This window comes from Myotis myotis, unplaced genomic scaffold, assembly GCF_014108235.1.
Source record: "Myotis myotis isolate mMyoMyo1 unplaced genomic scaffold, mMyoMyo1.p scaffold_m19_p_21, whole genome shotgun sequence".
Classification (NCBI taxonomy): domain Eukaryota; kingdom Metazoa; phylum Chordata; class Mammalia; order Chiroptera; family Vespertilionidae; genus Myotis; species Myotis myotis.
Genome location: NW_023416326.1, coordinates 11,348,074 through 11,410,079, shown reverse-complemented (window position 1 = coordinate 11,410,079; position 62,006 = coordinate 11,348,074). Strand labels below are relative to the sequence as shown.

At 43.8% G+C, this 62,006-nt stretch overlaps 2 protein-coding genes across 7 annotated transcripts; one reads left to right on the top strand and one right to left on the bottom strand.

Moving 5' to 3' along the window:
* Nucleotides 1-1,270: 1,270 nt before the first annotated feature.
* On the bottom strand, nt 1,271-14,981 carry RO60 (Ro60, Y RNA binding protein). 3 transcript variants are annotated; one of them, XM_036354590.1, is made up of 9 exons: nt 14,816-14,981; nt 11,186-11,785; nt 9,079-9,299; nt 8,421-8,567; nt 8,028-8,165; nt 5,493-5,609; nt 4,479-4,592; nt 3,835-3,981; nt 1,271-2,571 (listed from the first exon to the last, which is right to left on the bottom strand). In XM_036354590.1, exons 2-9 carry the CDS (start codon nt 11,763-11,765, stop codon nt 2,419-2,421), a joined length of 1,617 nt encoding a protein of 538 aa, XP_036210483.1. In that variant the 5' UTR covers nt 11,766-11,785; nt 14,816-14,981; the 3' UTR covers nt 1,271-2,418. The 3 variants fall into 3 exon arrangements, with proteins under 3 accessions (XP_036210483.1, XP_036210484.1, XP_036210485.1); XM_036354591.1 differs by lacking the exon at nt 11,186-11,785; XM_036354592.1 differs by lacking the exon at nt 11,186-11,785 and having other exon boundaries at nt 9,125-9,299; nt 14,816-14,952.
* A 155-nt stretch (nt 14,982-15,136) lies between these two features.
* Nucleotides 15,137-30,819, top strand: UCHL5 (ubiquitin C-terminal hydrolase L5). 4 transcript variants are annotated; one of them, XM_036354595.1, is made up of 12 exons: nt 15,164-15,368; nt 17,333-17,465; nt 18,281-18,344; nt 20,565-20,670; nt 21,175-21,300; nt 21,383-21,444; nt 21,522-21,652; nt 22,122-22,185; nt 24,081-24,183; nt 25,166-25,273; nt 27,184-27,282; nt 30,152-30,819. In XM_036354595.1, the coding sequence occupies exons 1-12, from the start codon at nt 15,303-15,305 to the stop codon at nt 30,194-30,196; spliced, it is 1,107 nt and encodes a 368-aa protein (XP_036210488.1). In that variant the 5' UTR covers nt 15,164-15,302; the 3' UTR covers nt 30,197-30,819. The 4 variants fall into 4 exon arrangements, with proteins under 4 accessions (XP_036210490.1, XP_036210489.1, XP_036210488.1 ...); XM_036354594.1 differs by having other exon boundaries at nt 25,163-25,273; XM_036354597.1 differs by lacking the exon at nt 17,333-17,465 and having other exon boundaries at nt 15,137-15,368.
* Nucleotides 30,820-62,006: the final 31,187 nt, after the last annotated feature.

The window sequence follows — 62,006 nt, the reverse complement described above, 5'->3', positions numbered from 1 at the left end:
AATGAAGTTTATTAACTTTATCACTTGAATACATTTTAATCACGAGGTAAAGTTTTTTTATTTTCCTATAGGAGTGTATTATATAGCAACATAGGTTATTAAAAGCATTGTGCTTGAGGATTACTATGAACAGAAGTATATGTTTATAATTTGGTTTTCTATTCTTCCGCAATTATATACATTATTTCCTAATACCTAAAAGTCTTGAATAATTCTATTTTCACCCCTATTCTTGTCAGTTTTCCTATTTTGTGGGGATGTGAATACTGAAATGAAGATTTCTAGATCTAGTGCTCCAAAGCCACCCTTTCTTGAACCCCAGTTCCCTAACCTAAATTAAAAAAAAAAAAAAAAAAAAAATCATCTTTTTACGTTTCTAAGGTTTGGTCCAGCTCTAAAAGTCCAGGATTTGAAAATAAACTTACTTTCTGTGGTGTTTTTTTCTGTTTTTGTTTCTTTTCCTTCTTTCTTAAATTGTTCCCTAATCCATTTAATTCAACTTACAAGATATTTCTAATCTTACTTCTCTGATGGATTTCACATCAGCTCATGAACAGATCTGTCTAAAAACACTATAGGAATAGTATGTAACTGAAAGGAATACACTTTTATGCTACATTTAATTTCAATTAGGAATAAAATTATTTTATGATTTTTTAAATTAGGATTGGATGTACTTAAAAAATGATGGGACACAATTCTATTAGGTTCTTTAAACGTCAAATTCAATCTGAACATAAAAGCTAATATGTTAAATCCAATGTGTGACAGAGGATTAAGACAAAATGATATCAGAAGCAATGTGGTTTTTTTTGGTGTGAGGATGCTACTAGTTTTGCTGACTAAAAAAATCTCAGGTAAATCACAACATTGCTGTAAGTTGCCTTGAAGCCTACACATCAGAGCTAGTATTATACATCAAATACATGTGAAAGAAACATTTTCTTGTCACTCCTAGAGCCCAAATCTCCCCTAAAACAGGACAATATCAACACAAGTTCTAACTCTACTAAAGTCCCCTAACTCCCGAACAAAATCTCTAAACCCCAAGCACACGAAATGCTACAATGAACATTTACTAGTCTGTCTTTCTATATGTGATGAGTTTATAAAAATCCCCCATAAGTCCTCTATTATTACTTAAGTACATAAAAATTGAAGTTTTATGGGTAAGCATAGACAACCATGTAATTATAAGGAAAGGTATTGGCATTTAAATAAGTTAAACCTCCCCACAAAGAAGAGGTATTAGCTCAAGAAAATAATGCACTTTAGTGTAATGAAAAGAAGTTTAATATACACAATAAAATAGAAAAAAGTACTTTCTTACAAACTGGTTAGTGATAATATGCTACTCAAAAATTGCCTTTCAAACCTGAAAGACCTAGCTTGCTTTATTGTTTTAATTTTACTCTACCAAGAAAGAATGTTTTGTCACAATGAATAACGAACAAAGAAATAGGCCACCGACATGCTTACAATTAGAACCCATGTACAATTGGCTAAAAAAGTTAAAAATTAGAACAGTATTGATTTTACAGTTAGGAAAAAGCGAATCCAATTATAGTTGAGATTTGTCATTTTCAGATTATGAGTGGGGGAGTTAAATGCTTGAACCATTTTATGTTGTTTGCATTTAAGAGCATGAATAAAAAAGAAAGTATGACTTAGTATAGCTATGTTGTTACAACTCGGAGGAAACTGTTAAGTCACACCTTCAACTCACAGCAATAAAACGTACCAGAACACACCTCAGACTTCCTCAGGCAACACAAGCGTTAGCGTCCCCAGCCAAGGGTGGCCTTTCTGTTGTGTTTCTGGTTAATGGTAGTAATTCTCTAAGTGTAAATAAAACATGAGACAAAATCTGTTTTTTACCGAATAAGAAAGCTATTTACGTGACCTTAGAAAACGCTTAAAGGAATCTGTAAAACTCATTACTTATCCCTTGGTCGTGGCTGCTGTTTCACAGATGAGCTTTATATGCCATCACAGTTAATGGTCCAGTGCATTTCAGAGTCGATGGACATTATCAAAGCTGTCCTTTCCCAATGAAAACATTTAAGAAAACTTTAAGCACTTTCCAAACAAGTGACATGATATGGAACTACTACTTACAAATTTGGCTCTTACTTCGTTTAAATACAAATGTGACTATTTACCAAAGCAAACCTGTGGGATTATGTTACAGTGTCTACCAGCTCTATCAGAGGGAGCTACAGTGAATTTCGAAGCTACTTCCCAGGAGCTAGGCTGATAGGGCGAACTTTGGGCTTATCTTATTTTCCCTTTTTTTGGTTAGGTAAACTTTGCATTATACACATACTATGCCATCATCTTATCTTTCACTGGATTAAGATTAGCTGGGAAGTAGCTGCGTATTTTTAGCGAGATCACTAATCGTGCTGGTGCTTATGGTTAGATCACATCCAACGTGAAATTGCGAATTACGTCCAGCGCTCCAGTGTCAAAGCCACACATATCCAACATGCCTCTGTCCTCTGGGTCTGCAATGGTGAAACCATTTGATGTCATTCCACAAACAATCAACTTAGCTGGAATGTTCATTTTCTGTAGGTAAAGATCAAAATACACATTTAAAAAAATTGTAGAAAAGCAAAAGCAAATAACCTTCAAAATTAACACTTTAAATTCTATCACAGATTTTCTTTTTTCACCCTCTCTACATAAAATCTGTCAAACTTTCAAGGCTTTACTGTGATTTTCAGGCTAGACAATAAAATTTTGTCAACAATCTGTCTGAAATTCCTGCTTTTCTGTTCTACATTACTTGTTCTGTGGGTCACAGAGCACCTTCCTGAGCAGCCTGAGGACTCTATACTTATCAAACCTGTCAGGATCTTCAGGGGCGAAGCTATTTTTACCAACATATTAAACACTAGACAGTGTGTGTGGAGGTGGAATTAATATAAGGAGATATTTCACCAGGATTATTAACTTTGCTAATTATAATATATACTTTTTACATGAAAGAATTTGTTCTCACAGCCATGGCTTGTTAAAGTAGTTGAATTTCTGAGATAAACCAACCATCACTCAGTGTCAGAAACTGTAATGGGCTCTTTAAGGAATTTACCTAGTGTATTTATTGGGACAAACCTAAAGGTAAGCATGTATCAGAGTTCAATAATATGCTCAGGTCCACAGTCAGTAAGAGAATGACCAGGACTCAGAACCCAGGCCATCCTGACTCCAAATTCTGTTCTCTCACTTGTTGGTCTCCAACCTAAGGGCTTGTAAAGCATAATCCCAACAGAGTTTCTGATTCAGCAGGTCTCCCACGGGGTCCCAGGGTTTGCATTTGTAACATGGTGTTAGGTAGTGCTGGTAGGGAAACCACGCCTTGAGACCCACTGCTCTTCATCGAGTTTTATTTCTACTGCCAGCCACACCAGCTACACTGCAAGAGCTCAACAGCCCACGTGACTAGCAGCTACCATGTGGATACAGAACATCTCACTCATTTCAGAAAGCACAATCGGAGAGCACAGATTAGAACCCAGAAATATCCGTGTAACTTAAACCATAGACTATAGCTTTGATTTAACTTTAGTCCTTTAACAAAAATCATAAATGACACCTTAATGTTTCAAGGAACACACTGAAATATTAAAAAATACCACTGATAAAGGATATTCTTAGTAATGTATAGAATTGGAACTGGTGGAAATATATAGGTGTAGCCAATACTTTTCAAGTACTGCTGAGTCCATTACTGATGTTGTATACATTCATAGCTTGTTTTTGGAAAAGCAGAGTGAATGTTTGAGAACTGAGACTTTTATGGGGTGACAGTATCAGAATTTGTGTTACCTTCCGATACTGCCTCAGAGCGACAGCAGGGTGGACACTTCCAGCAAAGGTCTCGTTATCCGTGAACACAATGAAGACATCAGCAGCTGTATTTGTCTTTTGTGCCCAGATCATTGGAAGAGAGCAATCAGTTCCACCTGCTGGGATCTAACTCAGAACAAAAAATGAGTAAGAATAAAAGACAGTTTCCATAATCTTCTATATATATAAAAGGCTAAGCTGACTCGCGCATGCATAATACATATAAAGCTCTTGCTGGCGCCAATCTCACTCACACACACACACACACACACACACACACACAGTTTTGAACTGTCATTGTTGATCCTGAATTTGGTTGACACTTCTATTACAGAGAAAGGGCAAGTAGTGATATTAAAATATTTCTTCTAATTAATTTCCCTTTAGTGTTTACAAATCCATGCACCGGGACACTAGTGAAATAATGAAATACTTAAAAGTATTATTTTTTACATTATCATTGTATTTTGAGCCAATACATAGGCCTTCCCAAAGCCTATATATTTATTTCATGCTCATGAAAAAATTGAGATGAAACAATTTGTTCTCACAAATGCATTACTATCACGCACGACAGCAATAACAATGATTATACAGTATAAACTAATAAAACAGTTTGTTACCTGACTCATAGCCATTAAAACCTGTTGTAAACTCATATCTGTAGTTACTGGACATCGAACCATCTCATCTGAAAAAGCAACTATGTGAGACTCTTTTTCTGTTCGTGAGACAACCTGAAAAATTCAATGGTAGTAATTTTTAGGAGATTTGGGAGAAATAAACACATACTTGAAGTTCATAAAACGTCACATTTAAAGGAAACACACTATGATGCCTATTTTAAACTCCTTTTCACAACAACCCTCTGAAGCAGATAGAATATATTCTTTTCATTTTATTAAATAGGAATACAGCCACAGAGGAGGAATTAAGAAGCTCATCCATGATTCATTTAACAGCTATCTAGTGATAAGGCAGGTGGAAACCGAAGTCTCCTGACTACTGTTAACCAGTTTCTGATCTTTGCACTTCTATATGTATTAACAGTTTCCTAAACATTGTCTACTTGCTCAAACATATTATATCTGGGGGACCTGAGGCCGTGCCCCCCACCCCAGAGGACCTGAGGGTGTGCTGGGGGACTTGAGACAGACGGTGCCCCCCACCCAGCGGGGGTTGATGGGGAACCTGAGGCTGCGCCCCACCCAGTAGGGCTTGACAGGGGTGGGACCAGCTAGGTCTGGATCTCGCCCAATGGGTCTGGGTCTCCTGTGATTTCAAGGTGCACGCAGGTGGGCGGGGACTTGACTCTGGGTCCTACGGTGTGCCCCAGACTCTGACAGGAGGAAGATTTTCATATACATTTTACTAATTTTCTTTCATCTCTGACACTTACATTACAGAGAAAGGGCAAATAGCAATATTAAAATACCTCCCCTAATTAATCCCCTTTTAATGTGCACGAATTTTGTGCACCAGGCCACTAGTATGAAATAAAACTGTCAAATATGTCAAATTGACAAAAAGAAGTGGAAACCTAATCCTTGAGCCTATTTATTTAGGTCTACAGTTCTTCCCCACAGCAAACATGTTCTGAGGGTGGCAGACACGGTGAACTGCCTCAGTGTTCTCACCATGCACATCGCAGCGGCAACGGTGCTGGCGTTGAGGACACTACCCAAAACTCTCTGGTTCATTGAAGCACTGACGTCAACAGCCAGCAAGAAACGCTTTCCGGTTGGCTCAACTGTCTATAGACAGAAAACAAATGAGATAATCATTGAAATTAATCATAGAAATTCTAAGATTAAATTTTAAATCATTAAGTACATTCACAATGTTATGTAACCACCATTTCCAAAACTTTTTCATTATTTCAAACAAAATCTGTACCTACTAAATAACTCCCCATTCCACCCTCCCTCTAGCCTGACAACTTCTATTTTACTTTCTGTCTCTATGAATTTACCTACTAAGTACTTCATTTAAGGTAAATAATATAACACTTGACCTTTTGTGTCTGGTTTATTCCACTTAGCACCATGTTTTCAAGGTTCATCCATGTAGCATGTTTCTATTTCCATTCCCTTTGTAAGGCTGAGTAGGGCCATATTTTGTTTATCCATTCACCTGTTGATGCACACTAGGGCTGTTTTTACCTAAATAATGCTCCTATGAGTACTCGTGTACAAGTATCTGAGTCCCTTTTCAGTTCTTTTGGGTAAATACGTAGAATGGCTGGATGGTATGGCAATTCAACTTTTAACTTTCGGAGGAACCACCAAGCTTTTCCACAGGGTTGTACCAGCAATAGGCTAGTTTCAATTCTTGCTTGTTATTTCTGCCTTTTGATACGAGCCACCCAACAAGTGTGAGATGGTATCTCATTGTGGTTTTGAGCTGCATTCCCCCAATAACGCATGATGCCGACCATCTTTTTATGTGCTTATTGGCCATCTGAAATCTGGAGAAATGTCTATTCGAGTACTCTATTTTTGAATTGGGTTCTTTGTATTTTTACTGTTGAGTTGTCTTTGTTTCTATATGTTCTGAACATCAAAACAATATCAGATATATGATCTGCAAATACTTTCCCCTATTCTGTAGGTTATCTTTTCACTCTCTTGCTAGTATCCTTTGATGCACAAAAGATTTATGTTTTGATGGAAGTTCAATTTATCTTTTTCTTTTGTTGCCCATGCTTTTGGTGTCATATCTAGGAAACTATTACCAAGTCCAATATTATGAAGCATTTACTGGTGTGTTTTTTTAAAGAAGTTTGTATTTTATAGTTTTAGCACTTAAATATAGGTCTGATCCACTTTAATTTGTTTCTAAAAATATATTTTATTGATTTTCCACAAAGAGGAAGGGAGAGGCATAGAGAGTTAGAAACATTGATGAGAGAGAAGCATCGATCAGCTGCCTCCCATACACTCCTTACTGGGGATGTGCCCTTGACCAGAATCGAACCTGGGACCCTTCAGTCCACAGGCCGACGCTCCATCCACTGAGCCAAACCAGTCAGGGCCACTTTAATTTCTTTATATGGTATAAAGTAACGGTTCCATTTTATTCTTTTGCATGTGGATATCAAGTTTTCCCATCACCATTTATATACTATTCCCCATTGAACTGTTTTGATACTTGTGTCAAAAATCAATGGACCGTGTAAACTACACTATAAAGAATACAGTAATAATGTCATAATTATGTATGGTGTTAGAAGGGTATTAGACTTAGGATGAGCACTTTGTAAGGTATATTACATGTCTATGTTGTACACCTCAAACTAATACAGTGTATGTAAACTGTATTAAAAAATATACTAATTTTAAAAAAGAAAAAATCGATTGGCCATAATATGAGTTTATTTCTTGGCTCTGTTTTCTATTTCACTGGTCTTTATCACTGTCTTAATGTGTATCACTGTTGTGATTACTACATCTTTGCAGTAAATTTTGAAACCTGTAGTTTCCAAGTGTAAGTCTTCAAACTGTGTTCTTCTTTTAGAAGCCTGGTTGTGCTATTTGGAGGTTCCCTTAAAGACCACAGACATTTTAGAACAGGTTTTTCTATTTCTGTAAAACATGCCTTAAGGGTTGCATGGAATATGTACATTGCTTGGGTAGTACTGCCATCTTACTAATATGAAGTCCTTCAAACTGTAAACATAAAATGCCTTCCCATGTATGTCGTTTCATCAGCAGTGTTTTGTAGCGTTCAGTGTGCAGGTCTTACGCCTCCACAGTTAAATTTATCCCTACGTGTTTTATTCTTTCCGATGCCACTGCAAATGGACATGTTTTCTTAGCCTTTGGATACTACTGATTTCTGCCTACGGGTTTTGTATCCTGCAACTTTGCTGATTTTGTTAGCTCTAGTAGTTTCTTATGGATTATTTAAGGCTTTTTTACATTTAAGATCGTGTCACCTGAGAAGAGAGATAATTTTTATTGATTTCTAATTTGGATGTCTTGTTTTTTCTTGCCTGACTTTTAGAATTTTCAGTACTTTGTGGAACTGAAATGGAAAAGTGGACATTCTTCTCACAAGAACAAATGAATAATCAAAATATTTAAACAATTAATATCTTTAAAATGTGCTTTTACACAAGATACCAAGTCCTACCTGTGTCATTTGTTTTAAAACAAAAATCAAAATATCACCTTAAATGTTTTGTAAAAAGCAGCATCCAAAGCTTTCAAAATGTCCTCGTCGGGACGCCACTTCAGCTTTCCTCTGAGCCCATGCCCCGTTCTGTAAGTCTCCAACGCGATTAAAACATGAAATGGATGTACACGAGCCTGGAAACAAGATAAAGACAGAGAGTAAGCGGAACTTCAAATGAAGAGAGCAATTATGTGCCTTAGGTATTTGTTACTGAGCGAATGTGTTTCATAAAGAAGAGAGAAAAACAGGACATATTGATCTTAGCTTTCAGAGTCAAAATGCAACTTGGTATGATAAAGCTCAGAACACCTAAAACATATGCTGATGGCATTTCCAAAGTTTAGGAGCACCCTTTCCAATCAGAAGTAGCTAATAAAGGGAACGCTTACCTTTTTCAGTAGCTTCTCATTACAGAGTTTTTCACATACTAAAGATACTTCTGAATTTCCTGGCTCAAGCACCGAGTTAGCAGTCATCTTTCCTAGATTTCTTAGTAATGCAGTTAGAGGCATTTCTTGTAACAAGGCCTTCCATACCTATCGCAATAACAGGCAGAAACACAGAAAATGACCAATCAGTAAAACATACCTGTACCAATAACAACAACATATTCTCTAAGACTTTCTTTGGGGGTCCAGATCAATTTCAAAGTAAAAATTTGTGCAAAATGGTCAAAGTCTTAGCAAATAAACTAACTTGTTCTTGAACACTATTGAATGCAACTACCTGTGGGCACTGTTAGGTGTTTTTCTTTAATGAATATATAGGTACCCACAGTTTATCTTTTTCTTTTTTTAAAAATATATATTTTATCGATTTTTTACAGAGAGGAAGGGAGAGGGATAGAGAGTTTGAAACATCGCACACCCCCTCCTGGGGTTGTGCCCACAACCAAGGTACATGCCCTTGACTGGAATCGAACCTGGGACCCTTCAGTCCGCAGGCCGACGCTCTATCCACTGAGCCAAACCGGTTAGGGCTATCTTTTCCATACATACCATACATCACTGTTTAACCACATGATGTAACATAGTACACTTTACTTACCTCTCTAGACTTCAAGTGATTTGTCAGAAGTTGTTCCCTAACCAACCTGTGCTCTTCTATCAGATGAATGACTTCCAGCTCATCTTTTGTGCGCTTCACCTTCTCCACAGCCTCCAGATACTTTAAGAGTTTTTCAGTCTCCGCAGAAAGTGCTTTTTCTTTATACAACTCCTGGACCTCTTTCCAGCCCTTTGTAATGTATTTGGTCACAATAGTAAGTCCTTAAACAAAATAGAGAATTGAAAAGGCAGGTAGGATTAGTAGGTAAAAGAACATGTTTATGTAAAGGCATTATATGAAAGGCATAAGTAGATACCCAGGAATGAACTTTAATCTGTGATGCTGTTATGCATGATATAAAAAACATTTAATCGAACAGTTAATTTTGCTTATTTGATCACTGCTTCAGTAGGAAACTTTGGAGAAAAGAAAAACTCCTAGCCTGGCTGGTGTTGCTCAGTGGTTGACCTATGAACCAGGAGGTCAGTTTGATTCCTGGTCAGGGCACATGCCCGGGTTTCGGGCTCAATCCCCAGTGGGGGGTGTGCAGGAGGCAGTCCATCCATGATTCTCTCTCATCATTGAAGTTTCTATCTCTTGCCCCCTCTCCCTTCCTCTCTGAAATCAATTTAAAATATATATGTATATTTAAAAACTCCTATATTTCCATTTCATTAGAGCTTTACTTTGGAGACATCAGCATTAGAAACTTTGGTAGACAGGGCCAGACTTAGGTCCGTAATCTCAGAACGCCTCTGAAAAGTACTGATCTATTTCATTTAATGCCATACTCAACTGTCTCTTAGCTGATGATTATGCATGTACGAATAGTAGACAAGTGGATGTGGACAGGTAGGTGACTTATAACTTTTTAATAGCTGAGAAAGTATTATAGGCTAAATATTAAAGAGAAAGTAATGTGTTTCCTACTACAATTTCTTTTAATAGTTGAAATGAGCTTTGGATTGGGGAGGGTGAGGAAACTTGGGTTGTAACCTATGCTCTGCCAATAAATGGTGTGATTATTCCAAGCACTACATTCCAGTTCTGCAAAAAGGTGGGGAAAGGAATGGAATTATCAAATTCTAAGGTCTATGGGGGAAAGGTGGGTAAAATGAATAGGCCATGTGATGTAATAAAGTGTGGTTAGGACTGGGGTGAACTAAAGAATATGCCCTGACAAATATTTTAGCTAAGTATTTGCTTAGTACTGCCAAAAAACATATTTTTCAAAAGAAACAAGAACAAGGACTTTTGTGTGATGTCTTCGGCTTCATATGATGCTGGGACACATCAGGAGCCTCCACGATCACATTTAGTCACCAGGAGGGCCACTCCCCCTCCTCCCTTTCTCATAGACAAAGATGCAGGAACTCAGGAAGGTTACGTTACGTGGCTCCAGGACACAAAGCAATGGGCAGAACTGAAATCTGAACCTACGTGAGTGGCCATCTTTTCAACTTTCACTTCTGGTGTTAAAAAAAAAAAAGTAAAATTTTGGGCATGTTGATTTTTCTGGAAGTTCACACTTTATTCTTGACCGAAATTTTTTATTTCCTTCTAAGAAAGACTAAGTCTTTATTGTAGATCCAACTAACTTCTCAAAAACCTCTTCCGACAGACACAGAAAACTGGCCCAAGTTACCATCTTCCCTGGCTGACTGCTTGGAGACAATTAATATCCTGAATTGTTAAGTTCAGAGCACTAGTTCAGGCGGCCTTAGGTTCCATGGAACATGTGTCCTAGGAAGGCAGGGAGGGGGGCAAAATGAGAAGGGGCTACAGAGCCCGGCTATCTGCCACCTACTGGCGAGGGGCATTTTGCCAACAACTTTAACACATCCAGGCTGCTTTCATAGTCCATCATTTGGATGAGTTTTCGTTAGCATGGTGACATTTTAACATGGAGATCTGTCATTTGGTTCTTGATTACTAATGTCTGGATTGCCTGTGGTAGGTGTTTCCAGATTAGCCTTAAACATATTTGAATTAATATGTTTTGAGAATGAAAGGCTATTCCTAGAAATTACACAACTGTCTTTGTCAAATAAATTTGTTATTTATTCAATATCTGCACCCCTTCTCCCCCAAAAGATGCTATGCTTACCTTCACTGGAGGGTTTAAGATGTGATAATCTCAACAGATCTTTGTGAGACCAGCCATTTCTTTGTTTGTATTTGGTAACTGCCAGAGCGAGGGCCATACCGCCTTTCCCGTTGTACCAGTCTGCTATGGCCTTCCGGAGGGCACGGCCCCACATGCCACATTTCATGCTTTCCCTCAGATCTTTCTTAAACTGGATAAACGTGAAGAGATGTGTGGGAATGCGACAAACTTCAGCAACAGCTTTAAATGCCGCCTGCTTTGTGCTTATGTCGGAACACTGGGAACAAATGGCCAGTGCAAAAAGCATGGGCTCCTGCTTGGCGGTTCTGCCTTCTTGACTGAATGACTTGATTTCCTGGATCACTTCACATCCTCTGCCATCTTCAATCAATCGAATTAAAGCTTCGGCATTTTCAAGGCCCAACTTCTGTTCTTTGATATAATAAGTCCCACCTTCAGAACCAAAACATAAGAAGCGGTGGAGGCGGTTCAAGTCAGTGACTTGCCATACATATCCATCTTCAGAATTGGCTATCTGCTTCTCATTCAGGGGTTGCAGTTGGTTCACAGAGTCCTCCATTTTTCTGTCTTTTAGGAAACCTAACAAAAAGCAAAATGTTACTTGCTAGATTGGCACAGTAAAATTATAAGGGAAACACTTTTTAATCTATGCTTATTGAAATCTGCCATGAAGTCTTTTGATATAAAAATATTTTAAAAAATATATTTCTTACTGATTTTAGAGAGGAAGGGAGAGGGAGATAGAAACATCAATGCTGAAAGAGAATCACTGATTGGCTGCCTCCTGTACACCCCTACCAGGGATTGAGCTCCACAACCCAGGCATGTGCCTTTACTGGGAACTGAACCCTGACTGTGACTTCCTGGTTCGTAGGTTGACACTCAGCCACTGAGCCACATCAGCTGGGCATAAAAATACTTAAGCTCAGTAAGTGGTACTATGATAACCAGAAGTAACAACTAAGAAGTCACATTTCTGAGTTATAATTTGTTGCTTCAGAGACTCAGCAGGCAGCTCAGCAGGGGGTCTGGAGTCCTATATGGAGAATCAAAGGGGTAGCGAGGGCAGTTACAGTAGCTGACGGCTAAGAAAGATCTTAGAACCTTTATTCCCTGAATAACTCGGCAGACATTGTTGGTTAAATAACCCATATCTGTTCCTCACCTATCCCAACCCCTGAATACTCAAGTGTTGTAAATCCAGATTAATAATAATAAAAGAGTTAATTCTTCAGGGGGTTGGCCTGATTTATCCAGTGCTCTTAAAGCACACCACTTCAAAGGATTTATACAGCTACAGGTGTATTAAACTTCTAGAAGTTAAACTTTTTGGAAGAAATTAAGCAGATTGCAACAATATTAATAGCATGGCCACAGCTTGGAAATTGGTTGTGGGTATTTTACACATTGCCTACTTCTCTTTCTTAGTTGCTTAACTTTGAATGCAGTGAGTGGATGCTAGTAACACACAGTACGTAACAGCACTTCTTTCTGCTCGTCCTCATTAGAAGTTATAGCACCTTTTAACAGTACTAATAATATATTACTCCTACCGATTCCTACATAGTAAAGGTTCACACTTGAATTCTTTCCAACGTCTCTTAATCATGTTATTTGAAAATGCTACCTTTCACACCAGAGATCAAACTCATTCTTTTGTAAGAGCTTAACTTACACTTATGAAAGAAAGTGTGCAAGACAGCTCATAAAAACCCAATACTGCAAAAACTGGGGCCACACATTCAAAGGACTGTATCATCCAGACTGGGAATGGGCAGGAGTGGATCGAGTCAAGCATCCGCCCTGAAGGCGCGCACCTTCAGCCTGTGGTACAGGCTTAGTATTGCCAGATCCTTTAATTTTTCTCAAAGGCCTAGAAATCTGGATTTTTAAAACGAACTCTTAGGATTAAATTTTAACAACGAAAGTAAAGAAATCCTAACCCCCTTTTCAGATTATTTGCAGGTTGTATCAAGAGCTAAATTTTCGGTCTGGTCTTTCTTCAAGAGACACCATGTGAATGAGGTTAGGTTTCAAATACCTGTAAGTTTTGATTTCATTTATTTAGCACAGAAAACACTCTCAAGTTCACTGTAATATACAGATGAAAAAAGACGACAGATGATCACCAACACCTTTGGGTCCTGGTGACACTCTGCGTAGGTGTGGCCGCTAAGGCTGTAAGGCTACCCCTGAGCCTTACACATCCTCCCATTTGAGTACAATGAACTGGGCAAAGGGAACTGAGGCCCCAGCTGGAGGGAGGCTCCCAGGGACAAACCTCAAGGAAGTTCCAGTTAAAAAAAAAAAATCAAACAACACTTGATACAAAGTTTCGCTTCTATTCCACATTATACCCCTCTTATCTTAATATAAAAGCTACTCTGTTGTTCTGGTAAAATTTACCGTTTTACTTTGTGGCTTCACATAGGGCAACTCTCACTAACTCCAGGGCGCAGGTCACCTGTTTGATTAGCAAAGAACCAGAGTTTTATGCACTAAAACATTTTTCCCTCCTTGGAAACTAAAGGCCTTCTTGGAACTCAAGAGGTTTAAGGAATGATGCACAAATATACTTAAAAAATACATTTAGAAAAATATTTCAATTTCAGCTGGCATTCAATATTGTGCACAGCACGGTGGTTAGACAACCGTATACTTTACAAAGCGTCCCCCGATATTTCTACCGCCGCCTAAAACCATACGTAGCTATTGCAGTATCACTGACTATAGTCCCTGCATAAATAAAATAGACTCCTCAAGACTTTCATCTGAACACGAGCATTCTGCAAGAGCCTGTCGAATGAAGGCCATGCGGGCTTAACTCATCACGGACTCTTCGAGATGAACACCGCACGTCTCTGCAACCCCACTTCCTCCGAGGCGTCCCCCTTGTCTAGTCCAGCGGTTCTCAACCTGGGGATCGCCTAAGACCATCGGAAAACACATATGGAATAATTACATATTGCTTTTGTGATTAGTCACTATGTTGTAATTATGTCCAATTTGTAACAATGAAAATACATCCTGCATATCAGATATTTACATTCCGATTCATAACAGTAGCAACATTACAGTTATGAAGCAGCAACGGAAATAATTTTATGGTTGGGGTCACCACAACATGAGGAACTGTACTAAAGGGTCTCGGCATCAGGAAGGTTGAGAACCACTAATCCATCATCCCCGCGCTCCCACCCGCGACTGCAGGGCACAGTTTCCTCCCCACGAAGATCTTTCTTCCCGAACCCAGATCCCGGCAACGCCTCTGGGCAGAGACCGGGAGGAGCGGGAGGAGCGGGAGGAGGGGGTGGTGGGGGGGTAGGAGGCGGAGGAGGAAGGCGGGCCCTGCGGACGCCGGCCTGCGCGAGCACCCGAAGGGGCCGCCCGGGGGCGCAAGGCCCGCCCTAGCCACAACGTTCCCGCCGCGGTGCCGGGTCCGCTCGGCGGCCTGGGCGGGGCGCGGGGACGGGGACGGCGACGCGTCGGCTCGGACTCGGCCGCGGAGATGCGGGGTGAGGCACCGGGAGGTCCAGCCGGAGCCCGCGCGCCCTCGGGGCCGCCCGGATCGCACAAAGGGCCCCCGCCAGCCTCCCGCCGTTTCCTCACCTGTGCTCGGCGGCCGGCCCTCCGTCCGCAGCGCCACTGGGCGAGCCTTGCGCCGCACGGGGAAACGAAAAGACGCGGCGGCCTGACGGTCGACGCCTGTTCGGACCGCACGCCGCCGCCGGGCCTCCAAGTCCGGCTCCCGGGAGTGGCCCCGCCCTCTCGTCTGCCCGCCCTCGCTCCGGATTGGCGAGAATCCCGGATGTGACCTCCTCCGGCGCGCTGAGGCCCCGCCTCTTCCGGTTCCGTTCCGGGTCCTGCGCGGCCCCGGGGAGAGAGTCGCTGGCTCCCGGGTGGCTAGAGCGTCCTCGCGCGCTCTAACGCGCTGCTGGGACGGCCCCGGAGGCTGTCGGGAAGTAGGCGGGGTGACGTGGGGCGGACGAGCTCTGCGGCGGGTTCGCAGGGATCAGTGGCCGGCGGCAGCGGGTGCCGGTGGCGGCCAGCGTCCGAGGTGGAGCGGGGCGGCGTGTGGCCGGGGCCATGACGAGCAATGCCGGGGAGTGGTGCCTCATGGAGAGCGACCCCGGCGTCTTCACCGAGCTCATTAAAGGATTCGGTGAGAGCCAGGGGCACCGTCCTGGGCCGGGGGGTCACGGGGGAGGCCGAGCCGGGCGCGGCGGGGTTTCCTGCGAGGAGCAGCCGGCGACTCCCGGGCACCTGGAGGGACTCGGGGAGGGGACACTCAGGGCTCCGCCCCCTGCCCAGCCCCGGGCGGTCGCGTTTCCGCAGAGATCCTGAGAGTCACACCACGCGGGCAGGGACCCCGCGTGCCCGCCCCGCCGCAGGATCCGGCGCCCGGTTACTTGTTTCATTGCACTGAGTCCCCGCAGCTCCCCTGCCCCCCTGAGCACCAGCCTTGCCCTTGCCCCCGCCGCGCGCCCCCGGTCCCGTCCCGGCAGGTGCGCCCAGGTGCGCGTCGCAGGCCGCCCGTCCCGCAGGGGCAGCCGGGGTGTGCCTGCTGGAGGGCGGGGTGCCCGAGGCCCCAGCCGCCCCGGAACCCGAGGTTTTGGTGATTCCGAGCAGGACACCGGAGTGTGCGCCCGCGTGGGACCGGCGGGCCGCGCCGCCCCGTCTGCTCCCCGCCGGCCTCTGGCTTCCGGCGAGGCGTGTGCCCCGAGCTCACGCCCCGGACCGGAGGCCACATGCTCGCCTGGCAGTCTCTTCCTGGCCCGGTGCCCCGTCCTCCACCCGGAACAGCCAGCGCGCTGCACTGCTCATCCCTGTTCCTAGCCTCTTTTTTTTTTGGTGGGGCAGTGCGTTTCGTTTTATCTGTAACATTTCCTGGAATGCTATTAATTCTAGCTGTTAGGTGAGAACTTGTACTCGGGGTAAAAATGAAACGTCGGCACAGACACTGTCCATTGTGCATAGCTGGATATTTGGACTATCTCTTACCAAGCGCAGATTGTGGACCTAGCATGTGTCAGGTACCCTGGTAGGCTCTGGGGGATTTTCTTTTTTTTTCCTCTTTAAATATGTTTTTGTTAACTTCAGAGAGGGAAGGGGAGAGAGGCTGAAACATCAGTGATGAGAGAAGCACAGATCGGCCGCCTCTTACATGCCTCCTACTGGGGATCGGGCCCCAACCCGGGCATGTGCCCCAACCAGGAATCCAACCAGGACCCCCTGGTTCACAGGCGAACCCCTGAGCCACGCGGGGCGCGGGTGAGGGTTTTTAATGTGGATAAACCATGGTGCAGTGTGCTGAGTGCTGTCTTGAAGTGTGAACCAATGTTACAGGAACACAGGCAGAAGGAAAAAGGTAAACACTGATGTTCAAGCCACACGTGTGGCTTAGGGAACAGCTAGCAAAGTGACTAACACGTAACCTAACAGACTTGGAGGAGTATTTATTTGCGTCGGAAGCTGAAAAGGTCAGCCGAGGCCAGATTGTATGCTCTGTTGTATGGCTTGCGTTGCCCTGCAGTCGCCGGGGACTTCACCGTCAAAGGTATTTGAATGCTGAAATGACGTGTGTTAGGCCTGAGAAAGGTGTACCTGTGTAGTGTGCAGAGTAGATTGGAGTGAAGCGAGAGAAACCAGAGGTCTCTTATGGTCAGAGCCTGAGATGATTGGCGTGATGTGAAGTATGGGTTAGAGAGGAGGAGGTACAACCATTAATTTTGGCTTTGGGTGGTGGGCGCACCATGCAATATACGGACCTTGTAACATAGAAACCCACACCTGAGCCCTAGCTGGTTTGGCTCAGTGGATAGAGCGTTAGCCTGTGGACTGAAGGGTCCCCGGTTCGATTCCAGTCAAGGGCACATGCATGGGTTGTGGGCTTGATCCCCCATTGTGGGGTGCACAGGAGGCAGCCAATCAATGATTCTCTCTCATCATTGATGTTTCCCTCTCCCTCTCTCTCTCTCTCTCTCTCTCTCTCTCTCTCCCCCCCTTCCTCTCTGAAATCAATAAAAAGAAACCCATGCCTGAAATCTCCTATATGATCATATTAACCAATGTCATCCCAATAAATTAAAAAATAAAACAAAAATCAATGAAACCCATTTCTTAAAGATCAATAAAATGGATACACTTCTAGCCAGACTGATCAGAAGAGGAAAGGACACACAAATGACCAATACCAGGAAGAAGAGAGAGGATGTTACTACAGAATCTACAGACATTAAAAGGATAATAAGGGGATATTGTAAGCATCTGTATACCAGTAAATTTGACAACTTAAATGAAATATACACATTCCCTTAAAGACACATTACCAAAGCTCAATCAAGAAAAATAGGTAACCCTTAACCTTTTATTTATTAAAGAAATTGAAATTATAATTTAAAATCTTTTCACAGAGATAACGCCAGCCAAAACGGTTTCACTGGTAAATTCTATCAAATACTCTGAGGTAGTTGAAAAGAGAATAGAATAAAAATTTAGGAGAAGTCGCTGTTAGTGGCAGTTATTTCTTAGCACTTAAAAAATGTACAGTAAGAAAAAAAGAGGGCCAAGGGCAGAGCTGGGAGAGCTTAGCGACAGGGGAAAAAGTGGATGCAGAAGGCGTGGAGAAGGCACAGACATGGATAGCGTGTCAGTGGAGGCGCGATCCGGAAACTTAGTCATAAAGGCAAACACTCCCACTGCAGATGATTAGAAAATCGTACAGGATGGACCAGTGGTTCTCAACCTTCCTGATGCCGCGACCCTGTAATACAGTTCCTCATGTTGTGGTGACCCCCAACCGTAACATTATTTTCATTGCTACGTCATAACGTAATTTTGCTACTGTTATGAATTGTAATGTAAATATCTGATAGGCTATATGTGTTTTCCGATGGTCGCGACCCACAGGTTGAGAACCGCTAGACTAGGGTTTGGCTGTGAACTTGGTCAGTTTTACCATTTTAATTTCTCATGTCTTATCATCCCAAATGTGCACACCTTTTAGTTAATATTTAATGCTGGAGAAAAGTGAGTCCATACTTTGTTTTCTAAAGAAATAATTTCTTATTTCAGGTTGCCGAGGAGCCCAGGTAGAAGAGATATGGAGTTTAGAACCTGAGAATTTTGAAAAATTAAAGTGAGTATAATATTAACTGTGTTAAAAATTGTCTCCATGTAAGCAAACAGCTGTCTATTTTTCTTGGACTACACTAGGCTGAATACGCGATCTCTTTAAAGTTTTTTCAGTCCTATGAGATAGGAGTTACTACTCTCCTTTTATAACCATGAACCTGAGGCTTCTAGATAAGTAGCTTGCAAGGGATTAAAAACTAAGTCCCGCCGAAACCGGTTTGGCTCAGTGGATAGAGCGTCGGCCTGCGGACTGAAGGGTCCCGGGTTCGATTCCGGTCAAGGGCATGTACCTGGGTTGCGGGCACATCCCCAGTAGGAGATGTGCAGGAAGCGGCTGATCGATGTTTCTCTCTCATCGATGTTTCTAACTCTCTATCCCTCTCCCTTCCTCTCTGTAAAAAATCAATAAAATATATTTAAAAAAAAAACAAACAAAAAAACTAAGTCCCTGTAATTCCATGTCAACAAAGTAATTTGTTGATTTCTACAGCATTCACAGCTAGATCATGGATTAGAACATGGAACACATTTTTAGCATGAGAGACATGAGTAAGAGGTCAGTCTACAAAAGCATATTTCATAATGCATATTAATAGTAATGCAAACTTGTCTACACATTATCACAGTGCTTCTGGGAGGTTGCAGTCTAGATTCCAAATGCGGGTGCCAGGAATTACCTTCCTCTTCCCCCACCCTGTGTAGAACCACCCCTCTGAGCCTCTCCTCGCTGCCCACCTTGTTACCCCCAAGCGCTGACCCTGAATTGCGAGGGAGGCCAGGGGAGTTCTCATGGTGGGCAAGTTCTTGGCTGGAGGCAAGTTGGCTTCTAACAGGGACAGCGGGGACCATTGGGATATGGCCTCTGTTTTCATAGTAAGAAGGGGATGGCTTGCTTCCCCACCTCCCCCTTCCCCACAAAAAGCGCAGTCACTGTAGATGGAATAAGAGATCAGTTTCAACTGAGTGGTCAGGGAAGGTTAATTAAAGATGGGCCTTGGAACTGGCTTCAAAGGAGAGGAGAGATTTTTATTGCATGGCAGGCAGTTGTGAGAGAGACTGGAGAGAATCCTAGAGGGTTGACTGGATGTTTCCTGGGCCACAACAGTGCCTTCAGGACTGTACCAGATGACAGCTTCCATTCGCACTAACAATTCCGTGAGGATTGTTCATGAGTCTGAGAATGACATGAAGTGACTCTGCATTTCATATTGCGTGTGCTATCAGCCATTTATCTGCAGACATCCTCTCTGAACTTTATTCATATGCGTTGGAATTCAGTCTAGGTTGGCAGCTTCTTCTAGTTTTGCTTTGTTCTTATTTCCTTTGTTTAAGTTAAGTGATACAAGGTAGAAATGAATAATCCGCAGATTTGAGAACAAGCCTTTCACTATAGTTCTTTTTTAACTGATATAATTTTAAGTTTTATTAGCCTGTGCCAGGCAACATTCTAGTGACTGAGGAGCAATAGAAACCTTAAAAAAATTTGAATTTACTTCATTTGCATTGTATATGTTAAGTAGTCAAGTAAAATGTAATATACTGTCAATGTGTTAAAAGCAGCAGCAGACCCAGTAATACCACTTCTAGGAATATATCCCAAGAAAACAGAAACACCAATCAGAAAGGATATATGCACCCCTATGTTCATAGCAGCACAATTCACCATAGCTAAGATCTGGAAACAGCCTAAATGCCCATCAGCAGATGAGTGGATTAGAAAACTAGTACATCTACACAATGGAATACTACGCTGCTATAAAAAAGAAGGAATTTTTACCATTTGCAGCAGCATGGATGGAACTGGAGAGCATTATGCTAAGAGATGTAAGCCAGGCAGTGAAAGAAATACCACGTGATCTCACTCATTTATGGATAATAAAGACCATTATAACCTGATGAACAAAAAGATAGATACAGAGGCAGAGAAGCATTGAACAGACTGTCAAAGTACAGCGGGAAGGCTGGGGAGTGTTGGGTAGGGGTGGGTAAGAGATTAACCGAAGGACTTGTATGCATGCATATAAGCATAACCAATGGACACAAGACTGGGAGGGTGGGGTGAGGGCATGTGCTGGGGGGTAGAGGAGGCCGAGGGAAGGTCAATGGGGAAAAAAAGGAGACATATGTACTACTATTTGTAATACTTTAAACAATAAAATTAAATTAAAAAAAATAAAAAGCAGCAGCAGGTTGTGGTGTCACTAATTTGTGTTTTATTTTGTAGGCCAGTTCACGGGCTAATTTTTCTTTTCAAGTGGCAGCCAGGAGAGGAACCAGCAGGCTCTGTTGTTCAGGACTCCAGACTCGACACAATCTTTTTTGCCAAGCAGGTATGGTCCTTGGGTACGCCGAAGTCTTGTGAACAATCTTTCCCATGTGTTTGTTATGTAGCAGTGCTCAACTTTTTGTCTTAGGACCCCTTTACATTCTTCAAAATTATTGAGCTCCCCAAAGATCTGCATCCGTTTAGAGAGGCAGTAACACTGGCTGACTGAGGCTAATCATATGCTCTAGTTGGAGGTGTGTGTGTCTGATCATTGATGAATAAAATGTTGAGGGAAGAAATGACCTAGTAATCACTGTGTGTGTGTGAAGACCCAGGAAGGACAGTTTGGTAGTGCTTCTCTGTAAAACATCGTTGCCTAGCTACCATTTCACTGATGAGGGAGGTGAGGTCTCCCCCCCCCAACTGGGATTCGAACCCACAACCCGGGCGTGTGCCCTGACCAGGAATCAAACAGTGACCTCCTGGTTCATAGGTGGACGCTCAACTGCTGAGCTGGTCAGGCTGTTTTCTAACAAATTGATGGTATCTCCGCTTTTCTGTTTGATAGGTCATTAATAATGCTTGTGCTACGCAAGCCATAGTGAGTGTGTTGCTGAACTGTACTCATCAAGACGTCCATTTAGGAGAGACGTTGTCAGAGTTTAAAGAATTTTCACAAAGCTTTGATGCAGCCGTGAGTACCACCTTCTTATTCCGCAAGTGCCCTCTTTGTGACAGTTCTTGTTTTAATGGGCGACTTTTCCAAATTATTTTAGATGAAAGGCTTGGCACTGAGCAACTCCGATGTGATCCGACAAGTCCACAACAGCTTCGCCAGGTGAGAGATGGGGTGCTGAGTGGACCCTGCGTCCTTCCCGCCTTGCTTGCCTCTCACTGCTTCCTTCTTCACTGCAGACAGCAGATGTTCGAATTCGACGCGAAGACACCAACCAAAGAAGAAGATGCGTTTCACTTTGTCAGTTACGTTCCTGTGAACGGAAGACTCTATGAACTGGATGGACTGCGGGAGGGACCAATTGACTTAGGTAACCGGTTCCTGTTCCTGCTGTTTCCCTCTTGGCCAGGAGCAAACGGAATTCACTCTGTGTTAGCCTCCATGCTACAGAGATTGGAGGGGACGGCGACGGCGATGATGACGACGTAGGGCGCTCTCAGGACACCCCTCGCTCTTCAGTCCTTCGTGAAGTTAACAGATAGGAAGGGTGACCACTGCAATTCAGTTGGAACCTTTAATTTTTTTCTAAGAGAAAAACATTTGAACTCTTAGATGACATAATTTATTATTTATTTTTTTAGTTAACTTTCAGAAAAGTGTATGTATTTTTATTGATTTTAATAAATAAGAATGGAAGCTGAACACAGTTATGCTAAAAGGATTTTGACCATCCTGAATTTCCTAAATTATTTATAAAAGGAGAGAGATGCTTTGGACCAAAGATATGAAGTGGTGCTGATACTGACTTTCGTTGACGGAAATCTTCCCCCTTTCTCCAGGGGTCTGCAGTCAGGACGACTGGATCAGCGCCGTGAGGCCCGTCATAGAGAAGAGGATACAGAAGTAAATGCTCCGCTAACCCCCTTCGCATAACATTCTGGTTTGGTTTTTAAACATTTAAAAAAACTTTTATTTCATTTTTATGCCTATCTGCCTATCTGCCTTTGATTACTGGGTTCAGGGAATCTGTTGGAAAACCTCTAGATCCTGCCCTGTCGTTAGCGGAATTAAACGCAGATCTCCATTAAATTAGATGTTTCATGCAGTTACTTTGCAGTTTTGTTTTGAGCATATATTCCTTCATTAAACTTTTCGAGATAGTTATAAAAAGAATGCAGAGTGATCCTGTGTGCTCTTCATCCTGCAATTGGTGACACCTTGCAAAACTATTGCCGTGCCATAGCCAGGATGCCGACACTGGCACTGTCAAGGCACCGAGGAATTCCCAGGAGTCCTCAGGTGCCCATTTGCCTATTTTGTATGTAATTAGATTGTTTCTTTTTTGATGGTTGAGCCTTGAAGTTCTTTTCTTACTCTAGATACTCCCCGCCCATCCCAACCACCTCCCTCCCTGCCACCCCCCACATCACGTTTGTCATTTAAAGAATGTTATATAAATGGAATCGTACTGCGTGTCACCTTTTTGGACTGGCTCCTTTCAGCACAGTTCTCTAGAAATTCCTGTAGGTTAAGCGTATCAATAGTTGAATCTGTTCGAACAATAGTCCGTGGCATGGATATACCATTGTTTTGCCCACTCACCCACTGGAGGACATCTGGATCGTTTCCAGTTTTGGCTGTTACGAATAAAGCTATCACCGACATGTAGACAGATCTGTGTGTGAAGCTAAGCTTTCGTTTCCCTGGGTAAATGCCCAAGAGCACACTGCTGAGTTGTATGGTAAGGCATGTTCCATGTTTTAAGAAACCACCGAACTCCTTTCTAGCGTGGCTGTACATTCTGCATTCCCACTCGTAATGTACGAGGGAGCGTTTCTCCACGGCCTCGCTAGCATTTGGTTTTGTCAGTTTTTTATTTCCATTCTGATTGGTGGGTAGTGATATTTCATCATGATTTGAATCTGCATTTCCCTAGTGACTAAGGATGTGTGCCTTTTGCCTATTTTGTATGTAATTAGATTGTTTCTTTTTTTTGACGGTTGAGCCTTGAAGTTCTTTCCCTACTCTAGATACTGCCCGTCCTTAGACACATTGTCTGCACATACTCTGTCCCAGCCCGTAGCCCATGCTTCTCTTCCCAGCCTGGTCTTTCAGAGCAAAAGTTCTCAATCCCCTTGAATTGTCTGTTTATTGTCAAGTCTAAGAATTCTTTCCCTGGCCCTAGATTCCAAAGATTTTGCTATTGTCTTTTATAGGTTTATTGTGGTTGAACAGTTTTCATTTAAGTCTGTGATTTATTTGGAGTTAACTTTTATACATGTCTTGGGTGGGTTTTTTTGGCCTATGGCTGCTTACCTGCTCTAGCACCCCTGGGTGAGCAGGCCGTCCTTCCTCCACGGAACTGGTCCCACACTGGGACAGAACCATGGGCGTATGTGTGGGGTGTTGCTGGGTTCACCGCCCTGTTCCACTGATCTGTGTCTGTCAGCACCACCATCTTGGTTACTGTAGCTTAGGTCTTGTCATCAGGGACAGTGCCACCTCCTGCTTTATTCCTTTGCTTCCGAATTGTTCTAGCCATTCTAGACCCTCCGCCTTCCATGCAAATTTCAGTATAAACTTGTATCTGCTAACATTCTTGCTGGGACTTGCACAGAAATTGTGTGAAACATTTGTATCAATTTGAGGAGAATGGGCATCTTCACTGTGTGGAATCTTCCAATACATGAACCACTGACTTTGATCTCCCAGAGAATCATGGGGCAATCCCAGCAGATTCTCTTAATTGTAATAGTGTTACTATTCTTTATTACATTATAAGCTTGACCTTTTTTTAGGTACAGTGAAGGTGAAATTCGATTTAACTTAATGGCCATCGTGTCTGACAGAAAAATGATATATGAACAGAAGATAGCCGAGCTGCAGAGACAACTTGCTGAGGTTCGTGGCCATGTTTTCCGGCTTAGTCATTTTCTCAGGGGAAGGATTTACCCTTCCTTCTTCCCTCTTTGTTTTTCAAACGTAGACTGAACCAAGTGTCCTGAGTGGTGGTTCAGAGAACACCCTCAGGAGTCAGGCTGCCCAGACTCAGTTCTTGTGGTGGATGCATTACTGTGAGTGTATTTCTTTTGTCTCAGTTTCTTATGTAAAATGAGGATAATAGTATTTACCTTAGAAGGTTGTTGTGAGGACTAACTGAGATAATATATGAAAACCACTTTAAACAGTGACTGAGGAGTAGTGTGTGCTAAATAAGTGTTAGCAATTATTTACTGTCACTTAAGCAAGTTAGACTGCATTTTTCACAGAATCAATTGGGTACATTTATTATTTAAAAAAATATTTTTATTGTTTTCAGAGAGGGAGAGGGAGATTGAAACATCAATGATGAGAATCATTGATCAGCTGCCTCATGCCTCCCTCCTACTGAGGATCAAGTCCACTACCCAGGCATGTGCCCTTGGCTGGAATCGAACCCGGGACCCTGCCAAGCCAAACAGCTAGGGCTCAATTGCGTACATTTAGGCCCACATATAATCTTTACTAGTCTTTATGATTATCTTTCTGTAGTAAATAGGATTGGAGAGAATTAGTAACAGATAAAAAGATCTTTTTACATTCTTTGACCACATTTTCTTAAGAGTATATTTAAGCAAATTTATAGCTGAATGGAAGGGTATAGATTTAAATATATTACAGTATAGATTACTTTTAGGCAAACAGTATGTATTGCAGAATATAGAAACATGGAAGGTATTACTTAGGGTTTTTATCCTTGAATATTGCATTTATTCAGCTGGAATTCTGTTACTGTATTAAGGGTAAAATTTTAAAGGAATTGTACTGTGCGTATCATTTGAAAATATTCTGCACTTAAGCCTCAGTTATTAGGGTGTGTTTTTCTTTCCTTTCCCCTAAGGAGGAACCCATGGATACAGATCAGGGTAGTATGCTAAGTGCTATTCAGTCAGAACTCGCCAAAAATCAGATGCTCATCGAAGAAGAAGTACAGAAATTAAAAAGATACAAGGTATTTAAAAAAATGTGTTCCTTTAATGTTTTAAAATGGAACGGTATATTTTGACACGAAGGTTTTTCTAATAGTGACCACTTTTCTCCCATTACTTACTAGTTCTCAGAATGAGTTGATTCCCTGGCATTCTACAAAAGTAACTAGTGAGCTGTCTTTCTTTTTAATTTTTTTTTTTAATATATTTTATTGATTTTTCACAGAGAGGAAGGGAGAGAGACAGAGAGCCAGAAACATCGATGAGAGAGAAACATCAATCAGCTGCCTCCTGCACATCTCCCACTGGGGATGTGCCCGCAACCCAGGCACATGCCCTTGACTGGAATCGAACCTGGGACCCTTCAGTCCTCAGGCCGACACTCTATCCACTGAGCCAAACCGGTTCCGGCTCTTTTTAATTTTTTAAAAAGTATTACGAACAGATTTTTAACCTATTTGATGCTTCAGTTCACTGCAGATATCGCTGATGCTCAAATTATCCCCCCTTTGGCCAGTAGAGGTCATTGCAAGCTGTCTCCTGAGTCCTTTGACATGACTGTTCGTCCTTTCTAGCTTCTGTCCTAGTGACTGATGTTTCAGGCCCATCTTGTACATTTCCCACCTCAGACTTGGAATCAGCCATTTCTTCAAGAAGCCCTGGGTCCTTTGGTGGGAAGTGGTATTAGAAACCATCTCTCTGGGTACTCAGTGATACTGATTGGCCTTTATTTCTAGACCTTTTCAGAGCTAAGAAATGTATTTTTTGTTTTGTTTCATTTTTGGAGAGAAAAATAGAATGAGAGTTCCTATTAATGCTCGTATTTAGAATTAAAGGGCTTTATACTTGAAGTTAAGCATTTGCATCTTTTCTCTTAATCTGAAAATCTTGGTTCCTAACAACAGTAACATAATTACTTATTTGCTTTATGCTACATATATATAGCATTTGTATATAGAGATTTTTATATGCTTAATGCTACACAGACACACACACACACATTCTCTGGAGGCACCGTGCATGAATTTGTGCACCAGTGGGGTCCCTTGGCCTGGCCTGCGGGATCAGGCTGGAACCAGTTCTCTGACATCCCCCGAGGGGTCCAGGATTGCAAGAGGGTGCAGGCCAGGCCGAGGGACCCCACTGGTGCACGATCGGGACCGGAGAGGGGCCGCGGGAGGACTCCAGGGCATGTCTGGCCCTTGCTCAGTCCTGATCAGCTGGACCCCAGCAATAAGCTAACCTGGTTGGAGCTTCTGCTCCCAGGTGGTCAGTGCATGTCAGCGACTGGTTGACTGCCCCCTGGTAGTCAGTGCATGTCATAGCGAGCAGTTGAATAGCCTTAGCATATCATTAGCATATTACGCTTTGATTGGTTGAACGGATGACCAGACAACTGGACACTTAGCCTATTAGGCTTTTGTTATATAGGATAGGATATATATGTGTGGGTGTGTGTGTGTGCGTGCACACGCGTGCGCATATATATATCTATATATATATCTATATATAGGTATATATAGATATAGATATATTCGTTCAGAATAACAATACCAGGAATCTCAATTTTTTCCTTAGGATATATCCTATTTTAAATGTATAATCAAAATACTATGTTTTGAAATTCACTTGAAAAATTTTCTCTTGGTGTGGTTCTATTACCAATTTGAGTTTATTTTTTTTAAATTTTGCTTTCCAAATTTTTAGGTTTTATAAAAAGTTTTGATTTAATTATGCCAGTAGTAGTAAGCCATGCTCAGAAACTCTCCATGTTTATTCTCAGTGGGAACTGGATCTCATTATTTCTAATAGTTTTCTTTTGAGAATGGAGGATTTTTCCCCATTTCACTTTTGAGTTGTATGCAAAATAAAAATGTCAGAAACTTAGTAGAAATGCAAAGCTAGTATGGTTTGATAATTGTTTTATTTTCAGATTGAAAATATCAGAAGGAAACATAATTACCTGCCATTCATTATGGAATTGTTAAAGACGTTAGCAGAACACCAGCAGTTAATACCACTAGTAGAAAAGGTAAGGATTTTACTGCTGAATATATACTAGTATACACACACACCCATTTTTTTTGTCCTTATGGAATTTATTTATTTTTATATTACAGTTTGCATTCAGTACTATTTTGTATGTGTACAGCACAGCAGACATTTATATACGTTACCGCTGACAATTTAGGGACCGTCACCATAGATAGTTATTACAGTATTATTGACTATATTAAATTAGATTTAGATTCTCAAAAAGAAATGTTTGTTTTAGCTTAAGTAGAGGTAAAATGTGTTGAAGCTTTTTGACTTTTGTTTGACTTTTACTTATTTGTTTTATATTCTAGATGAGCATTAGTTCAGCCAGATATCTAAACTAGAAATAAGGGCTGCCCCACTGCTTCACCTCCTAGAATCCTCCATGTCACAACTCAGGCTGTGCTATATTAGAATGACATTTAAAACATTGCCCTTTTTTAAGCTACTAACAAATCTTACTGTTAATAATTGAAATAATAGATTTTTTTTATTTAATTGAGCAAAAATTGAATTATCACAGAATTTAGAACTAGAATGGACATTGGCGAGGGAAAGAAATGTAGCTAAGACTAAGAACTAGTTTCCCTATCCCGAAGCTGGTATTCTTTCTAAGGGTGGGAAGCTAGCATCTCCTAATGAAATATTCTAAGATTGTTTTTCTTTAAGGTACTTAAATAAAATACTTGTTGAATAAATGAAACACATTTCAATTGTTTTTATGTTTATACGTAAATCATTGTTTCTGAAAGTGACCCATTGCTGGATACTCTTTAAAATACATGTTCCTTGGCCCCTCCCCAGATATTCTGATACAGAGGAAGGATCTTTAATAAGCCCCGCACCCCCTAAGCGATGACTCTAAGGCAGCTGGTGTGTACCACATTTTCAGAAATGCTTTGAGAAGACACTGCTAGGCAAACAAAATATTGAAACTTCAACTTAAAAGACTAGCCCTAGCTGGTTTGGCTTAGTGGATTGAGTGTCGGCCTGACGACTGAAGGGTACCGGGTTCGATTCCGGTCAAGGTTATACACCTTGGTTGCAGACTTGATCCCTAGCCCCAGTCAGGGTGCATGGGGGAGGCAACCAATCGATGTGTCTCTCACATTGATATTTCTCTCTCTTTCTTCCCCTCCCTTCCACTCTCTCTAAAAATCAATGGAAAAAATATCCTTGGGTGAGGATTAACAAAAAAGAATTAAAAATGGGAAAAATAATAAAAAAAATAAAATTTAAAAAAGATAACAAAGACCAGAGTATACATGGTAGGTATATTTTCCTTATTAAATTTAAAGTTTATGAAGCACAGATACATGATCACACATTCTAAATAATATGAAGTGAGAGTTAAGGTTTTTGTGTGTACCTCATTACCCAGATCCCAAAAAATGTGTGCTTCAACTTAACCATTAAACGCAGAACTTACTGCAGAAGACTGCTAAATCTTCTCTTTGTGATACACCTTTCTCTGTTTATATATCTCAGGGTATTAAGGTTATGAAAGTCCAAGATAGGAAACTGATTTTTAAAGTTTTAGATTAAGTTAAGGTTCTGTGATTTTCCAAATTACTCTTAACAAAACACCTAGCTATTGTGTTCTTTGTAGGAAACACTATGAAATAGTTCTCGATTGAAAATAATAAGACCGACTAAATCATAGGATATGTTATATCACATTTATATAGAAATATTAAGGAGCAAACACATGTTATTTGAGAAAATTTAAATGTATGTACTTTGCTCTAAAATTGTTCTGTGGGCTGGCATGTGTGGGTCAGGGGTTGAGGTTGACCCATGAACCAGGAGGTCATGTTTTGATTCCTGGTCAGGGCATTTGTCTGGGTTATGAGCTTAATCCCCAGTAGGGGGTGTGCAGGAGGTAGCCAGTTGATGATTCTACTCATTGATGTTTCTATTTCTTCGTCTCCTAAAATCAATATCTCCCTCTCTCCAACGTCAATAAAAACAAATTTTTAAAATTTTGTTCTGTGCATAAACATTTTTGTGCAATTAGAAAAGGACAATTCTTGTTTGGGTTTAATGACAGTATAATTCCAGATTATTTTTAAAAAGCATAGTTAGAGAACATAGCTTTTCAGCTTTTGTATTAGAACCGCAGTTCCCATTGTGGACACAGGGTGGCAGTGTGTGAATGTCTGGTGTTAATGGAGCACAGTACAGTCTGTCCTTGCTGTTGCATTTGTTTTATTGAAGAGGTTGTTATTGACCTTGCAGCTTTTGTCTGTTTCTCCAAACTGTTTTTTCATTATTCACATTGCATAGACAATATTGAGATGCGTTTATTTCTTGTCTATATGCAATGTTCTCGCCCTAGATTCTGAAGAGAACTCAGATTATTATTTGATTAAAATTTTTGAAATGTTTTAATTACTCATCATTTATCCAGCGGCAGCTATAGGTCGGGCACTCTGTTAAAGCCTCTGGCTGTACACAGGAATAAGACACCTCTTCTCTCTCTCTCTCTTTTTTTTTTTTAATATATTTTATTGATTTTTTACAGAGAGGAAGGGAGAGGGATAGAGAATTAGAAACATCGATGAGAGAGAAACATTGATCAGCTGCCTCCTGCACACCCCATACTGGGGATGTGCCTGCAACCCAGGTACATGCCCTTGACTGGAATCGAACCTGGGACCCTTCAGTCCGCAGGCCGACGCTCTATCCACTGAGCCAAACCCGTCAGGGCACCTCTTCTCTCTTAAGCAACTTGTGATACAGCGGAGGGAAAAACAAGTACAGTACTGTACCGAATAGCGGGTTTTTTGACAAATGCCAGACACAGTCAGTATGCTCTAAAACAGACCTTGGGGATTTTGTAAGATACTATCTTTAATTTCTAGGCAAAAGAAAAACAGAATGCAAAGAAAGCACAGGAGACCAAATGAAGAGATGCTGTGGTGTGTGCACACATTTCTGCTTCTGCCTTTATTTCCATGGAAACCACTGAGCATGAGGAACGTGGAGCAGCACCCTGACTGGCTCAGTGCACATTGGGCAGCAGTCCAGTCCGTCTTGTCTTTACTGCATGGATTCATAAACGCCCCCTACCTGCATCGTGTGCATGTAGTGCCTGTTAAATAAAGGTGATGTCAAGAGCACTTGCCCAAATCCCATTATTTGACACTGGATCTGAGAACTTCTGTGATGCCCCGCAGACGTAGCTACCATAATGAGTCTAGAAAACGCAAAGAGGGTCTTCTCTCCCTGTAACTGGTATCATTATCCTTTGATCTTTTAGCTCACTTAAATGCTTAGAATTTATAAATGTCAGCTCTTGATTAAACTGGATCTCGTTCTCATCATTAATGGAATAAAAAATCAGTATTTCTGTCTTTGATATCTAAATATTTTGAGGATTTTTAAACTGAATTTTATCTTCTATATCAATTATTTGGAAAAGTATGATTTTAATGCAGATTATTTGAAAGGACAAAAGTACAGTTTCTAGTGATTTTCATGCTGCCGGTAGAAAAAGTAATAAACATCCCAACTTTATTTTCGCAAACTCTCTAAGTGTGTGGGGTTATTTCTTTACGTAAAACTGTTTACGGAAGGTGTCTTATCTCAAAGCAAAACTTCAGGTTAAGAACAAAGTGTATATCTTTAAGAGTTCTGGTGGTACACTCAGCTGGGCAACATTTTTTCAAGCTGTTGAGCTGCATTTTTATAAGATATTGGAGATTTGACAATTAAGGGTGGAGTGGTGGTTCAGGATCCTTATGTGGCAATTTGAACAGAAGTAGTCCAGTCCAGCAGTTCCCAAGAGACATGTGCAGTTTGCCCTCAATGGAGGCTTTGGTTTCTTTCCCATTGCTTTGGGAGTTGCTTTTCTTATTTCATAAAAATATTATTCTTGCTCCTAATCTTCTTTTCTAAGTTAAACTTTAAAGGAAATTTTAAAAACTACTTTATGATTCCCGGTCAGGGCACAAGCCAGGTTGTAGGTTTGATACCCAGGGTGGGGTGTGCAGGAGGCAGCGGATCAGTGATTCTCTCTCATCACTGATGTTTCTATCTGTCTCTCCCTCTCCCTTTCTCTCTGAAATCAATTTAAAAAATTATATATATATATATATATATATATATAGAATGGTTTATATTATCTGCTTTTTTGATGATGGCAAATGCATTGTGACCCTTTGTGGTAATTTCTGCCAGGGAATAAAGAAGTCTGACTTGTGTCCTTGCCTGGGTCCTAAGTCATGACCCCAGTGGGTAGAGAAAATGGGCGAATAAAGAGTAATCCAGAAATATATGTATAAAAGTTAGTTATGTGGAAAGTTAAAAAAAAAAAAGGAGGGCTATTTAAAAGACAGTCTCCGTGGCTCATTCCACTTTTTCCCTTTCTGAAATCTCATTTAATGGTTAGGTAGGTGAAGGCCGTTTCATTCAGTGTGATGCCTGTTAAAGCAGCCAGCCAGCGCTCAGGGATATACTCCGTCCTCATAAACGGAAAGCTCATGACAGCGGCGGCCCTGGCTAGTCTCACCTCGTATGTTTAGCTCCCCAGACAGCTGCCCTTTTCCAGCGAGCAGCCAGCTGGGCTGTGCCACCAGAACAGACAAACATTTGTTCTGAGATCATGAACCAAGGGGGTGCGCTCCCCAATTTAGACCATGAGACATACATCTGTGTGTATTACTGTGCTACATGCAGACGGACACCTTTAGTTAATCCTCTTAGTGGCCTAAAACATTTCAATTTACATTCAGAAATTTTTTTTTTTTCTCTGTAGGAGATTTATGTTTCTTTTGTTTGACTTTTAAGTTTTCCCTTAAACATTAAAGAAGGATAAACAAAAATAAAGTGTAAATTACCCATAGTTCTGTCACCAGGGAGGACTACAGTAACATTTTAGTGTATTTACTGATCCTTTTTCCCAGAGGTTTACACGGGTTTTGTGTGTTGGTCTTGCATGCCCTCCCCCATTCTGAAATAGATGTATGCAGCACCAATTATTTTTAAAGTGGGTGATATGCAGTTTATCATTTTTTGTGTGTGTCATTGATGACTTACAGGAAACAAGCCACTCTAGCAATTTTTAACAGGACATGGGGATTAATATTGGGAATTGTGAAACTACTTAGTTCCTGACGAAGTCATGGGGAGCTTTTGGAGGAGTGAGCTCAGGTTTGAGTCCCCAGAATTATGCCACAGGAACCTACCACGACTCTCTTTAGGCACCCGGTGACTACACTGGAGGGCAGGAAAATTCAACCACTGAGCCACAGCAGCCAGGCTGGAATTTATTAAAATTTTTTTTCTATTTGTTGATTTGAGAAAGAGAGATTGGTTTGTTGTTCCACTTATTTATGCATTCACTGGTTGCTTCTTGTATGTGCTCTAACCAGGAATCAAACCCACAACCTTGGCATATGGGGACATCTCTGTAACCGCCTGAGCTACCCAGCCATTTTAAATGTTACTTTCCTTTCTTCCTCCTAGTTCTTTTTTTAATCCTCACCCAGTTTTTTCCATTGATTTTTAGAGAGAGTGGGAGAGAGAAGGAAAGACAGACAGAAATACTGATGTGAGAGAGAGAGAGACATCGATTGGTTGCCTCCTGCATGAGCCCCAACCAGGGCCTGGCCCGGGGAGGAGCCTGCAACCGAGGTACATGCCCTTGACTGCAATCGAACCCGGGACCCTTTGGTCTGCAGGCTGACGCTCTATCCACTGAGCCAAATCGGCTAGGATTCTTCCTTCTAGTTCTTTTTTCCTCTTTGACTCAAACAATCCATAGGCTGGTGACTCAACGTGAGGTCCACACACCAGCACCGTGAGCATCACCTGGGAAGGTGCTAGAAATGCAGAATTTTCTGGCCCTGGACCAGTGGCATTAGAATCTGTCATTTAATGAGATGCCCAGTCAATTCCTTCATTAAAATTTAACAAGCACAGCCTCGCTATTTTTACGTCTGTGGGATAAATGTTTCCATCATCAGTGGGCACTATGTTCATTTTCTGCACTTGAGAAATCGGTTTTAGGATTTTTATAGTTTCGGCGGCAAAAATGCAAAAGTGCTATCTATTAGGAAATGTATCGGGAGTAAAATGCAAAGCCATTCTCAGTGTGTCAGGTACCAGCCTAAGTATTTTTGCATATTTACTCTAATCCTCACAGGATAGGAAGTAGATCCTATGATCCCATTTTCCAAATGAGGACCGAAAAACACTAAGTAAGTAACTTGCTCAAGATCACATGGCCAGTAAGTGCTAGACCTGGGATTCAGACCAAGCTAACTGGCTCCTGAATTCATTCATTCTTCCCTCCCTTCCCTTCCTTCCCCCTCTCTCCCTTTCCCCCTCCCATTCTTGTAGGTGAAAGTTGCATCATGGGCAGAGTCCTACGGTGGAGGCAGCTGCCTGAGAGCACGATTTCTGGACTTATTAGTGTACAGGAGACAGTGGTGCCCTCGCTGAGTTATTGAAGAATGCACAGACTGAGTGGTAACCATGAGCTCTGGGAGGCAATGGCTCCCACGGGCTGGTAATTAGAATGTTCCTGATGAGAAACTAACAAGCTCCCCAGATGGGCCTCCCAGGCTGTGTCTCCCAGTGAGGTTACCAAGGTCCAACATCTGACCTCCTCGCTTAGGACTGGAGGCACTGAGCGCTCCCACTAAAGGCCACGAGCACCCTGGACAGCTGAGACAACTTAATAAAACTTGCCGGAGACTAACGTCCGCCTCCAAGACAATTTATGAATTTACTTTACAATTATGACTGCCAAGCAGACCAGACATTCCTATCTGCCTGTCAATACATTCTCTCCCTGGCAAATTAACTTACCAACGAAAGCCAATTAAGTCCAGAAGGCTGGCTGACCCTACAACTGGTCCAAAGGACATTACATTGTGTTTGAGAGATACTGGCTGTGATAGCCTGGGACGTGTTTTGCCATTTCGACACTAACCACGTCTTCCTGGGCCACTACATGCCTGGGTGAAAGGGTTAACTGCCTCCTTCTCCGACATAGTGGTAGAGACGTGATGACAACACTTTAAGCAACATAATGATCACTTTCCTGGCTGCCATTTTCCTACTCCCTTTCTCATTTCAACAAATGCTCTCAAATACATTTAAGTTTATATTGATCTGATTTCAATTTTATTCTGATCTGTCTTCTTTTAAAAAGATATTTTGTTTATATTGATTTCAAAGAGGAAGGGAGAGGAAGAGAAAGATACAAACATCAATGATGAGAGAGAATCATTGACTGGCTGCCTCCTGCACGCCCACACTGGGGATCCAGCCTGCAACCCGGGCATGTGTCCCGATTGGGAATCGAACCATGATCTCCTAGTTCCTAAGTTGACCCTCAACCACTGAGCTACACTGGCCGGGCCACAAATTTCGAATGCCATATTTTACTATCAATAATTGTCAAGATAGAAGCCCTAATCTAAATACTACATGATAGTATTAGAATGGTAGAGCCAAGATTAAAGATAGAAGAGCTTCACAGATAAGAAAAAGCTAAAGGAGTTCATCACCACCAAACCACTATTATATGAAATGCTGAAAGGTATCTTTTAAGAAGAGGAAGAAGAAGAAAAAGGTAAAGATAAAAAAATTATGAACAACAAATACACATCTATCAACAAGTGAATCTAAAAATCAAGTGAATAAATAATCTGATGAACAGAATAAACTGGTGAATATAATAGAATCAGGGGCATAGAAAGGGAGTGGACTGACTATTCTCGGGGTGGGGGAGGGGCGTGGGGGTGCAGAAAGAGACTGGACAAAAATCGTACACCTATGGATGAGGACAGTGGGGCGGGGGGGGGGGCGGGTAAGGGCAGAGGGTGGGGTGGGAACCCGGTGGAGGGGAGCTATGGGGGGAAAACAGAGGAACAACTGTAATAATCTGAACAATAAAGATTTAATTTTTTAAAAAATGATAGGCTTAAGCACCCCTTTATTCATTCATTCATTCATCCACTCATTCATTCAACAGGTATTTATTAAGCACCTACTCTGGGTCAGGCTCAAAACTGTCTTCAGGACACACAGAGGAAGACACACTCTTACCCTGTAGGCTTGGGCTGGATTTTAACCTTGTGGGAAGAGAATGTTCCCTGGTCATAACTTCCCCGAGGAGCAGGGACAGCAGGAGGATAAGTAACTGTTACCGGCACATTAGGCAAAACAGTCTAAAATAAGTCTACTTTGTCCATATGCAGTAATAACGTTTACGTACTGGACCAAATGTTTACGAGCTGACTTCCACTCGAGAGGCCAACTTACCGTTTTTGAGGTCACAGTGTGTTCACTCCTGTCCTTCTTTTTGCAGATTCAGTAACAGCTTTTTTTTTTTGGGGGGGTGGGAGGTGGGGGGGAGGGTTAGATTCCAGATAGATAAGAAGTAGCAATGGCAACTTTTCAATTCCAGCAGCACTGGGGGCCGGAGGTGCTTCCCAGGACCTGGGAGTTAGGAAATAAGATTGCTCCTGAGAGTTAAATGGTAAAGTCAACACGTAACAGATAGAGTACAAAAGCAGACAGTCCCTAGGATGAGGCCCACTGTGCCCAACCACTTAGATGTGGCTATAACCCACAGGCTACAACCTTAATGCCTACAGAGCAGGTCGATAATTAGCTGACCAGGTGGTAACGTATTTACCAAGTTCGCAGTGATATTCTTCACTTCCACAAATTCAGGTGATTTTCTCCGTTTTTCTTTTTTTTTGAAATTTAATGTTTTTATTGATTTCAGGGGGAGGGATAGAGAGAGAGAGAAACGTTGATGAGAGAGAAACGTCATCAATTGGCTGCCTCCTGCTCACCCCCCATTGGGGATCAAACCCGCAACCTGGGCCTGTGCCCTGACTGGGAATCAAACAGGGACCTCATGGTTCATGGGTTGATGCCCAACCACTGAGCAACACTGGCTGGGCTTATTATGATGATGTTTTAATTGTTGTAAGCAAGAGATTTAGTGAACTACCAGGTCAGCGTTACTAGACAATGGAGTTGCTTCTGTTCTTTTCTACATGTAAAAATTGTCAGGGTTTACTAGTAGTTCTTATATTTTTATTTTTTTAGGTTTCCTACTAGTAGTTCTTAATTAATTTTTAAAAAATTGATAGTAATTTCTTAAAAAAAATTTCATTGAACCCAGTGGGGTCACATTGGTTAATAAATTATACAGGCTTCAAGGGTACCACTCTATTATATATCATCTGTTTATTATATTGTGTGTTCACCACCCCAAGTCTATTGTAATTTCAATAAAAATGAATGTAGTTCTTATCTCTGCAGTGGAGGTATACCTTGTGTTTTAGTGTTCCTTGATTATAGTGCACTTAATCACTTGTGTATTTAATGGCCATTTGTATGTCTTGGCTAGTGAAGTGCCCGTCGTATGTTCAGCTCATTTTCCTTTTGATGCGTTCATATTTTTGTTCTCCACTTGTAATAGCATTTTAGATATTAGGACATGTTGGTTTGCGAGGGAAACTGAGGCACTGTTTCTCATTCTTCTCCGCTATCAGGTGACTCCATCACAAGGAGAAATGTTGATACACATGGCTTGAGGCTGGTGATCTGGAACGATCATTTACTGAACGTATACTAAGCGTCAGGCACTGGAGGCCTCATTTCCATGGATCCATCTTTTGTCCACTGATGCCAAACTGCAGATGTCAGCGTGGAACCTGTGGGGATGGAGGAGTCTAAACAAGAAAATACAACGTCGTGAGAAGAGAAGCAGTGCCTTCTTCCTTAAAAGTCGCAGGCTCTTCCTCCCCTTCTCCCTCCCCTCCCGGTTCTTCCCAGCGGGAGGTGACTCTGGTCCTTCGTGTCTTCATCTGCCTCTTCTTGCTGACATCTGTCTAGCAGAGCTGAGTGATGACTTCGCTGTTGTCTGAGTCATGGCTTCCGGCATACCTGTGCTTCCCACGGTGTCCCTCTGATCGCGTCGCACATCTGCCCCCACACAAGGGTGAGCCGTCACTGGACACAGGCCGCCCCACTTCCCACCGAGTCCGAGAGCGAACGTCCCCGCCGCAGTGGGAGGCCCGTCACTGTCTCCGGAAGGACCCAGGTTCCTGCACAGCACAAGCTGCTGGGAGGATTGCAGCCGGAGGTTCTGCTCCACCTGCACTCGGCCTCCCCCGCTCCCTGTCACGTCCTCCCTGAATTACCATCTAACTCAGTGCTCTCCCACATACTTAATAAGCAGGTAGGCAGCAGGCTTTGATTCCGCTGGCATGAGATGGAGAAAAGAAGATCCTGTGACTTTTAAGGAAGAAGACACGGCTTCTCTTCTCACGACGTTGTATCTTCTTGTTTAGATTCCTCCATTCCCACAGGTTCCGCGCCGACATCTGTAACTATGACTCCCAACGTCCGCTTTCTCTCCCAGGGGCCTGTCCAACAACCTACTGAGCTGCCCCATCTAAGTATTCTTCCCAGTCAGGCACAGAGAGACAAGTACCGAATGATCCCACTTCCATGTGGACTCTAAAGAACAAAATAAATGAACAAACAAAACAGAAACAGACTTATAGACACAGGAAACAGGCTGATGGTCGCCAGAGGGGAGGAGGATTGGGGTGCAGGGTGAAAAAGGTGAAGGGATTGAGAAGTACAAATTGGGTCTGGCTGGCATGGCTCAGTGGTTGAGCATCGACCTATGAACCAGGAAGTCAGGGTTTAACTCCCAACCCGGGCATGTGCCCTGACCGGGAATCCAACTGTGACCTCCTAGTTCATAGGTCGACGTTCAAGCACTGAGCCACACCAGTCAGGCAAGAGTTATCTTTTTAAAGTGTTAACTAAAACAAAAACAACAATACAGCCCTAACCGGTTTGGCTCAGTGGATAGAGTGTCGGCCTGTGAACTGAAAGGTCCCAGGTTCGATTCCGGCCAAGGGCATGTACCTTGGTTGCAGGCACATCCCCAGTGGGAGTTGTACAGGAGGGAGCTGATCAATGTTTCTCTGTCATCGATGTTTCTGACTCTCTATCCCTCTCCCTTCCTCTCTGTAAAAAGTCAATAAAATATATTTAAAAAACCAACCAACCAAACAAAAAACAATACACAAAAACTACAACTCTGAAAATCAGAATTGCGGGTTTGGAGATAGTATTTCTGGTAGGGAGCTGGAGAAGGAGGTGTTGGTACCAGGGTCTCAGCGGGAGGCATCCCTGTCGGCTGCATCACTGGTGTTACCAGCCGTGCTTTGCAGCCAGGACTGAAGTCTAGGTCCTCGAACCCTTTTGCCTTTTGCCAGCAAACCCCAGCTGGAGGGGGAGCGAACCCAAGGATGATGGTGAAGGGAGGTTGAGGGAAGAGCAGCAGGGAGGTGGCCCCTGACTGCAGGCTCACTTACTGGCCGTGAGGTCCCTTGGAGCCTCAAGTTCAAGGAATTCCGAGAGGGGGTCTCCTGTATGTGCTTCCTGGTTCTAAGATCCCTGGTTCTGCAGCCGAGAACCAAACCGGGTGCACAACGTGCTTTCCCTCCAAGCTGTCGCGCTGCCCCGGTGACTCCTGCAGGGACGCCGGCCGGGTGCGTGTCCTGTTCATGGTTCTATTTCAGCCTCCACGTTCACGCCGCGTGAGCGCCTGTGAAAATGTCAGCCCTTAACAGATGGGCTGAGCACCCACCCTCCGCTGCCTTCACAACCCAAGTCGTGGGCTTTTCATTTGCAGCATCATTTCACGGCAGAAATGCCAAAATAATTGGTTCGTGAGCGAGTCTTGTCACCGTGATTCCTGGATGGCACAAAAGCCGGCCCCGCGGAGGCCCAGGGATGCTTACTCATCAGGCGCTTGGATGTCAGGTTTCAGCACTGAATTGCCCTGGGACTGACTTCCCTTCATTATTCTAACGAAGCGCGTGATACCTGCAGCCTCAACAGACTTGGATTTGCCAATCTGGCACCACGGAGGCTGTTCTCTGCTCAGCCACGTGGCAGGACGAGAGGGAGCTGCCGTCGGGGACACCACGGGCTCTGGCTTCAGTGTCACAGTCCAGAAGCTCATCTTCACATACGCAGACGGTTAAGGCAGAGAAAAGGTGCCACCCGGGACCTACAGCTCTCAAACAGAAGCCGGGGTGTGTCAGAAAGTGGGGGGATATATTCGCTGTGAAATGGGAGTGTGATGCTGACGGAAATGGTCAGGAAAATAGCCGGAGGATGACGGAGAAAAGAGAGCGTGCCTAGTTAAGTGTGGAACACCCCTTTGTTTTCAGAAAAAAAAAAAATGTTAGAAAGAGAGTCTTCAGAGGGATGATTGTGAGTCTAAAGATGCTGATATAAAATTTTGTGTTAGGGATCTTTTAAAAAATATTTTTTTTTCTTGATTTCAGAGAGCGAGAGGGAGAGAGAGATAGAAACATCAGTGATGAGAGAGAATCATTGATTGGCTGCCTCCCCTACTAGGGATCATAACCTGGGCATGTGCCCTGACCGGGAATCGAACCATGACCTCCTGGTTCACAGGTCGATGCTCAACCACTGAGCCACACCGGCCAGGCCAGAAAGGTGTCTTTTTTTTTTTAGGGGTCTCTTTTTTAAGTGACAGAAACCCAACTGACGTTAGACAAATGAAATAGGATTTGTTGGTTTAGAGAACTGCCTCTGACTGTGACCAGGGCCTGGCATGTGACTTCTGGCTCTGAAGCCAGCATTTATCACTTCTCCTGCAGTCCTGAGATAAAATAATTACCAAAGAATCAATTCATACCAATGACAAGAGAGAACGAGGGAGGTGCCAGAGGGAGCTGAGAGGGCTCAACAAAATTCTACCGGATGGAGAGTGAGTCGCGTTTCCCCTGATGTAGGGAAGCTGTGGCCCAGAAAGTCTCAGAAGAGAAGGGGGTAAGAGGAACTCGCAACTGCCTGGCAGAACTAAGAGAGGGTGGGGCTGAGATGCACGGCTCAGCAGACAAGCATTCACAAGGGGTGAAGTAGCCAACTGCTGTCATGTGCATGCCTAATGGCGGCCCAGCTTCCTCTATGCCTGAGTTAGAACGTTAGACGTTTCTTCTCTAAATAAAATCAGGCAGCAAACCCGCCAGCCCCACAGATGAGCTCCAAATGCGTCATTTAGGGACACCAGCAACATGGCTTGTTCATTCAATGATGACCTTAAAGCAAAGTGAGTCCATTGGAAAAAAACACACAACTTCATCCATGTTAATAAAGCCTCTGACTGGCTTATTCTGATGTGAATGGAGGATCAGGGATCATTGAGGTAACACTCCACGCCAGTGGGGAAAACACAGAAACACACATAACATCGCCGGGGAAATATAGTGCAAGGAACAAAAGAGAAACAGAAATAAATCCTAATAAGTACCCTCACAGGAGGGATAAGGATGCCGTGAAGAAGGCAAGTCAGAGAACAAAAGAGAGCGCTCGGAAATTAAAAATGTTTATTAAGGAATTCTATTATTCTGCTCTGAGACATTAATAACTTCACAGAATATCAAACTCAGCCCAGTCAGGGTGGCTCAATGGTTGTGCGTCGACCTATGTACCAGGAGGCCACAGTTCAATTCCTGATTCCTGGTCAGGGCATAAGCCTGGGTTGCGGGCTCGATCCCCAGTAGGGGGCATGCAGGAGGCAGCCAATCAATGATTCTCTCTCATCATTGATCTCTCTATCCCTCTCCCCTCTTCTCTGAAATCAAATAAGAAAAAAAAAAAAGAATTCTATAAATGAATAAGAAGGCCAAGTTGAGGAAACTCCCAGTAACTCTGTTTCCTTACCTGTGATATGGGGACATTAAAAGTCCCTGCCTTACAATGTCGTAAAGAGTGAACAAAATTACGCATGCCTGTACATATGTGTTAAGTTTTTAGCACAGTGCCTGTGACATCATAAGCATTCACTAAACGGTAGTTATTAGTAACCCTAACTCAAGCAGTGGTGGTAACGGTATATATTTTTTCCAGGCAGGCCTCTCTGCTTAATTTATGTATCTTTCTGATGCGCACTCTGAGTTACTGAGCAATTAGCTTCATTGTTAGCTGCTTAAAATTGTTAGCTGAGAAAGAATGCTCACGACTCTTCCTGCTGTTATTTTTAGGTGGGGGAGTAGAAATGGCAGCACAGGAACAAGGGGAGATTTACATATTTTGCTAAAACTACTTACGGGCTTTTGAAACCACGGATGGTGAAAATAGGCCATTTGCATGTTAAAAAATAATTACTGAGAAGAAAATAAAATAGTGAGATACACTCAGAAGGTGAACATGTCTAAATTTTGCATGCACAGCTTTAAATGTTATCTTTCTCTCTTATTCTCTATGAGGAAATAAATAAGTTTCGTGGATTTTACAAGGCACAGATGTTTGCTCTTTAAAAGGTGAAGTCTGAGTTGAGTACCTGTGTGTATTTCCAGACGTGTCTTCCCATCTACCCTTCTAATTCCTATTCTCCTTGTCTTTAACTGAACAGACCACGCCTGTGCTGGAGGCAGATGGATTTAATTTCTGTTATGCGCTGGCACAAGTGGAAAGAGAAATAGGAAAAGGATATTTCCATGTATATAGCAGCAAGTTAACATGAAATTTACCTTTATGATGTTTAGTTGCCAAAACACAACCAACTGACAGGCTTGGAATGAAAACCACAAATGGGATGCCTCAGTGGAGGGTTATAGGGCCAAGGTCATTTTCTTTATGGCTCTTCGTGGGAAGGAAACGTAGGTAAACACACTTCCAGGAGCCCATGGGCCTGGGTGCCCTGCAGAAACACACCCAGAGGACCTCAAGGACTGTGTAAGCCTGTGGCAGAGAGAACACAACCGCTCAAGAAACAAACTAGGGCCCTGGCCGGTGTGGCTCAGTGGTTGAGCCGCGTCCCATGCACCAGGAGGTTGCCGGTTCCATTCTCAGTCAAGCATACATGTCTGGGTTGCAGGCTCCATCCCCAGTAGGGGGCGTGCAGGAGACAGCCGATTGGTGTTACATTCTCAAATCAATTTCTCTCTCTCTCCCTTCTTTCTCTCCCTCTCAATAAACTTTTATTTTTTTTTGATAAAGAAACAAATTAGGGACAAATGTCTGCACGTGAACTGCTGACTGTAGGACCGAGACACGACAATGCTGAGAAGGATCACGTGCCCTAACCGGTTTGGCTCAGTGGACAGAGCGTCCGCCTGCAGACTGAAGGGTCCCAGGTTCGATTCCAGTCAAGGGCACATGCCTGGGTTGCGGGCTTGATCCCCCCCAGTAGGGGGCGTGCAGGAGACAGCCAATCAATGATTCTCATCATTGATGTTTCTATCTCTCTCCCTCTCTCTTCCTCTCTGAAATAAATAAAAAAAAATATATTTTTAAAAATATATTTTACTGATTTTTTACAGAGAATAAGGGAGAGGGATAGAGAGTTAAAAACATTGATGAGAGAGAAACATCGATCAGCTGCCTCCTGCACACTCCCCACTGGGGATGTGCCCACAACCAAGGTACATGCCCTTGACCGGAATCGAACCTGGGACCCTTCAGTCCGCAGGCCGACGCTCTATCCACTGAGCCAGACCAGTCAGGGCAATAAAAATATATTAAAAAAAAAAAGAAGGATCACACAAAGGAAGAGTGAATAAGGTGAAATTCCCAGCAAGCATCCTGCCATTCCTCTGCATCCCACAAGCCCCAGAACACGATCCCAGCTCCTTCCTTGCTAGAACTGTCAACACCATCTACTGAGGGACTTGCACCCATTAAAAAAAGGGAGAGTAGATTCACTTGGTACACTCTTTCCTTATGGCCAGCAATGCAGAAGACACATGCCTCATAGAAGGTAGTTATGCACATGCTTTATAGTTCAGGCCCCTATGATTCTTCAACGAACACAAATGTGTAAACTGGATTATTTGGCATGAAAATTTTAACAGAAGGATATATATGCTGTGTGTGTGTGTCTTTTTCTCTCTTGTTTTTAATCCTCACTCAAGGATATTTTTTTCCATTGATTTTTAGAGGAAGTAGAAAGGAGGAGGGAGGGGGACAGAGAGAGAGAGAGAGAGAGAGAGAGAGAGAGAGAGAGAGAGAGAGAAACATCGATGTGAGAGAGACACATCCATTGGTTGCTTCCCACACAGGGATTAAACCTGCAATCCAGGCACATGCCCTTGACCGGGAATGGAACTAGCAACCTCCTGGTACATGGGATGGTGCTCAACCAACTGAGCCACACTGGCCGGGCTATCCTCTTTTTTTTAAAATGAGTAAAATCTTTTCTTTCTTTCTTTCTTTTTTTATTGTTTAAAGTATTACAAAGGGTATTACACATGTCTCCTTTTTCCCCCCACCCCTGACAATCCCCTGGCCTCCCCTACCCCCCAGTGTCTTATGTCCATTGGTTATGCTTATATGTATGCATACAAGTCCTTCAGTTGATCTAAATGAGTAAAATCTTAAGGAAGATGGGTCTGCACTGCTTTGCGTAGGCAAAAAGGAAGTAGCATGGAGATTCTTCTTCCGCTGGCATGGATCCTGCGGTTCTGATCGCCATCAGCACCAGGCCCGTCCACCCACACCAGCCCTTAGAAGACAGAATGACTGCCATTAGGTGGTTTTGTTTGTTTGAAAAGCACTCCGCACCCCCACAGGCATCTCCATATAATGCGTTGAAAATGTCTGGGTAGAGGTACACCCACACACCAATGTAAACACATTTTCATTTGCTGTGAACTCCTTCCCATGCTAACAAATGGACTTTCCTTCTATCATGGTGAGTAGTTAGGCCATACGGCCGTGTCTCTCAGTTGGGTGTTTTAATTCTCTGGCGCTGTGTCTGGACCACCTATTTGGTGAACGAAGGACAAAACATCTCCGTGGTACTTTCATCTGAGCTGAATTGAGGCTCTCCGGAGCCCAGCCGTGACCTTGCAGGCAGCCTCCAAAGGGAAAACCGGCAGGAAAACGAAAGGGAAGTGGTGGCTACCGAGTGACTCATGCTGTTTTGGTGTTTAATTTCCTCTTATCACAAAGCAGAAAACAGCGGCTGAGAAATGAAAGATGTGGTTTCGCAAAACATCATCATCATTTCCTAACTCAAATGACAATGTAGCAACCTGTGATTATGGAGACTCATTTGGTGCCCAGATTATAGGCCCTTGACGTAGGATGCAACAGTGGCCTTCACTAAAACATTACCTTGACTGAGGGATTAAGAATTCTGACATCATGTTATGAAGGCAGGTGAGAAGATAATAAATTGATTGGAGGATTTTTTTAAAATATATTTTTTATTGGTTTCAGAGAGGAATGGAGAGAGAGAGAGAGAGAAACATCAATAATGAGAGAGAACGATTGATTAGCTGCCTCCTGCATGCCCCCTACTGGGGATTAAGCCTGCAACCTGGGCATGTGCCCTGACCGAGAATCAAACTATGGACCTCCTGGTTCATAGGTCGACGCTCAACCTGAGCCACATGCGCTGGGCAAGTTGACTTATTTGTTGAAGTTGACATTGTCTACTCGTAGTCAGAAGCATCTTCACTGCTAAACTCTCAACATCAGGAGGTCCTAACCCTGATTTAGGACCCAGGAAACTCAGTCATAAATAAATGTTGGACGCAAATGCTTTCCCATAGATAATCTCTAGCTTCTTTGCTTTTTCCAATCAAAATTTCTATTTAGGACAGAATGCTATAAAAAGTAGTGAAAACGTAATTAGACTTCTCCACCTGGCCAGATTCCATGCCTTTCCATCTTCAGGTAGTTGTTCTTTTCTTTTTAAAAATATATTTTATTGATTTTTTACAGAGAGGGATAGAGAATTAGAAACATTGATCAGCTGCTTCCTGCACACTCCCCACTGGGTATGTGCCCGCAACCAAGGTACATGCCCTTGACTGGAATCGAACCTGGGATCCTTCAGTCCGCAGGCTGACACTCTATCCACTGAGCCAAACCGGCGAGGGCTTCAGGTACTTCTTTCATCGCTTCGACCATATTGGGTTTTAGAGCTCCTGGAACACACATATTCTCCACTATTTATGAATCTTTACCAACACTATTCCTTCTATGGAAAATAACTTTTCATTGCACTTAGATCTAGTGGAAATCCATCCATTCCTCAAATCTAGTCCAGATCCTATCACCTTCCAACATCCCACCAGTCAACCTGACTTCCGCCAGTCTGTGGATTGCATTTGGTTTAATCAGTCTTGTTGCAGTTATATGTCTCTGCTTTATTCCATATGTACACAGGATCAGTTTCCTCAAACAAATAAATACACAAGTTCTCTAAGACAGAAGGGAGATTATTTTTGTAAAATGATTCCAGACATCACGCATTTTTTTCCTATTCGTCTCTCTCCTGCAGCCTGGTGCATTGCCTCTTAGGTAACGGGTGCTCCATACAATTTGCAAAATCGGTCATGTGTGAAATGAAAGGGTTGGATGAAATGATCCATCAGACCCTTTCTGACTCAAAGAGGAAGTGCTGACGCCTAAGGTGAAGTGAAAGCGCGGTTCTTGGAGAGACACAGAAGTTTTGAGCGATGGAAAGAAAGGAACACCGTGAAGTGTGGGTGGTGGCAAGATAAAATTAACTTTTTTTTTTATAGATTGGTGTTTTTGAAACTATACTTTTCCTTTTGGAAATCTTTACTCATGATATTTACTTTTTGGTGACTCTTGGATTGCTCCTTGCAAGTGTATAAGGCACCTCCTTTGGGAGGAATCTGCTGAAAATAGAATCTCGTAATATGCGGCTGATCATAAACCTTTTACAAGCCTGCCAATGTTTTGTGTAGAGATATCCACCCTTGTTTCAAACTTCACACCCCAGACATGTTGGGTTTGGAGGGTGATTTATTTGCTTTGCTCAAGGGAACCACTCCAGCGGGCTATTTCTGAACTTGCTCTGACATTTAGACACTTGGAAATCCCCTATTTCCAAGAGACTGATCCGCGGATAAGCTTGCAGTGCAGATGTGGAAGAGTCAAAATGTAACCATCTGCTCACGTGATGGTTCCTAGAGGATTTCTCTGTCATGGAACTTCTCTGTATGTAGATGAGGTGAGGGTACCAAATTTATACAAGATGGGAAAACAAGTGTCGGGTTCAAGGACTCAAGCTTACCTCGTAATCATTCACCGTGCATCCTCGTCCATAAGGTTTATGGACACGGGAAAGACACACGTACAAAGCTCCCACAGGCTCCGTGTTTTGCTTCAGCTTAACGCTGGCCCCGATCTCTGCTTGTGTTTCTACCACGACCTCAGTTAGTTCTGTTGACTCACATGAGTGATGACAGAGAGGTGCACCTTAGCTACGGGGCAGGTTCCTTTGAACAGATGAGATGGGGGTGGGCGTGGAGGAGACCATGGGAGGGGCAGCGTGAAGGCTGCTATGGGCGGGAGGAAGCCTGACGGGGCATAGAGATTGGGGGCCACCCAGATGCAGTGCCTCCCGCCGTGGAAGCAGAAGACCCGGCCACGGGCTTGGCTAGGTCCAGGCCCAGCCTGGGGAATGGCCATGCCCTCCAGGGTCCCCGTTTTCCATTTCCTTCTCCCAGCCTGTGGAGGTGGGCGGAACCTGTGTGGACAGGGGAGAGACCTCTGCTACTTCTTGGCATTCTTTGAGGCAGCAAATCTATGAAGGAAGATTTGCTTTACTGGTTTCCTAAATGTATCAAGTGTGTCATATGTGCAAGGTGCGTTGCTAAGTGCTTTAGGGAGCCCAGAATTAATTAAGTCCTATGTACCTCACAGGTGGGGGCATCTATGTTATTATATGTCATACATGTAGTGCATGTATTCTTACAATGTCGAGATAGAAACATTAATTTCTCTGCAATTGACCCAAGGGTATAAAACATATAGAAGGACCCTACTCGGTCTTGAGCTCAGATGTTTTCATATTACAAAGTACATCACGCACATATCTACAGAAGCACAGTGCCTCCCCTTCTGTGTCCCTGGATGTGATTACAGTGTTCCAACGGTTATAATTCTGATTTCTTCTAACTCCTGGCCTTCTTCATTCTTGCCCTTTTAAGGGCCTTCTCTGGCCAGTCCCAGCACTTCTGGGCCCTAGCCCAACACCTCCTTGATGGGTAAACAGAATATTCCCATATAAGAGGGATGAGACTGGGTCCCAGCAGCCTGCACTGCTGGAGAAACGATCTATTCGGTCCTGCAGGCCATGTGCACGTCAGGAAAATGACAGGATCATACTCAAGTAGAAAGTGGCCCACTCCTTCTATCCTGGCAGAGAGGAGTCTGGCCTGCTTAGACGTGGGAGGAAGAGGTAATTTCCACTTCACATGCCCGTCAGGGACTCGATTCCAAGGGCCTTCCTGGGTATTGGTGGCGCCTCCTGGGACCTGGGTACCACCTCGGCTAACCTTTGGTTGGCAGTTTCACCTGAAGCAGGTGGGGCCTGGCTGATCAGATGGGGCCCGCTCTGTCCTCTGTGGCTCTAACGCTGCAGCCTGAGGGTGCAGGCCGGTAGCACCTGGGGTACCTCTAGGGGACACCCGGCCCTCTCTGCCAGGCTTAGAGGACGACCTTCTGGGAAACAAGGTGCCACTGTCACCATCTCTCAATTATCCCCAAACTTCAAAAGCAAGCCTCTTCTCTTGAACTGAGACCACAGTTTTTGATACACAAATCATTCGAAAGGGCTGTTACAGGCTTACAAACACAGCATTCCTCCTCCCCTTCTTTCCTCAAAGGGCCCTTTGAGGTTCCCGGTCAAGGGCACATGCCTGGGTTGCAGGCTCAACCCCCAGTGTGGGGCATCCCCTCCCTTTGGGGGGGGGGGGAGGGGGCACAGAGCTCTCTCTTATATCTCTTTCGGGTAGAACCTGTCACACCGGATGGTTCTCGCTCACATGGGGGGTGGGGGTGGGGGTGGGTCAGAGCAGGGTCTGCTCTGCCTGAACCGAACCCTCTTTGAACTTGGATCTCTCTGCTGTCAACAAAACACCAACTCTTCTTTAATCCCTGCGATCATTTGGTAACCTCCCCGGGCAAGAAAAGATCTTAATTAACAGACCTCACAAAATCCTGTTATTTACACGAAGACATCTCCTTCTGCCAGCTCAGCTATGCATAAACCTGTCAACATCACTAATAAATATTTACTCAGTATCTGTAATGTGCCTACTACGCAGGGAGATTCTGTACAAAGCAAAGTCCTTATTCTCAAGGACTTTTCAAAGAAGTTGGAGAGAGGAGGCATGAACGTAACACAGTCCATGTGAGCTCTAGAAGGGTGTAGGCAACAGCAGAGGGGGCGAGAGGAGAGGTTTCCGTGGCACGGAGCACGGTGTGGGATGACTTGGAGCCTGGAGGGCATGCACAGTAGGGCACTGAAGGTTGCGTAGGATTTCGAGAAGCTGGAAGGAGGAGGAAGTACTTTTCAGAGAGGGAGAATACGTTAAAAATGAAAAGCGTGGAGTTAAGAGGGTTGGTGGTCTTGGAGAACTATTCCGGGACACACAGACTCTTTGTCCCCCTTTTTCTTGAAGAACACCCCGCCCCTCCCCACAGGGTTGGCCTGGCCCCGGGAGCCATCCCTGCTCTGTGGGTATTCGGCAGGGACACAGGGACAGGAGTCAGGCATCGGAGACGGCACCTGTGATGGGGGTCCTCCTGGACCCTCCAGCCTGGCCTTGACCATTGCCCATCCAGGGTGCGAGGCAGGAGGCTGATTTGTAGTCTCCATCAGCAGTTAACGAGTGAGCCCCTCCAAGCCCTCCACCGGCACAGGTGCGCTCAGGCACACGGGCCCGAAGGTAGACACCACTTCTTAGACAGTGCCTCCAGATGCTTGTCCAGGAAATACAACCATTTCCCCACGTCAAAGTATCTGTCTTAGGCCTGGCCGGTGTGGCTCAGTGGGTGAGCGTCCACCTATGAACCAGGAGGTCACAGTATGATTCCCGGTCAAGGGCACATGCCTGGTTGCGGGCTCCATCCCCAATGTGAGGTGTGCAGGAGGCGGCCGATCAATGATTCTTTCTCATCATTGATGTTGCTCTCTCTCTCCCTTCCTCTCTGCAATAAATTTTTAAAAAACCTGTCTCAGGTTGGGCTCCCTGAGGCAAAGTGGGAGCCAGGGCTGGGGTTCCTGTGATTTGCTGAGGGTCAGCTCTGCAGAAGAAACCTCTCAGAGATGGAGGGAAGTGGGGTGGAGGTGGGGCGGGCCCGGGCAGGATGTGATCTAAGGTGAGCTCTGGCGCTGGCTGCATTCAGGGGGTGCCGTGGGGTGATGGGGGCTAAACTCACATTGCTGAGGGGTCCTTCCTTGAGGTAAGGGGGGGGGGCTACTATTTTCCTTTTTTTGTTTTTTAATCCTCACCCAAGGAGTGAGGATATTTTCCCCATTGCTTCTTAGGGAGAGTGGAAAGGAGGAGGGAGGGGGAGAGAGAAACATGGATGAGAGAGAGACATATTGACTGGTTGCCTCTTGCATGCAACCCAACAGGAGGAGGGGATCAAGCCTGCAACCCAAGTACGTGTCCTTGACTGGAAATCAAACCAGAGACTCACTGGTGCGCAGGCCAGTGCTCTAACCACTAAGCCACAGTGGCCAGGGCCGGGGGCATTGTCCTGGTAGGCTGTGTCAGACGGGGGCTGTGGGTTCTGTTGGGAGGCTCAGCTCTGTGGCATGGCCCTGGTCAGCAGAGCTCTTGGAGGAGGGTGGGTGTGAGCTGCCAGCCAGCCCACACTCCTAGCAGCTGGTGAATGGATGGGTAAGCCCAGTGCGGTAGGTCTAAGCAGAGCCAGGCCGGCACCCCACAGCCTCTGCTATGACATCAGCACGGGACTTCACACCGCGATGCAGTTCAAGGTCACTCTTCATCCAATCCCACTTCCCTGGGCCCAGACTAAGGCTCTGCCCACCTGCCCAAGAAGCCAGGAACCATTAGGCTCTGCCCACCTGCCCAGAAGCCAGGAACCATCAGCAGCCTTCGGTTGGTAGCGACACAAAGACGAGGCCAAAGCTTTGCCATTTAGTTCCTTGCCACAGGCCAGTAGCTCTCCCAGGCAGGGCAGGGTGTCCCGGTATGTTCTCTGCAAACAAAGGAAGGCAATTACTACGGTCCCTCAGTACACACCCCGCAGGGGTCAGGAGTTGGGAAGGGTGTGTGTAGGTTTCTTCTTTTCCAGTTCTACTAGGAAGTCACACTGGCTTCGGAATTGCACTATCTACGATGTAGGGGTGGGTCTTTTTTTGGAAAATGGATTCATATTGAATCACTTTGATAATATCAGAAAGGCATGCTTCCTCATTATTACGTGGAAAAGCAAACCATGACACATCTGTTTGAGACTCCCAGGTTTTCTTACTGTCATTGGACCATGAAGTTTTTCAAGTTAAATGCAGAAGGAAATGGAACGATCGTTTCAGATCTGCATCCATTCGGATGAGGACCCAGGAAATGGTGGCTTTTAAGGAGGGGGGGTGGACGTGAGATGGGGAGGGAGGATGTGAGGAACGAGCTTTTCCAGATTAAAAAACAAACAGCAGCATCATCTTCAAAAATTTTTCCAGCCGAAACCGGTTTGGCTCAGTGGATAGAGTGTTGGCCTGCGGACTGAAAGGTCCCAGGTTCGATTCCGGTCAAGGGCATGTACCTTGGTTGCGGGCACATCCCTAGTAGGAGATGTGCAGGAGGCAGCTGATCGATGTTTCTGACTCTATCTCTCTCCCTTCCTCTCTGTAAAAAAATCAATAAAATATATAAAAAAAATTTTTTTCCCCCAGCAAGACACTTTGCTCCAAATCGACTTGAAATTTCTGATGTAATCCATTTTTAGGATTTTATACACACAGACTTACAAAATGAGGATCATAGGGTGTCCCCCAAAATGTATAGACACACTTTGAATAATTATAAAGGCAGTATTTAATAATATACATCTCATTTTCAAAATTAAGCTATCAGCTATTAAGGTATGTATATATTTTTTGGGGGACACTCTATAGTTAGTAACCTCTTCATTTTTTAAAATATATTTTTTATTGATTTTTAGAGAGGAAGGGAGAGGGAAAGACAGAAACAGCAATGATGAGAATCATCCATTGGCTGCCTCCTGCATACCCTCTCCTGGGGATCGAGTCTGCAACCCAGACATGTGCCATGACAGGGAATTGAACCATGACCTCCTGGTTCATAGGTTGATGCTCAACCACTGAGCCACACCAGCGGGGCAGTAACCTGTTTTTAAATTAATAATGCATATTTTCATTAATGCAAGTATTATTTTTTTTCGAAAGCATATCTATACATGGACAGCCTTCCATTTTATGCATGTACCATCCTGGGTTTAATTAATACTCTATTCTATGTTTATTTCCAGGGCAGTGACATTTTGATGGTAGCTATGCCCAGCGCCAACAACAAACCATGGATCAAATAGGCTGGAGTCCTATTGCTTGGTTACAGGATTTCTTTTGTCATGGAATGAAAGCTGTAACAGTACATCTGCATTTCAGAACAACACAGCTGCTAAGCAGTTCCTGATGAAATGCCTCGCGAGGAAGACCCGTGGTATTCAAAAGTACAGTTTTATTTTAAAACTATCCAACACGTCATGTACTTCCACAAGCAGGGTTTTCCATCCCAAGCCTTCTGAGGTAAAGGAAATGGGCATAATCCTCATTTCCACAGTAAAATTAAAATAATGCCATTACACCAAGCCGCTAGTGACTCCTAGAAAATGATGTTTAATTAGAAACAAACCAACAAACGACATGTAATCACTAGCTTTTTGGGGGTTTGTTTGCAAGTTATTCATTACTAAGACTATGTGAGAAATACCAGTGGGTTTGAAAGTTCATATAAGCCACACCATTTTTTTCAGGCCCCTGGAAGTTCTGGGCCCAAAATGTGCCTTCAGAGCTCATGTTCTCGTTTTTTTTTTTTTTTTTTGGGGGGGGGGGTGTTATAAGTTCTTGTGTAAAAATTGAGTAGAGTGTCACTAGATAATCTCTATAGTCCCCTTCTGTTCTAGGAACACACATTCTAAGAAAAGAAATGCAGAAATTCCCAGAGTTAGGCCCAGGACACGGGGTATCGCAGTTTTTCTTTTTTAATGTTTTTATTGATTTTAGAGAGCGGGGATGGGAGAGGGATAGAGAGAGAGAAATATCAATGATGAGAGAGAATTATCGATTGGATGCCTCCTGCACACCCCCTAGTGAGGATCCAGCCCAAAACCCAGGCATATGCCCTTACCAGGAATCAAATTGTGACCTCATGGCTCCTGGGTTGATGCTCAACCACTGAGCCACACAGCTAGGGGCTGTACATGGACAGCCTTTCATTTTATGGATGTACCAACCTGTGTTTAATCAATACTCTAGTCTATGTTTATTTCCAGGGCAGTGACATTTTAATGGTAGTTATGCCCAGGGCTAAACAACAAATCATGAATCAAATAGGCTGGGTATTGCATTCTTTTTTAAAAATATGTACATATATATTTTATTGATTTCAGAGAGGAAGGGAGAGGGAGAGAGAGAGAGAAAGAACATCAATGATGAGAGAGAGTCATCAATCGGCTGCCTCCTGCACACCAGCTACCAGGGATCGAGCCCGCAACCTGGGCATGTGCCCTGACCTGACCGGGAATCAAACCGTGACCTCCTGGCTCATAGGTCAACACTCAACCGAGCCACACCAGCTGGGCAGATTCACAGGCTTTCAGTGCTAGACGGCACCGTGCGGAATCCACGCAGTCCCTTCATTTTCCACGTGGGGAAGTGCCCGCTACACCTGTCCAGGGGGAAACAGAGTCAGGCCACGCAACACCCAAACCCCATGTGCGTTCACCTGACTCCTAGGCTCTGCAGCAGTGTTGCTGAGAAACATGGATTCATGATCATCCAACAGAGAGTTTATTCCATGGGCCTCATGACTAGAATCCTTTAAATAGGACTTTTTTTCTTGTTTTGTTATGTTTCGCTTTGTTAGGTGGCTCAAAGATGGCAATTAAGCTCATCCGCGTGGAGTGCTCCTCGAACGGGAGAAGGCTGTTTTGGTCTCCATCCTGTGCGAATAAATTGAAAACCATCATCTGTCTTTCCCGGAGTCCCTATCTGCCTGTTCCGAGACTCAATCCTGCGGCTAAAAGCACGGCCAGAAATAGCAACACAGAAAAATAGATGCGAACCGGCGGTAACAAGAGGGTAAGCAGAGGATGGCTGGGGCGGCCTGTTCTGTTTATTAGATTCCTGGCTTAAAATAGGAGCGGGAATACAGTAGTCTTGTGGACAAGGGCTGATTTCGAAATAAAATTTATTATTTCCAACATCAGCTGGCCCCGGGGGGGCAAAAGGTAGTTCAGCTTTGCCACAAGTCACTTTGCAGCCGACTTGCCTGCAGCTAAGCCTTGCAGCGAGCCTGAACTTGCAGGCCGTGGTAGCGAATTCTCTGAGGCTGCAAGGTGGGAGGCGGGAAGGCATGCTCTGCTCCCCATCATTTTCCCTGATGTAGGTGTTGTTGGGTGGATTAAGTGTTATTAGCAGCTAGAATGAACCCTACAGCCTAGAAAGTAGGGGTGGGGATGTGAGAAGTAGGCAGCCAGCCCCGGAGAACTGGAATCTGCTTGGTCATGCAAAAATTCAGAGTTCGACCCAAGGCCAGGGGGTGGGGCTTGCGTTTCTGCTTGTTTCTTCATCTACTCACTGGGACATTTCTTCTTCTTCTTTTTTTTTAAGGTTTAGTCTCATCTTTAACGACAAATCCAGTATCATTCACAAGCCTTTGTACTCTTTGTTGCTGTTGTTAATCCTCACCTGAGGATATTTTCCCATTGATATTTAGTGACAGTGGAAGGGAAAGGGAGAGACAGAGAGAAATATTGATGTGAGAGAGACACATCAACTGGTTGCCTCTGTGGACCGGGGATTGAACCTGCAACTGAGGTACATGCCTTGACTGGACTCAAACCCAGGACCCTTCAGTCCTCAGGGCTGACACTCTATCCACTGAGCCAAACTGGCTAGAGCTCACTGGGGGGTTTCTAACCTGTTTATCCAAGGGGTGAGGGTGTAGGACTGCCCCACTCCCCATGCACTGATGGACCGTGAGTGTGGATGTTCCTCCGTCCCACTCAAGGACGGTCAGGGTTCGCTTAGCTAAGGTCCATCACTCCAGCTGCCTCCTTGCCCTGATGAGTGGAGAGTGTGCCAATGGCCCACACTTCATTCCCAACCAAAGCCGCCACCCGGTGTAGTCCCTTCACCTCAGCTATTTCTGTAGAGGAGCTGTGCAGAAATGGGGCAAATTCTACCCTCTGTAACTCCTTTTTCCTGAGATGTTTGCAATAGTCATACAAGCAACCGGCAGCCCACTGTCCCGGGAGCCCCTTCTCCAATGCAAGCTCATTCACTGTCACAACTTCCTTCAGCAAAGGCATGGGCGATCTGGTGCGGGAGGAGGGGCTGTGGGGGATGGGTGGGGAGGATGGGGGTGGGGGACTGTCATTTTCTGCTTGATGTTATGCCTTGTTTAAATGTTCCATAAGCCCGGATTATTATTATACCAAGAAAAAAACAGGATATAGAATCATATTGGTAAAAGAGTCACAAAGCAGCACTGAGTATCTTGAATTAGGATCGAAGTACTTACAGCATCCTGATTGAAGATCATTTGTAATATCAGGCAGTTTTACCTGAAGAGTCTGTTGTTAGTCAGGTTTTTTTTTTTTTTTTAGTATTATGATAGCGATATTAAAAAACGTAAGATCATATGAAACTGACATCACAGGTCCTCAATACACACACACACACACTTTTATAAAAATGTGATACAGGAAGTTTTAGTCAGAGCAGGGTGATATATTTGACAAACTTCATGGGGATCAAAGCAATAATGTCATTATGTATTCTTAGCAGACCTATTTTTTCCCCCTTAGGAGCATGAAAAAAAAAGGATTTTTCTTCAAAGCCAGTAGCTCTTGCTTATTTTCCCCCAATCCCTGTGAAGTATAGCAGTAAAGAATTTCATAATTTCCTTGAAGAATTGCCCTTTGTATTTCACAATGCCTTGCAAATGAATGGGATAGGTGAATCAGCTTAATAAATATACTGAGGTCCATCTTGTTCCACTTATAGCTCCTGGATGAAATAGAATCACCAAAAGGAAGGAAGCTGACTAAAAAAAAAAAATTATACGCTTAAATGAAGGGAATCATTCATTATTGATTCAGACACATGTGCAAAAACCTACGTGCCGTGCCCCTAGCGGAGCCCTGCGGAATGGTACAAAACTTCTAAATAAAACATTCTTATCTCGCATGTTTGCCAAAATAATGAATCATAGTGGGCTGCTGTCCGTAAGCTAGCAGCCAGTGACGTGTGTTCCTTTCGCTCCCTTTTAACGTTAGAACACGCGGTTGGAGCGTTGATCAGCCCAACTAGACTCCCAGGATCATCCTGATCCCAGGACAACCCCTGCCTCATGTGGCTGATCTTCTGCAAAAAGGCCCGTGATGGGCACCGATTCCCGACGGCGTCACAATCTGTCAACATCTGAATAAGACGTAGACTCCCAGGCGTCTCCTCTTCCTTCAGCCTGCTTTCCAGCCCCGGCTTTCCTTCTCTGGCATGTCACTGAAAAGCTTGCAAATATACTAAATACAGAATAATCAAACTGTGGATGAAGCTATTACCTCTCTTACCCAAGCAGTGTTTCACTTGTACAAGGAGGAGATGCATGCTTCCAGAACATGTGAGCCCTTGCTGAAATATGAGAAGGCCTTAAGAGCAGTTTTTTATTTTTATTTTATTTTTTATTAATCCTTTTTTTATTATTATTTTTTATTGCTAAAAGTATTACAAAGGGTATTACATATGTGTCCTTTTTTCCCCCCGCCCTTGACAATCCCCTGGCTTCCCCTACCCCCCAGTGTCTTATGTCCATTGGCTATGCTTATATGCATGCATACAAGTCCTTCGGTTGATCTCTTACCCCCCTACCTCCTGCCCCCAACCCTCCCCGGCCTTCCTGCTGCAGTATGACAATCTGTTTGAGTCAGCTCTGCCTCTGTATCTATTATTGTTCATAAGTTTATAATGGTCTTTATTATCCATGAATGAGTGAGATCATGTGGTATTTTTCCTTCATTGACTGGCTTATTTCACTTAGCATAATGCTCTCCAGTTCCATCCATGCCGTTGCAAATGGTAAGAGTTCCTTCTTTTTCACAGCAGCATAGTATTCCATCGTGTAGATGTACCACAGTTTTCTAATCCATTCATCTACTGATGGGCACTTAGGCTGTTTCCAGATCTTAGCTATGCTGAATTGAGCTGCTATGAACATAGGGGTGCATATATCCTTTCTGACTGGTGTTTCTGGTTTCTTGGGATATATTCCTAGAAGAGGGATCACAGGGTCAAATGGGAGTTCCATTTTCAGTTTTTTGAGGAAACTCCATACTGTCTTCCATAGTGGCTGCACCAGTCTGCATTCCTACCAGCAGTGCAAGAGTGTTCCTTTTTCTCCACATCCTCTCCAGCACTTGTTGTTTGTTGATTTGTTGATGATAGCCAGTCTGACAGGTGTGAGATGGTACCTCATTGTTGTTTTGATTTGCATCTCTCGGATGATTAGTGACTTTGAGCATGTTTTCATATGTCTCTTGGCTTTCTGAATGTCCTCTTTTGAAAGGTATCTATTTAGGTCCTTTGCCCATTTTTTTATTGGATTGTTTATCTTCCTTTTGTTAAGTTGAATGAGTTCCCTATAAATGTTGGAGATTAGGCCCTTATCAGATATGACATTGGCAAATATGTTTTCCCACGCAGTGGGTTTTCTTGTTGTTTTTTGTTGATGGTTTCTTATGCTGTGCAGAAGCTTTTTATTTTGATGTAGTCCCATTTGTTCATTTTCTCTTTAGTTTCAAGTGCCCTAGGAGCTGTATCAGTGAAGAAATTGCTTCAGTATATGTCTGAGATTTTATTGCCTTTGGAGTCTTCTAGAATTTTTATGGTTTCCCGTTGTACATTTAAGTCCTTTATCCATTTTGAGTTTATTTTTGTGTATGGTGTAAGTTGGTGGTCTAGTTTCATTTTCTTGCATATATCTGTCCAATTTTCCCAACACCATTTATTGAAGAGACTATCTTGACTCCATTGTATGTTCTTGCCTCCTTTGTCAAATATTAGTTGAGCATATCGGTTCGGGCCGATTTCTGGGCTAAGGGCAGTTTTTTAAATGGTAACATAGTCCACATTCACTGTGGATTTTTTGGGGGGTTACAAAAATGTATAAAGAACACAAAAAAAGTAATGCATTATTCTGTTATCTAGAGATCACCACTAACTTTTTAAAAAAAAAATCTTCACCCTAAGATATGTTATTTTCATTGACTAGAGCAGGGGTCCTCAAACTACGGCCCGCGGGCCACATGCAAATACAAATATTGTATTTGTTCCCGTTTTGTTTTTTTACTTCAAAATAAGATATGTGCAGTGTGCATAGGAATTTGTTCACAGTTTTTTTTAAAACTATAGTCCGGCCCTCCAACGGTCTGAGGGACCGTGAACTGGCCCCCTGTTTAAAAAGTTTGAGGACCCCTGGACTAGAGAGAGAGGAAGGTAGAGGGAGAGACAGAAACATTGATCAGTTGCCTCCCGCACATGCCCTGATCAGGGATCAAACCCGCAACCTGGGTATGTGCCCTGACTGGGAATCAAACTCACAACCCTTCAGTGCATGGGACAATGCTCCAAGTAACTGGCCAGGGTTTTTCCTTTTTAAATAAAAAAACACATATACATTTAAAAATTATTTTTAGAATTTATTTTTATTGCTGACAGCATTACAGATGTCCCCATCCTCCCCTTGGCCACCTCACCCAGCCCCACAGATACATTTTGTACCCCACTTGGATCTTGTGGTAAGTCACTTACCCTGTATCACTCAATGGCAAAGCTGCCCTTTTAAACTGTGAAACACTACACAGATGCACGTCTGCAGCTTTCCGATCTTCAGTTCTGAGACTGAGAAAGACCAATGCGTCACTCGGGGAACGTGAAGAAGCTGCCTGTTTGGCAATTTCCAGGACAGTGTGATCCCTCCGTGCCTGAGCACACCATCCAGTCTGTTGAACTGAGACGGGCTTTCTGTTTTCAAGTGGAGATCAGATGGGGAAGCATCTTCCAACATTCCTGTAAATGTCCTAGCATCTCACTGGACGGCGTGGGAAGCTTCGGTTTTGTCCAGCAGCTTCATCAGGGCAGCTGGGGTGACTGGGTGGAAGCTTTGAAAACTGATGAATGGACTTTTTTTAGTGAACTATTAGCAAGAGGAGGGAATCAGCCCAGCCTGTGCTGCCCAATGGTTAAGTGTCTACCTATGAACCAGGAGGTGACAGTTTGAATTTCCGGGCAGGGCACAGCCCGGGTTGCGGGCTTGATCTTCAGTGAGGGGTGTGCAGGAGGCAGCTGATCGATGATTCTCATCATTGATTTTTTATTTCTCTCTCCCTCTCCCTTCCTCTCTGAAATCAACAACAACAATAATAATAAAATAAAAAAGAGTAGTAAAAGAGCCATGTATAAGTTATGGGGACTTGTGGTTCAAGGAAGACATTTGGGGTGTTCTAAAGTCAACAGTGGTGGAGGAGTAGTTTTACACAATTTACATGCAATGCTCAGGAATTTCTTTACCTTCTACCATTATGAAAAAAAGCAGAAGTGGCCCTAGCCTGTTTGGCTCAGTGGACAGAGTATCGACCTGCAGACAAAAGGGTCCCGGGTTTGATTCTGGTCAAGGGCACACACCTTGGTTGCAGGCTCCTTCTCCTCGGCCTGGGCCCTGGTCTGGGCTTGTGCAGGAGGCAATCAATTGATGTGTCTCTCTCACATCGACGTTCCTGTCTGTCTTTCCCTCTCTCTCCCCGCTCTCCCTAAAAATCAACAGAAAAATATCCTCGGGTGAGGATTAACCAACAACAACGACAAAAACAACAACAAAAAAGCAGAAGTGATGGACTGAGAAAGAAATACGCTTTTGGGGTTGCCTTGGTAACATAAACAGAGATGTCACTACAGAGACGCTTGGTCCTGTGGGGCCCCAACACACCACTGCTGCTTGGGACCCCACTTCAGTGCCGCTCCAGACACATTCCCTGCAGCCTGTATGGAAGGGTGGCACCTGCTGGCGTGGCCCTGGCATCTGTGGCAAGCTGTTCATTTCCACAAGTTGCTCTAGTCACCAGGAAGCTGCCGGCAGATGAGGAAGGCAGAGTGCCGTATGGATAAAGGTGGCACCGGCCTGAACCCCGGGGAAATTGCTAGAACCTTTCAGAGGAATCTGGAAGGACTGGCCTGTGAGCCGGGGCTGTGGCACAGTTCACTTCTTCAGCCTGGGCCCGCACGCATGGCCACAGGGCGCAACGAGAAAGGAAGCCTTCATCACGTGTGCAAGCCTATCGTTGGAGTTCCCATAACATGACGGAGACTTTCCATTCTGGGGGACGGAGGGGTGGCCAAGACAGATGATGTCCTTGTTCCCTTAGTTTAAGTAGATAATAAACAATGTAATCAAACTTCCTTTTTTTCCCCCCCTGTTGCTATATTAGATCTAGAAGCTGTAAGTGGAAAAATGTGAACCCTGCATGTTTAGATAGCATATTCTGGTAGAGGAGAAAGGCACTAAATATGCTAGGAAAAATAGGAGAAACGTTGGATTACGATAAGGGCAATACAGAAAAATTAAAATAGGACTGTGAATGTTAGGAAGTCTCTATTGGCTGTTTTATTTTGAATATATTTTTATTGATTTCAGAGAGGAAGGGAGAGGGGGAGAGAGAGAGAGAGAGAAACATCAATGATGATAGAGAATCGTTGATCAGCTGCCTCCTGCACGCCCCACACTGGGGATCCAGCCTGCAACCCGGGCCTGTGCCCTGACCGCGAATCGAACCGTGACCCCCTGGTTCTTAGGTCGATGCTCAACCACCAGCTGGGCTCCATTGGCTATTTTCTACTGGGTGGTCAGGGAAGGCCTTTCTAAGGAGGTGGCATTAAAACTGAGGCATGCCAAGATGAGGGAGGGGAAGGGGGGTAAGATGGGCAGAAGCACGGTTCATGCCTCACACGGCTGGTCTTCTCAAAAATGACCACCTCCACCCACTGCCCCAGGTTATCTAGAGTTGACGGTATTGCTAATATTTGTTCTGGGCTTGTGAATGATTCACTTTTGAAATTTACTCAGGCCCTAACCGGTTTGGCTCAGTGGATAGAGCGTCAGCCTGCGGACTCAAGGGTCCCAGGTTCGATTCCGGTCAAGGTTCGTACCTTGGTTGCGGGCACATCCCCAGTAGGGAGTGTGCAGGAGGCGGCTGATGGATGTTTCTCTCTCATCGATGTTTCTAACTCTCTATCCCTTTCCCTTCCTCTCTGTAAAAAAAATCAATAAAATATATTAAAAAAAGAAATTTACTCAGATATGCTTAACTTCATTTATAATAAGAGACATGCTGGTTAAGAACTACCCTGTGGCAAAGGCTTGGGAGGGGCAGGTGAGGGGAGGAGGGCGTCCATGGGAAAAACAGCAACAACGACGACAACAAAAAGCAGAGGGGACATCTGTAATACTTTCAACAATAAAGACAAATTAAATAAAAACTCTTCTGAGGTCGTTTTTCACCTATCTGACTGGAAAAGACTGAAAAGTTGGGTAGCGAGGGATTCCCTTTCCTCTGCTTGCCTGTGGGGTGAGGATCGCTGGGCCAAGGGACTGTGCTCACCCAGATACTCTCTTGCTCCAGGTCATGTTCCAAGGACCTCGGACCCTGGAATTCTCCCGTCCAAGGGTCCTTAGCCACTTCCACAGGGTCCAGCCAGGGTCCAGCCACTTCTAGAGCCAAGGCATAGCTGTGTGTCAAGTGTGGGTTGTCAACAGACCTGGGACATACAGCCAGGCTGTCTACATGTGTGTACGAGGGGCCCTTGGCAGTGAAGGCTGGAGCCAGAGGAGAGAAGAGGAAGGAGGGGGCTGTGGCCGGGGTCCCTGCATTTACAGTCTTGTCCTAGGTCTTGCAGGTGTTACCAGAGATGGGGTTAGTCCATCTCATTTTTATAACAGCCCAGAACGAGTCCCCTGTCTTGTGTGCATTATCACTGCATTAATTTTCTCCAGACATTTTCTGGACATTTCTTTTAAATGCCTTCGAATCATCTTTTGAAAGTGCGGAAAAAAAGATTGTTAGCTAAAGCGCTGGAACTCTATTACAGATTCAGATGTCACAGTGACCAGGCAAGTAATAGAAATGAGAGAAGAAGCCAGCTGGAATGAGAGATGGTAAGAGGTGGGGACGCGGGCGAAGCAGAGAACATGGCTAAAGGCAGAGCAGCTACTCGCCTTTACAATCGCCGAGTGGCAATAGGGTACCCAGTTTATTTTTATTTAAGTGGGAAAAAATTCTGATTATTGGTTAAAATTTCTCAAGTTAAAAATGTAAATTTAGCCGTGGCTAGTGTTCCTCAGTGGTTAGAGCACTGGCTGGAGTACGGCGGAAGGGTCACGGATTCAATTCCCAGTCAAGGGCACGTACCTGGGTTGTGGGTTCAATCCCTGGCCCCAGTTGGGGCACGAGTGGGAGGCAACGGATCGATTTGTCTCTCTCACAGCAGTGTTTCTTTCCCTCCCCCACCCCCTCCCCCCAACATCTGGCCTGCGGGCTATATCATTTGGTCTGGCCGTGCTTAGGCAAAAAATAAGTCTGGACTCAAAAGTCAATAAA

Coding starts and splice junctions, on each gene's coding strand:
- RO60 (XM_036354590.1), bottom strand. CDS start 11,765: ATGGAGGACTCTGTGAACCAACTGCAACCCCTGAATGAGAAGCAGATA. Junction 8,568..9,078: donor ATCACTTGAAGTCTAGAGAG/GTAAGTAAAGTG, acceptor TTATTGCGATAG/GTATGGAAGGCCTTGTTACA. Junction 3,982..4,478: donor TTTTAATGGCTATGAGTCAG/GTAACAAACTGT, acceptor GTTCTGAGTTAG/ATCCCAGCAGGTGGAACTGA.
- UCHL5 (XM_036354594.1), top strand. CDS start 15,303: ATGCCGGGGAGTGGTGCCTCATGGAGAGCGACCCCGGCGTCTTCACCG. Junction 21,301..21,382: donor CACAAAGCTTTGATGCAGCC/GTGAGTACCACC, acceptor AAATTATTTTAG/ATGAAAGGCTTGGCACTGAG. Junction 24,184..25,162: donor TGCAGAGACAACTTGCTGAG/GTTCGTGGCCAT, acceptor CTTTCCCCTAAG/GAGGAACCCATGGATACAGA.